We start from the raw sequence: 72,089 nt of genomic DNA on the forward strand, positions 1-72,089 counted from the left end.
ACACACACAGGGAGCGACGAAAAAATCACATAAAACACATAAATGTCTGAGAGGTCAACAATTGTTCAAAATGATGCCAAACTGCTGTATTAGATAGATTGAACCCTATTAGTGATAAAACAAGTGAAATATATAGTTATATAGTATATAAATCAGAATAGAACAGCTGGAAACCTGGTTCCAAAATTCAGAAAATTCAGAATTTTGGCTTGAGCTGGCATGAACTCTTTGTACTCCAACCTCTATAAACTTGGCCTGCTTCACTTTATCAAAGCCAATTCTTTTTTAAAAAGGACTGCTGACATGTTGTGCTATGATTGTGGAGAGTTTTAGGCTTACTGCTGCATTATTTCAAAGACAAAAGTGCTTTCTTTTCCAGGCGAACCTGAACATTTTCAATTTGAGCTGTGTGTTATATTCATTCAGCATTTACCAGTAACATATGCAATGATATGTACACATATGAACAAACTATCACAAGTGTTAGTGTTATTATCCATTGAAATTATTCAAATAGACCTTGTAGTTAGAGAGATAAGCCCCTTTGAGTATGGGTATGACATTTTCGAGTAGAGGCCTCAAAATAAGCTTAGAGGTTAAAAGGTTAAGTCATAAACAGGAGAGAAAACTATTTAGATCATACTTACCTCTCAGGGCATCCGTACAATACTGTGATAGTCACACACAAAATATATATTTATTCATATCAATATTTATATTATATCATTTATATAGATATATATATATTTAAATAGTCCAAATGTGTATTTTCAGTGTGTTTATTTGCTGAATAGAATTAGTACTAGTAGTACTACTACTAGTAGTAGTAGTGGTAGTAGTAGGAGGAGGGTTCTTATATTCAGAGTAAGTGAAATACCACGTCAAATCTATCTTAACATGGAGCCTATTAATTCACTAACAATATGAGTGAGAGCTCAGTCGACACCTTTATCTGATAAAAGTCTTGTTAACAACACTCTGCTTTACTTTGTGTTCTCTGAATGTTCATACAAAGCTTTGAGTGTGTTTGTCATTAACGTTCCACTGTGAACACGCACCACTTTATTATGTTTCTGATTACTATCTGTAGTATATTTTGAATACTACCCAACTGTGATGAACGCCGAAGGAGGACCAAGTTCTTGATTATTCTGCTTTTAATCAAGCTCAGTGGGGGAAGATGACGAGTATTCACAAAAACTGTTTACTCGTGTGTTTTTTTTGGTAACTGTGGTGTTGAAAGAGAAACAAGTTTAAATCTATCACAGTTTCCTCACGACAGCTCACTCTTCTCGTCCTTGCAGGAGGAGCACACCCTGTGTTCTCTGTCAGGAAGTGCAGTCACTCCAGAGAGCCAGTTGGAGGAGTCGACGTCTCCTGCAGACACCACCGAAGACGATCCGCTTCCCATGAGGCCGTGGGGAAGGAGCCAATCTCTGCCTGCCTACGCTGACCTGATCATGGTAAATCACTACTTAAAGCACTTAACAATATTCGGCTGTGCCTTGTTATTTTGGTTTCACGTGGTTACATTATTAATCACAGGTTGGGCTTGCAGGCTATTCACTGATAACAGAAAGGATGTGCCAATGGTGGATGTGGAGTTTGAAAGCAATGTTGCTGTTCATGTGAATAATGTCTAACTAGAACACTGAGATGAATGCATTAGAGTTAAAGCGGACACATCATGCTCATTTTCAGGTTTTTACTTGTATTCTGGGTTTTTGCAAGAACGTGTTCACACGCTTTAATTTTCCAAAGACACTTTAGTTTTCTCGTACCGTCTGTCTGAATACACCTGTATTCACCCTCTGTCTGAAACGCTCCGTTTTAGGGCCTGTCTCTTTAAGACCCACTCCCATGTTTTCTGATTCTAGCAGCCCACAAGAAAGACTGACTGGGTGGTCCTTTTTTTTACAGTTTTATTGTTTTTTTGTTTTTTTTTCATGATATGTTCCCATTATAAGTTTAAGTCTGTAGTGATTTTACAAATATTTGAATGTCAAGTGCAAATTTAGGTTAATCCCACACAATCCATAACTCCTTATCCTCGGTTTCCTTTTACAATCAGACAGAGAACATTCATTTTTTTTTAAACAAAGTGATTGATTGATTCATGCTTTTTTTCCTCTACCATAACCTTCAGTTTGATAGATACAGATAGAAACGGACCAATCTGCCCCACGGTGACCTTTATCGCGATAGTTGGATCCAGTCTGAGATTTCCTGAGAGCATTGTGGAGTGTGTTCTGCGCTACAGTCTTTAACCCTCCGTATCTGCCAAGAACTTCACCAATACTGGGACCACACATGCTTGAAAACCTGGAACATTGTAGACTTATAGACAGAAAACAGCTGGGGTTGTGGCAGGTTCAGCAGCAGTTATCTTGTCTTCATGACATAAAGAGCTCTCTTACTTGTAATACAATATTATTGTGACTACCTTTATCTGATTGATCCGGCTGCATTTCCTCCCCTGGAGATTATGCAAAAGTCTTTTTCATGTTACAACTCTCTCACCGTCTCCTCCTGTCTATCACCAGCGGGCCAGTGGCTCGTCTTTCTGCAATAACCTAGCGGATACCAGAGAAGAAGTGGACGACAGTGGGACCAGCTCGCCAAAGGTTAGCTTCATCGCCGCAGAACCGGTTCACAAAAGCTGTTAAACAGTCGGTTAATGCCTTGATTTTGAATTGGTGATCACACTGTCAACCAGTCTAATATAGCACACTAAGCAGCAGTGATCAGCCTGCGTTTAACACGTCCTCCTTGGTTTGGGATGCTTCACAGATGGATAGATCTGACATAGAGGACGACCCAGAGGAGGGCGAGATCAACGATGACAGGGAGAAAGAGCCTGCTGTCTACCCGAACCACCTCACCCAAATGGACTTCTACCAAGCCGACCCCTTCGCCCACTGTCAGAGTGACCGTATGTATCAAACAAACGTGGAGCCTAGACACTGTAGGGTTGACAAAACCTTACATTTAATGACTTGGTAACCAAATTAAGTTTAGATTTGTCTCGTCATTTGGTCATCCATCCTTAACGGAACAGGTTGTTTTGGTAAAATGGTTTGTTTTGACGTCTGCAGCAGGGATGTCAAACTCATCTTCACTGGTTGGTGGATAAAATCATAACGTGTGTGTTATGTGAAGCTTTTAAGGTGAACTTCTCAGATCCAGAATGTATCATTCTCTGAATGCTTGATATTTGCGACTGACATCGATGATGTCGGCGATTGATGGTGGGAGACATAGCGGTAAATAAATACCTGAAGTTAGCTTTGTTTTACGAAGTTCCAAATTATTTTTGTAGGCTATGCAGTCGTACAGGATCTCACTCAAACTGAGCTTTTTACCTCCTTTTTTTGGCCTTTTAGCACAAATGTTGCTGCACATAAACAGCTGCTGGTTGCCATCCATGATCTATTTGGAACAAAAACACATGACAATTGACCCTTAGCTATGTCCGACCCACAGAACGCAGACTGGCCAATCATAACGTAGCATCGTCCAGCTCCGACCAGGGACCAACAACTATCCCGCTCTCCACCATCTCACAGTGGTTTCAGATGTTCTTCATCTTCAAGCTGGTTTAGTGGATTTGGAGCTCGTCGTGGTTAAACTCGTTACCCGGAGAGGTTGGAAGGAGATATACTGTATACACGTTCATAAGACATTAGGTTTATGCTTAAAAAACGGTGGTGCTAACGTAAGCAGAGAATGATTGTAACAATGAATAAAAAGGACCAGTGTTGTTCCTTTATTTCATCAGTGTGGGCGACTGTGGCTAAGTGGAGAGCAGGATTGTCCTTCGATCGGTGGTTCGATACCTGGCTCCCCTAGTCGCATGTTGATGTGCCCTTGAGCAAGACACTTAACCCCAAAATTGCTCCCGTAGCTGTTAGTCTGATTGGCAGGTGGCCCCTGCCATCAGTATGTGAATGGGTGAATGATGACAAGTAGTGAGAAAGTGCCTTGAGTGGTCGGAAAGACTAGAAAAGCCCTTTACAAGTACAGTCCATTTACTGTTCTCCAGGTGATGTGGTGGTTCACTTTTACACTGTGACATGTAGCTTTAGCTTCTATCTTTATCTTTTTAACATGTCTTCACTGCTGAATCAGTATGACATCCTGGATTCTCCTTCAAACACATATTGTAGACCCTTCTGTCTGCTTCTCTCTGAAAACGTTATTTGCAAAAATTTGATTATATTTCTTCAGCAAGTGCAGTTAGTGACAGTGTGGGCTCCATGGTATCGGAGGGCGGGGCTTAGCTAAGAGTCAAATGGTGCTCTCACAGGACCGTTAGAACTCCAGTGATGACTGACCAGGAGTTCACTGTTTTCTAGTGTATTTAAGTCGAAGACTAAAACATCTGTGGAAATCTGTAGTTCCAATCTCTGTGTGCTTTGCCCAGTCTTTATAATCCACTATGTGTCTCATTGGTTTTATGAAATGATTTTCCAGTTTCTCTCTCCCTTGGTAGATGACCTCTTCAATGAAGACCTGTTCCCTAAAACTGACTCATCTGGTGAGTAATAATACACCAGTGAACTTATTTTAGGAGTTAAAGGGATAGTTCGGATGTTTTGAAGTGGGTTTGTATGAGGTACTCCTCCAAAGTCAGTGTATTTGCTACAGTAGAAGAAGTTTGTTTCGATATGATCGAAATTATTAAATAAAATTGGGATGGATGTAACATTTTAACACATCACTAAGTTCTTTATAAATACCCTGTTTTACCAGGTGGATTCGCTTCAGACCCTTTCAAAGGCAGCGACCCCTTTGCAGCAGATATTTTGTTCCCAGAAGCGAACGTCGGCGCTGACGAGAGGGCAGGAAATGTCGCCGATGAGGGGGACACTAGTCTGTCCTGTGCTGAAAACAAAGCCTCAACAGGAACTCAGTGCTTCGAGTCTGAATTCCCCGACGAAGACAGCGACATAGAGATTAGCTACAGCCGAGAGGACCTGGATGCCATTGCGGTGGTTGATGATTCTCACGGATTTAAACCCATTCAGAGCTCGTCAGAGGAGCTGGGGCCAGAGCCCATCCAGGGCTGGAGATCCCAGGGTCAGTATTCTATAGAATCAGACCCCAATGGGTATGAGCTGGACCTTGGCGCTGTCTCTGCTCCCTCGGACATAGAAGAACAGAGTCTGGGATCTCTAGCTGGCGAGGCTACCACCGAGGAAACAGCAGGACTGAAACAAGGTCACTCATACTAAAACTTTATACTCATTTTAAACGTTTCTTTTTACTGTTTTCTCAGTGTGTGGAGTGGTGCTAAAATTCATGTTTCGTGCTTTCCTTCTTAATATAGTCATTCATTTAATTTGAATTTGAGTTGTTTACTTAATAACAGTGTTATTATGCGGGGCCCCTGTGGGACTGCTGCCCCCAACCCCCACCTCACAGGGGCTGCAAGCGTACATTTTTCTGCCCTGCCTCTTAGACAGAAACAGGCCAGCCGTATCAGCTAGTAGGATGCCCCTGTCACAATGATTTTATTAAAGCCACTACAAAGTTTTTGTACACCTCAGTGGTTGTAAGAAATCTACTGTTAGTTTCTAACTAGTCTCTAGTCGTGCGTAAAAAAAACAGCATACAGTAAATACATACAGTCCTTCCTGTTATTTTCCCTCTTGTCTATACATTAATGGAGTGGAGGGCTAATTTTTCAACGAAGTTTAAACATTTCCAACTCGCATGGACACGTCTTTGCACTTCAATGCCATTAGGTGTAAAAAAGATGATATGACTTTTTGTGGTCGTTGAAACACATTTGGCACATTTTTATACTCTGAATACTATGGTATGGGTACCATTGTGTTATATTTCGATTTTGATGTGAAACCTTTTCTTAAATTTGCAACAAAAATATGTGTCATCTTTGTGTCAACAGCTTTATTTTGGTCCTTTTCAGGTTCTCTCATGCATTGACCCCTCATTGTTTTCTTCTCCTAGGTCTGAATTCTGGTTCAGCTCAGGGTGTCTCTGAGCTCGTCGAACAAGTCCGGTTGGAACCGGATTGGACAGGTGGAATAGAGCAAACTCTGTCCTGTTATGATACCTCCAGTCAGGGGGCAGAATGGGTAGGCAACATTGAAGAGGAACCCCAAAACCCTGCAACTCCCCAAAACTCAGTAGACTTCATCCAGTCTGACTCAGATCACAACAGAGAAAATAGCTTTGAGTTGAGCTATGAACCAACCAGTCAGTCTTCCTTTGACCCATACGGCTTTAAACTCAGTCCAGAACATTCTAGTCACACCCTCTTAGACCCTGATGAAGCCGAACTGAGCCCTGAACCCCCTGAAAACGATCTGACCTTTGACCCTGAGCCCTCTTCTTCTCAACCAGACCAACTGAACATTGATAACTATGGGTTTGACATTACTTCCTCCCAAATGGTACGGGACACAGACCCTTATGGCTTTAAGCTCAGCCCTGAGGAAGAGAACCAAGAGGTACTGGAACTCTATGGCCATGATAACCAGGAAGCAATGGACCTTTGCACCTATGACAACAATGAGCAAATAGAACCCTCTAACTATAGCAACCAGGAAGTACTGGAACCTCATACCCATGAAAACCAAGAAGTGCTTGAACATTGTAGCCACAACAACCAGGAACTGCTGGATTTGTGTAACAATGGAAACCAAGAATTGCTGGGACCTTCAAGGCTTGACAACACAGGTTTAGTTAGCAATGAGAACCAGGAACTCCTGGATCTCAGTAGTCATGACAACCAGGAGGTGGTGGAACCCTATCGCAATATCACAGATGAGGAACTACTTGAACCTTGTAACTATGATAACCAAGAAGTGCTGGAACCTTGTAGCCATGGCAATCGGGAGCTGGACTTTTCCTGTCCTGAAAATAAGGAAGTGCTGGATTTAGATAGCCATGGCGACCAAGACTTGCTGGATTTTGTTAGCAAAGAAAATCAGGAAGTGCTAGTTTCAGGTAGCCAGGGCAACCAGGAACTTCTGGATCTCGGTAGCAATGAAAATCAGGATTTGCTAGACTTGGGTAGCCATGACAACCAGGAGGTGCTGGACTTGTTGAGTAGGGATTCCCCTGAAGCGAACAATAACCAATGCATTGTGGAACCAGAGGTCAGTCCCACCAATAACAGCTCAGACAGTGATGTGGCATCAGAAGACTTGCTGGGGCTCGACCTCAGTAACACCAGCACCTTTCCTACCAACAAATCAAACACCAATACTGCCGAGACCCTCAACATGGCCCTCAGCAACATGTCTGCCAACCAGGACATTGCACCACCTAATTCTCCTGCCACTCACAACTTGTTAGAAGGTGATCTGGGTTCAGTGTTTGGGGCTGGAGGATACATCGGTTGTCCTGATGTAGCTGACGACCTTGAGCCTCTGAGGAGAAGGCAGGCAAACCCAGTAGCAGAGCCAGTACGACCTGTCAGACCAGTTAGGCCTCCTCGGCCCTCGCTCAGAGTGAGTTGGAATCTCAAAGAAAATCATACTTATTGTAGATGGCAGGTACTAAAGTATTAGATAAATCTAATGTAATGAAATGTAGGCCCTCGTTGACCTTTTGCATGAAATACTGTGTTTTTTCTCTGTTTGAGAAAACAGACATTTTATAAAGCTTAACAACTTAAATCATGTCAGATAGCATGGCATGAATTCATAGTTTGATATCTTTTTAATAGTTTTAATCACATTCATCATCTTCCTGTTCGTTTTCTCTTTTATATGTTTTAGGGCAAGGAGAAGGCTCAGTCTCAGACTCAGGGCATCGACCTGAAGTGATCTCTCGCCAACCAACACTCTTGTGGGGGGTTACCATGTCAGCAGGGTTCCCATGACCACACCGGCAACACAAGAGACCAAGTGGATGAGGAGAGAAGTAAGAGGACGGGTGACTAAATGGAAACAAAGGGGGGTGGAATGAAGGAGGGCAGATGAAATAGACAGGAGGGAGAGATCGTTCTGCTGTTATTCATTGCAATAAGTCTAGTTTGGGATGGTTTTTATGTTTCAAAGGGATACATTAAAATCAGCATGAAAAGATAAGAAGATACCAGGGAACTAACTGGCTCTGTAAGATTTAATGATCACCATTAATGAAGCCTGATTGGCTCGTGGCTTCGGTCTATTTAGAGCAATTCATCCAGGTCAGGGTTGGAAACAACTGTACAAAAATGAACAATGTTCTTACCCTACTGTTTTTAGCCCAAATGATGCTTGTCAATCAATCATAAGGTTGATGTTATGTCATTTATTTACAATATCAGCTGCCAACTCACTCTCCGTGTCTTAGTTAAGCTTCCCGTCCTTTCCAACTCTCCGGTTGATTAGTCCACAGTAAAAAAAAATTATCTCTCCTTTTTTGATTTGAGCTTGGTGTTGGAGCATATGTAAGTGGACTTTGTGTGACTTTGTCACAGAGATAAAATGTATATAAATGATATACTCAGCTAGTGTGGTTTTCCGATTATCTAGTCAGTAGTTTTAGGTCTAACTTGGATGAGAGCTGTATAAAGAGTTTGGTCGGGTTGTACAGTGAGTGCATATCTATACCGTCGCCATGGTAACATGCCCTGTGTTTTCCCTCATTAGTTGCGTTAAGGTGCTCCTCAAAGAGTCCATGAACAGCAGGCTTAGACTCTCGAGCCCGTTTCACCTCTCAGCATGTGGTCAGAAGTGTGCGTCGCTGCACCTTTAACCACAGCTCACCTGCTCGTCACTGCCGAAAGGTGAGAACCACTGGAGGTCAGCGAAAAAAGATTTCAAGGGGGTGTTGAATTCCTCTTGAAAGTATTTCAGCCTCTGAATTTCGTACTTGAACATTATAGTCAGTAACATTAAACTGCATTTCACTACATCAGTGTCCCAATTCCATTCAATATACTAATACTACAAAGTAAGAACTATGCACAAACGTTGACTGTGCACTATTTTGGTAGTTAGTATACAAGACATTTTGCTGTGTCTCAATTCAGATACTTCTGTAAGTAGACTTCCAGGTGTACACACTGTGTACACTATGTACTCACTTGCATAGTGAGGTCATTTCGACAGGGTAGTGTTGTCTCAAACCGTAGACGGCTGTTGTGCATTTACCGGAAATGACGATCGCCGCTGTTAGCTATCTAGCAGTTGCTGTTAGCTAGCTATCAGCGTTTCTGTTTGCGGTATCAAATCATTAAACACACTCCTAATTGAACCAATAAAAAATACAGATGGCTTCTATCCAACAACAGTATAGTGGTACTTACAATACATTTGTATAGTGCGGTGTTCACCAAAGTGACCGCTGCCGGAACCTCCCCTTCGGCACATAGCCAAGATGGCATCCGTTGAGGGTGAGAAGTGTCCACACTTATGAGTACACCATCCAGGTACTCACAGTGCACTGCATTCTGCTGTACTTGCGGTACAGTGTAAGTGCAGAAGTATGCAAATTGGGACCCAGCAATTGATTTTCTTGGTTTAGTACAAACACGAAAGGATAGGTGTGAACGTATGACCAGACTGATGTCAAACTGTGACTTTGAAAGATTACTGCCAATTCATTGTTTTATATTGTAGTTTATCTGTTTTCCTAGCTGCCATTGCAGTCCACACACCACTGTCTGTATTTTTCTTCCACTAATTCACTGCTGTGAGCTGTAAAGTGTCCCACTCACTATATACAGTATGTGAACCCTGTCAAACATGTTTGTTTAAATTATGTATTTTTATAAAAGATGACCTATATATTATTTGTATAGGTCTCACCAATCAATTTCAGTATCAATTGGGCTTGTAGTATGTACCAGATACTATTTGCATATTGGATACTGTCCTCCCCCAAAAAGCGCCCCCATCGTTTTTACAAGCAAGTTATTGACCCACATTTACAGCCTCGAGTGGCAGTATACTAATCACGACGAGAGCAAAGAAGGAATACGGGCAAAGAAGTATAAAGGGGAACAAAGTCTGCGTAGGGAGGTGATTGCTGTTCCTGTTCAACGCTGAGGTATTTTAACCCAAGGCACTCAAGTTTTCACACTTAATTTGTTTTTTTGGGTGTTATGGAGCTACTGTCCTGTCTCAGTTGATTATGTGTTTCCTTTGTTTAATTGCATGTTGGGAAGATAGTTTATATCAAAAGCACACTCAACAATTAATAGATCATCAAGCCGATTTAGTAAGAGCATATTTACAGTAATTTAGTGTGTAATTTAACGACCTACCTACTCTAAACTTGCTTAGTTAGTATGAAGTATGGAATTGGGACACGGCTGGAATCAGTCAGCAGGTAGGATGAGCAGCGCTTTATTGCTTTACGGCACGGAACATGAAGAGGGTTTAAGAGGGTGCCGTTCGCCCAGCGAAAGCTTTCAGAGTTTCTAACCGGCAGGTTCTTAAAGGAAAGTTCTGATAGGCCAGTGAGCACAACATGTTTACCCTCATCAAACCAAAGACATACAGAGAGAGTGAACGCAGATATAGAAAAAGGATTTTATAGTAAATGGAGTGCTAACTGCTCCCACCATGGACTCGGTTTTGCCTCTGAAGACTGCAGCGTCCCATCCAGCTGTGTATGTATCACTCTGGATGAGGAGAGTAGTTAGTTCTGCTGGTTGAATGGATCAAACTGCATGAAGTCAAACATTTTCCATCATTTTTGTTGAACGTGCAGTAGGTGTTGGTCGGCAGCAGATGCAAGTTGTGAACACATTGGCATATCATCACCTTTTTTAAATAATGCGCTGAACTTGTTAGCAAGCAGTTATACATATTTACACATTCAGCAGACACAGAGCAACGTTATCATTCACATGGAGTCCTGTTTGTGTCCACCTGATGAACGTAAGTCCAATACTTACTCGCTTTTAGCTCAGCTTTTGGTCTCCACCAACTCCTGAAGGAAATATCTGTCTGTTTAGCTGTTAAATGCTCCACTACGTTCACCAGGAAGTAAGTCTTTAATAATGGGGTTCACGACAAACACCTTTTTGTCTCGCATTGAGCCTCTGTTATACTAACCGCAGGGACATGGCTGCCGCGGATACTCCTCACGGCAAACCAACATTCTCAAATTTCTCCATTTTTCTTCGCCCATCTGCGTGCTTAGAAAATGTTGCATGTGCACAGACTGCGGCAAGCACTTTTAAGCTTAAGCTTGTTTTCTGAATGGAGTTTGAATTGATCAGGGTTAGCCTATGCTAACATACAGTGGGGAAAAAAAGTATTTAGTCAGCCACCAATTGTGCAAGTTCTCCCACTTAAAAAGATGAGAGAGGCCTGTAATGTTTATCATAGGTGAACCTCAACTGTGAGAGACAACATGAGAAAAGAAAATCCAGAAAATCCCATTGTCTGATTTTTAAAGAATTGATTTGCAAATTATGGTGGAAAATAAGTATTTGGTCAATAACAAAAGTTCATCTCAATACTTTGTTATATACCCTTTGTTGGCAATGACAGAGGTCAAACGTTTTCTGTAAGTCTTCACAAGGTTTTCACACACTGTTGCTGGTATTTTGGCCCATTCCTCCATGCAGATCTCCTCTAGAGCAGTGATGTTTTGGGGCTGGCGCTGGGCAACACGGACTTTCAACTCCCTCCAAAGATTTTCTATGGGGTTTTGATCTGGAGACTGGCTAGGCCACTCCAGGACCTTGAAATGCTTCTTACGAAGCCACTCCTTCGTTGCCCGGGCGGTGTGTTTGGGATCATTGTCCTGCTGAAAGACCCAGCCACGTTTCATCTTCAATGCCCTTGCTGATGGAAGGAGGTTTTCACTCAAAATCTCACGATACATGGCCCCGTTCATTCTTTCCTTTACACGGATCAGTCGTCCTGGTCCCTTTGCAGAAAAACAGCCCCAAAGCATGATGTTTCCACCCCCATGCTTCACAGTAGGTATGGTGTTCTTTGGATGCAACTCAGCATTCTTTCTCCTCCAAACACGACTAGTTGAGTTTCTACCAAAAAGTTCTATTTTGGTTTCATCTGACCATATGACATTCTCCCAATCCTCTTCTGGATCATCCAAATGCTCTCTAGCAAACTTCAGACGGGCCTGGACATGTACTTGCTTGAGCAGGGGGACACGTCTGGCACTGCAGGATTTGAGTCCCTGGCGGCGTAGTGTGTTACTGATGGTAGCCTTTGTTACTTTGGTCCCAGCTCTCTGCAGGTCATTCACTAGGTCCCCCCGTGTGGTTCTGGGATCTTTGCTCACCGTTCTTGTGATCATTTTGACCCCACGGGGTGAGATCTTGCGTGGAGCCCCAGATCGAGGGACATTAACAGTGGTCTTGTATGTCTTCCATTTTCTAATAATTGCTCCCACAGTTGATTTCTTCACACCAAGCTGCTTACCTATTGCAGATTCAGTCTTCCCAGCCTGGTGCAGGTCTACAATGTTGTTTCTGGTGTCCTTTGACAGCTCTTTGGTCTTGGCCATAGTGGAGTTTGGAGTGTGACTGTTTGAGGTTGTGGACAGGTGTCTTTTATACTGATAATGAGTTCAAATAGGTGCCATTAATACAGGTAATGAGTGGAGGACAGAGGAGCCTCTTAAAGAAGAAGTGACAGGTCTGTGAAAGCCAGAAATCTTGTTTGTATATAGGTGACCAAATACTTATTTTCCACCATAATTTGCAAATAAATTCTTTAAAAATCAGACAATGTGATTTTCTGGATTTTCTTTTCTCATTTTGTCTCTCATAGTTGAGGTGTACCTATGATGAAGATTACAGGCCTCTCTCATCTTTTTAAGTGGGAGAACTTGCACAATTGGTGGCTGACTAAATACTTTCTTTCCCCACTGTAGCAGCTCCCCCATCAACACTTAGAATAACATCCTCTAGGCTGAAATACGGCAGCAACATTATTGTTATATCATAGACAGTCTATGGTTTATACACATATATTTATACACACAGAGTTTTGTCCGGTCTTAGTACAAATATGAAGTACTAACGTAGATATATATATATATATATATATATATATATATATATATATATACGTATACAATATTTTTTCCTCCATCTCTGATTCAACACATCAGGACGTCAGTGAGCTCAGGAGGAGAATCTCAACACTGATCGGCTTTTTTGCGACAGCCCACACTAATTTTTCGCAACACGTTGAAATATCTCAACTCATTTGCGTCCCCCGTCTCAAATTTGCTTCTGTTCACGTTTTTTTGCATTGACTCTGTATGTAACTGCATTGCACGAAAAAGGTCGCTTTTCAGTTGGTTGTGAACTTGGTTGTGTCTGTCTGCATTTTGAATCTAAGAGAGTGGTGAGAGTGAACCAAAAGAGTAAAGCTGCAGCTGGACGGTGAAACAACAGACTCAAACTCACTATAAAGCTCTTGTTTCCGCTTGCTGTAAGGAAACAGTCCACAAATACTGTGTAACGAATACATTTGAACCTCTGTGCTGCAAAGCGTTGTACATTCAACATACCATGTAACCAATTCATACAACCACAATGAAACATACATATATATAGACTCATCCTGATACAAAGTGAAGTGTCCTATGCACAGGATGAACATGTATCCCAGATGCCAGTCTACCTTCACACTGGAACAGGCTGAGCAGGCTCCGAAGGAACATTTCACTTCATATTAACGTTCAGTTTATGCCTACCTCATTACTACTCTGCCATGATTGCAGGACAACACTGTGAACTCCGTCAAAGCAGACATTCTGTGATTTTTGACACTTTGTAAAAGTGTGCAGCCAAGACAATTCAAATTCATGTACACAGTGTAAAACAAAGAAGGAAAATGAGTCTGCAACAGTAAATGATGCCCTAAAGGCCAATTATTGCTGTCCTTAGCTCTCATGCTGAGGGTAGTTTGAATATGTTCAATAGTTTGTGTGATTCAATTATCAAATCCTTGTCCAATACTGTTCATGCGCACAATACAAATAATGAATACATAATCAACGTTATCAGAGCCATGACGTGGTGAGACTGGTCCTGTCTTTCTGGACGTATCTCTACTCTCTACAGATGAATAGTTTGTCATTTGGAAATGCAGTTTCTGCTGGTTTCTGCTGTATTCTTCCATCTGAAGAGTCACTATTTAACACTATCTGACCATGACGATCATGTTTGTTTGTTTGAATTACTTCAGAACTTCAGGAGTTCATCTTTCAATCACACAATGTATCAGATCTTTGGCTGATCTGTGATGATCTGTCGGTAGATGGTTTTGTGACGCCCCTTAACGTCTGATACCGACACACAAGACACCCTTTAGAGACGCTCCGGGCTTTCAAGTAACTTCAATGTAAACCTATCCGCGTCATTATTAGACGCTCAGAGTAACCACTCCGGAAGTCAGGTGACTTGGTTTAAGGCCAATTCATGCTTTCCATGTCTGCGACTGTGGCGAAGTGGAGAGCAGGGTCATCCTTCAATCAGAGGATCGGCGGTTAGATCCCTAGTCGCATGTCGATGTTTCCTTGAGCAAGATACTTAACCCCAAAATTGCTCCCGTAGCTGTGGTGTATGAATGCTAAACGCTCCCACTGAAGACCCTGTGTGGACGTCCGCGTGCAGTCCAGTTTTTGCGACTGTGTTTAATTTATCTTTAAAAGTATACAAAGACATGCCAACGTTACGGTGCATTACCAACTGGAATGGAAAGTGGATTGAGAAATGCGCATGTGTGGAGCACCAAACCGTCCGTGTGACAAGTCCGCAGCATGTCCGACAGTATGTCAGAGTCTTAAACAGCGACAGAGTCCACTTAAGGACGAGGTCGGGATGGAGACCAGGAGAACCACTGTCCGAGTCCCGTGTGAAACTAGAAGTCAATGTTGACTTTTTTTTTAAGTTACGCACATTATCTACTTACCTTAGACCACACATGTAATGTAAGGCTACCCAACGGAGGTTAGGTTCCAAACATACTGATCTGAACCCAAACTATGACTAAACCTAACCAAGTAGTTTGGTTGACAAAACTACCCAAAGGGTCCTGAACATGTGTTCGTAGGTGACGTTTGGGAATGAGAAGGGTAAAAACTAAAAACCCTAACTGAGTTACCCAATTCTTATTCTAGGTATCTGTGCAGACCAGACATGTTTAAGAAGTCTTACTGGTTGACCCCGTTTCTGTTTTATGAACTGGCTGTAATCTGAACACTTTCTATTGTCAAAACTGACACAAACACATCCATTCATATGACAAGATCACAGATTGAGTTTCATAGAACCACTCATATGGCCAGATGTGTTCTAAAGAGAACTGTGCGAAGGATTTAAGAAGAGTTTCCTCTTAAAGCACGAGTGAATTATACGAGAGTTACACACTCTCCAAAGCTAAACGAAAACAATTATTTGATTAATAAATGTCCGTTTCCTTACTAATAAAATGTTGAAAATGATCACTGTACATAGAAACATGTAGTACATAGAAGCATCTCATTCCTTGCATTGTAAAAATAACCAGGTTAGCAAGTTATTTTATTATTTACACAGAAGGTAGTTCAATTACTATTTGTTGTTGCTGACATATTTATTTATTTATTTTTGTAAGGATTCATTTTGGTATTTATTTATGTACAGGCTGCTTATAATAATGTAACATGATCAGAATATTATTGAAAGCAATTGTCAGAGCAGTACTATTGTTCAGAGAGAGACAGAGTCGATAAAGTTGCTCCTGGGGCTGTTCACTCATGTGTGTGTGTTTTCTATGATGTATGCACTTTAAAGAGCCACGGTTGAGTGAAATGATATTCAAAAGAACTTCTGTGTGTTGCCATGGTGACATGCTTTCTTGTTATGACAATACATTTATTTGTGATGTTGTGTGTGTTGCTGTCTAAATGTGAGGTTCTGTGTTGGAAAAAAATAAGAAATAAAACTCACCTATGATTCCAACGTGGTGTCTGGTTTGTCACTTTTTGCTTTGTGTCAATGTACATGTGGTCTATCCAGAAACAGGACAGAGGAGCAATGAGCAGCAGCGGGAAACAGAATGAACTTCCATTCAGATAAAGCAACAATCAGGTCTGTCATGGAAACAACACAGACTGGCACCTAAAACCTGAAGCTGCAATTGATTTCTTTGACCACTTGGGGGCAGTAGAACGCCCTGAACAACAAATCACTTTGAAACTACAGCGAACATGTTGCAGATGCAGAGGAGCGTTATCATTCATGTGAGTTATGTTTGTGTTCACCTGATGAAATGAAAGGTATAATATGTAACTTGTGGACTTACCTTATACCAAATGTGTCCAACAATTGTCAATGCCTAACCTTAACCATTCAAGGTCAATGCCTAACCTTAACCATTCAAGGTCAATGCCTAACCTTAACCATTCAAGGTCAATGCCTAACCTTAATTAACTGCTTGTCTTTCCTCTGCGTTAACCTCCTGAACAATGAATAATCGTTGTTTATCCATTCAGATTGTTCTGCTGTGAGTTGCCTGGTGTTGGAGATGTCAGCTGTAGAAATGTCTTCCCTCTCTCCAATACAATGGGACAATATGGCACTTGGCTTGCAGTGCTCAAAGTGCCAAAAAATACATTTCAAAAACTCAACAGCGATGTCCCTTTGTAGAAATCAAACCCCCTGAGACTCCAAGTCTTTGCCACACTGGCTAAATTGCTCTGTACAGCGGAGAGGAACTGGAGAGTTGGTGGTGACGCCTCTCATGCGCTGTTTTAGTCAGATACAGATCGGACCGTTCGGCAGATGTTCAGAAACATAATGGCTCGCTGCGTCTCCATACAAAACATAAAGCATGATGAAATCTGGAGAAACTCTTTATTTTTATTGTTTTATTAGTTTTCCACACTTATGACACACAACTATAAAAAATAACTCAATAAGGCTAAAATAATAAAGAAATATGGATTTGAAGAAATGAGTTTGCTGATGTGGTTGTAGTTGCGAGGGGCAGCCACTAGGTGCCTCTAAAGAGATTCATTTACTGTATTTTTAGTGGTTATTGTTCATTATTTTTGTTCCTGACAGAACTTTTAAGGGACATTTTAATGAAAGAACAATAAATTGTGAAAAATATAGATTGACATGACGGGTTAAAAGAAGATAAGGTAAGATTTGGAAGTTGAGGGAATGTTATACATTTAGTCATACAATGTAACAGGTACACAAATCACATTTGAAATGGTCTTAATTAGATAATTCTTCCAGTTGGAACTGTTGCTGTGGCACTTGATCGACTAAGATGAAGCTGTACTTGATTCTTGATGTACTGATGATCATTAGTCCACATATTCACACACATTGGATGAATGCAAGAAATGCACAGTTTGTTTGCTCATAATGCAGTGTGCCTTACATTGTCATAGCAAGCTGTACATGTTCATCTTAATGTAAATCAAAATATGAAATAGAAAAATAATGACGACAATACACTGTAAACAAAGAGCAGAGCGATGTAGAACCGTGTTTTTTTTAGAAACAGAGGAGAGAGACCAGCTCCCTGGTCGGTGTTTGTAAGACACACACACACGCACACACGCGCACACACACGCACACGCACACACACGCACACACACACACACACGCACTAAACAGGTGCCGATGACTGAGACGTGTTTTTTTGTCGGCAGCATTTGCAGCAGAGGACGATCACCGTAACGATGATGACGAGGACTGTGAGCAGGATGAAGACTGCACCGACCCACGCTGCCAGACTCAGCTCTGGTGGGACAAACGAGAGTCACAGTTAGACCGATGGATCTGTCACTTTAAAGGTGCAATGTGTAAGAACTGGCCACATGCTGCGAACAACTAGGGGGCAGCATTTCACCTCTACTACCGGGTGTAAACGGATCCAAAAAAGCCAACTGCTAACTAATAGCAGTGTACGTTTTGAGAGTTTGTTCATCGAACTAAATCCAGAGTGACTGAATTCGAGCTAACTGCTACTGAAGCTCCATCCGTCTCTCTAAGCCTAGCCCGCTCTCCTCCCAGCGTAGTAGTCTCCTTATGGACGGGAGGAAGAGGCGAGGGTGCCAGATGTCTTTTTGCAAGTACAAGACAGGACGGGGCGGGGCTATCTGTTAGCATGCTGATTTCACTAGATTTCTCTGAAACAATAAAAAGACGTCTTCTTTTAATTTTTTAAACAAAAATTCGGATCACATCTTAAACATTGCACTTTTAAACCTAGATTATAGTTTTTAACCACTAGTAGCTCTATGTTTGAATGTGTTTGGAACACCGGACATAATGTTTCCATGCCATATTAAAATCTAATCACACACAGAAAACATTTAAGGAATGACTACCCATTTGTTTTTTGTGATGCACATAAAACAAATGGGTGGAATCCCACCCATTTTCACCGTATTTTCAAAACACAAAAACATCTGCTTAGCAGATGTTTTATGAATGAAAATTCCTGTTTGTTAGGCTTGAGGGATACACAGTGTGTTTAGAGTGACTCAGAGACTTGACCACAAAGTACGTCAACCGGTACGATCTCCAAGCACTTAGACAAAAAAACATCTTATCCATAAAAACCACAAGCAGGACTCATGATCCCCCCCCCCCCCCCCCCCCCCCCCCCACACACACACACACACACACACACACACACACACACACACACACACAATAAAAAAAGCCCAAAATGTGCATTCTTCCAGGAACTGAACCCAATGCTTGTGTCCATGTGAGTCTTTGCCCAGGCCATCACATGAGGACTGAGGCTCCTGCCTTAATGGGATGCTGATATAGAGTCATATGTATGTCTGTACCCTGTGTGGTTGCAACACGCTCTCACTCCCAACTCAAATACTGACACTTGGTCAGTGGCCCTGAGCTTCAAACTATGACACCCATCTAGCGTCAGTCCTGGACGTGTCAGTGAGGTTGTGGGTTGGGTTCCACTAGTTACATCCATAGTGTCCTTTCAAAACAAACTTCCCACATAGGGTTACTTAGTTTTTAGATTTACTTAAGCAACAAAAGTACTTGGTTAGGTTTCCGGTGGTATGGGGTTAAAATAAGTGCATTTGTTACATAAAATAACTACGCTATGATAGTCGGGAAGTAATGTAAGACACACAAGACACCAACAGTGCCTCCTGGGTGAAAGGGCTGTGTTTGTTTGACGAGTTGTGCAACACATTCTCACTTCAAACTTAGCCCCTAAGCTTCAAACTATGATACTACTACGTACTCCTCTAGCCTCAGTTTGGAACACGTCAGGGATGGCGTTTCATGCGTTTTACATACATGGTGTCTTTTCAAAATAAAACTTCCGTCTTCACAGGGCGTTAGGTTTAGGCAGTGGCGGGCCGTGCATTTCATACCTGGGCCTTCACTGCTGTCCTGCAGCTGAAACACAGCTACGGTTATTGTTTGTTTCGTGTTAAAATATAGCCAACACCTGTAGATAGAGTGTGTCTCCTCTCTGCTCTGGCTGCAGCGCGAGGCGCCTGTGAGTGCTTTGGGGCGGCGGAGCGGCTCACGGCAGCTCCCGCTGCTCGTTCACAACAGTGCAGAACGTACGAGCTTTAACGTCAGAGTCACCAGGAAAGTCTCCAACAACACCAGAAAAGGTCACTAGATTTGTCACTAGTAGCTTTTGACAAAAAAAGTCAACATGAGGGTTTGGAAAGTCGCCAGATTTAGCGAGAGAGTCACCAAGTTGGCAGCACTGGTACCGGCTAAATATGTCCCCAAAGCAACATTGGACGTAACAATGGTTCCTATCACATATTAAACCAAACAAAAATCCATCTTCATACAAATAATAATATATAAACAAGCATCTTAAAGCTACTGCAGATGTAAAAACCAGAGCTGCTGCTCACTATTTAAAGACAAAGTCCATCCTCCTTTCTTTGTTAACAAAGAGTTGAATCTCACGGTTGTTCAGTACATCCGTGCGTTTTAGTTCCATTAACTTGACTGGCTAAGGAGTGTCAAACATGTCATGTGACTGGTGAATCGCTTGAGTCAAGACTGATGTGCCAAAATGTCAACATTAAATTTCAGTCAAGCACAGGACACAAACAGTGGTCTCCTGGATAAAAGTCCTGTGTTTGACCTATCCACCACCCTGTGTGGAGCATCTAGCTCTTTATACCACGTCACTGGCTCTGACAGTCTAACAGCGATGCAGATGGGTTTACATTGGAGTCAGTTGAAAACCCTGGTGCGTCTCATACAAACGCCAAATGGTGCCTCGTGTGTCGATATCAAACTCAGAGGAGCAATGACCAACCGTCTGTATTTGACAAGCTGGGAGCGAGACCTGGGTGGTAGTAGTGTAGTGCATAGAGAGTGTGTGCACCTTGCAGGACGTTGCCGTCTCCGAGAGTGCACCACTGGATGCTCCAGGCTCCTAGCTGGGAGCTTTTGGGTCTGGAGGGGATGAAAGCTGCAACCATGAAGCAGTAACTCTGTCCTGCATTCAGCTTTGACACCTCTGCTGTACTGGAGTCAGATATGATGTCTCTCTGCCAGGTAAGAAGGAAATATTACTGTCAATCACTTCAACATCTATCCAACTCACCTTTAACATTTAGACATTCATAAATTCTTGAATTGATAAACACATTTATATATATATTTCAAATCTAAAATCTAAAGAAGGCAACGCAGGCAGGCAAGAAGGCAGCGTTTCAGTTAACGCTAAAACGTTTTTGTAGGACTTTGGAAAGATTCCATTTACTCCATGATCATTCTAGTTGGTATTCTCACTATTCAACTGTTTGTTAGTTTTCAATACTCTGGTGAGACTTTGTTTGTATGACTGAGCTTCATGTTGGTGGCAGCGTGGCAGCTGAACACTGTACCTTGCCTGTGCTTCCAGACTTGTAGTAGCTGATTTTATACTTGAGGTCTTTCTTGAAAACGTCTCTGAGGCTGAGCTGCTTCCCAAGCTCATGAACACCGCTCAGAGGATCTGTGATGTTGATGATTACTCTGCTCTCATCCACTTCTTCCACGGTGAAATTCACTGCGCTGATGTTCGCTAGAGGAGAGGACGAATCACCAGTGATGATGAGGCTCAGGCTTATTCAGGCGAGTTCAAAGCGTCTTATTCATAAAGCTGAAGGACGTGAGGTAACACTAGCTCTATCTTTCAGCCTTCGTCTCCTGTAGCGTAGTAAAACATTGCTGTAATTCAAACAATGTAAAAGCAAGTATCATGCCAGATAATAAAGAGAACTGACATTTTATTTCACCACACTGAATGTGTTTAAATGCGAGCTAGTATCCTCAGGTTTATCATTACCGGGTAATGTGTTGTGAATGTACACACCTTATCCTGCTTTTCAGAAAGCTGGACCGAGAGTACTCTGATCAAAAATACAGGATACACCTCATCCACTGTTGGTACCGAACGCAGTGACTGAGATTTTCACGATTTAAGACCCACATGCACACATATGATCAGAAACCTGACTACTATTAGAACCATGCATACAGGGAGATGACGAACTAGGTCTGACATATTCCATGAAAGAATCATATCCCAAATGTGATCAATGAGTCCTCCTGATGTGGACTCATTGGAAACATATTCGTGATAAACAAACACAATCTGAGAGGAAATATGTTTCCCTCGAAACGTAACTGATGATGCAGTTTCATTGTATCTGTTGTACGTTATTTTTAGGAGACCAGGCTGCTCATTGACAACTCTGATGTGTGTTATGTGTGGATTTCTTTTGCGTGTGCATGCTATACCTACTCTCTCTATAGGGGTTGAATGGAGGGCAAGGACTGTGAGGGAACTCCTCCAGGTCATAGTCATAGTCCACGGTCGCAGGCTCTGTTTTGATCTGGGCAGTGTAGGTCCTGTCAAACAGCAATACATAAATATGGGCTGAAGATAAGTAATATACATTCAACATGCGTGGAAGGATTTTGCACATGAAGTGTTTTGAAATGAGGCCAAAGCTCAAAAGTCTGAAGCAGGACGGTCAACCCTGAGATTCATCTCAAAGAGAGCACAGGACATTCTTACAATGAAATGTGAGAAGTACAATAATATTAAAGTCAGCATACTGAAACTAGAACAGATAATAGAACTTCAAATATACTTCATATACATCAAAATGTACACATGTGGCTACTCATAATATATGATAGATCAGAACCAAAAAAAGAACAGAGACATACAAGTCTCTGTAGGAAGATTATCACATTTGATTGGTGTTGTAATGAATGTAAAGTGCTCTAAGTTACTGAACCTACCGGATGCATAGGCCCAATAGAAACATTACAGAGCTGTTATTCAGGGCTTGAAAGGACAGAGGTCCTACCTGTCCAGAGGTCGGAGGTGGTCGGTCAAATCACATTCTGAATGTGACATTCGGATGCAGTCGGGACTCTCGCTCCACTCAGGGTCCTCACTGATAGTAACATGACAAAACACACAAAACAGAAGAACAATGATTTAAATATCGTCAATGCAATGTCCCCAAAAGTCATGAAAACACGGCTGTGTGTGTGTGTGTGTGTGTGTGTGTGTGTGTGTGTGTGTGTGTGTGTGTGTGGACTCACCTATGGTACGAGACAGTGTATTTGTATTCAGAAGGGCTAGTAGTCCAGACCAGGATGGTTTTAAAGTCCAGAGACACCCAGCGTACATTCTCCGCTTTAGGCACAAAGTCCTCATCTTTGAAAAAATAATGTAACAACATAAATGTTCTGCTCACCCATGATCTCCCTTCCTGTTTTAGTTGTGTTAGTGTAGTATCACAACGAATACTTCTATGTCCACTTTGATAGATCTGTAAACTTTGACATCTACCTCCCTATCCTCCTCTTTCTCATAAGCAGACCATAATTACAGTCAGACCCTGCCAGTGGGCAGAGCTGAACTTGAGCCCGTTTGAGATACCTGGTGTCCAGCACATTCTTAACATTCCATCGTGTTCTCATTGCGTTCATTTCTTAAAACGTCCAAATGTTGTGGGACATTTTGTTCATTCCTGGCTTCTAACCCATTCCCACACGCCTTTCAATAAAAACGCTGCGTCATGATCAGTTAAATACCCTGATGGAGCATTAACTGATTACAGAACAACTGAAGAATGTTACAACCGTGCAAAGTTCTTCTTCCATCAATCTCATGAAGATTCCTGCTTTAAAGAATTGGCCAGACTTACTATATGAACATTTCACTCTATGAATATTAGTGACATTTACAATACAAATACATGTCGAACATGTATTTTATCTACAGTTTGTATACCTGGAATATTGAATGCATTATATATTTAGGCCGAACAAACAAATGTATAATACCTAACTTAACATAACAAATTATTGGCGTCTATCCAAGATGTAGAATTCCTCTCTGACACAGTGGACCCGCTGTGAAATAAGTTGCATCATATTGGAACACAGTATATCAGCATATTTGATGAGCTAAACAGCGTATATGTGGTGGCGGGACATTAAGGTGACCAGTGGTGGTCATGGCACCAGAGACTAAAGTCTGATCATCACACAAAGCCCAACACAAATGGGCAGAGTAGACAATTCCACAGACGGTCTGGGGGGTATTTTCTACTATAGAATTAGTCTACTGTATACTGTAACCCCCCCCCCAAGAGAGAAAACATGATGCTGTGCCCCTTAGGGTGCCCATCTGGTGGAAAAAGCATGATGAAGTGACCTTTGGGTGCGCTTTTAGTGTATAAATCATGATGACGTGCCCTGTAGGGTGCCCATCTCGTGGAAAGAGATGGTGACGTTCCCTCGAGGGTGCTCTTCCAGTGGAGAAAAATAAATAAAGTGCCCTCTAAGTGTACCCTTCCAGTGGAGGAAAAGTCAGGACGTGCCTTCCAGAGATACATTCCAGTGGAGAAAACATGATACCTTACATGCACAAAACATGCACGCTTATCTATCTATCTATCTATCTATCTATCTATCTATCTATCTATCTATCTATCTATCTATCTATCATGTGCTTTTACCTGCAGTAGTGATGATCCAAGCAGACAGCCACACTCCCAGATAAAGCACAGTTTTGATAGATGCCATGTTACCACAACCCAGAATCCTTTCTCTATCAAAGCTTGATCTTGTGAGAGCTCCCTGAACCCAGGAGACGTAGCTGTAGGTAAGATGTTCCTCAGGGTTTAAGCTGCTCAGACTGACTGTTGTTTCCGGTCCACAATACAGAGAGCGTGAGAGCTGTAAATGGGGGAACTGGGGGACGGTTCAGGGTTCCGTCTCGTTCTGCCTGCTGATCCCTCCCACGTGCCGGCATTCTGATGGGGGGAGTGTACAAGGATCTGTTCAGTTTGAACTCCTCCTTTCACCAAAGCACAGATGAAGGACATGAATGTCCTTGGACCGACACACGGCACTTTGAAAGTTGGAAAATGTCCCTGTGTGTAAACTCACAGAGACATGAGTAATCAGTTAGCAATGGTTACACCCACAAAGGACACGAACCAAATAGTTCATTCTTTCTTTGTGGGAAGAAGATTCTCGGCCCCATGCTGCTCATCGTGTATTCAAGTGTATTTCAGTGAAAACCAAACAGCTTGAGGCCACGTTGCCTTGAAACCTTTACGCTTACCCCATTGTAAATGACATTTAAATTCTCAGTGGGATTATCTTGGCTAAATAAAGGTTGAATACAAAAATAAAAGTGTGTGGCGGTGCCTGTATCTGCAGAGACCCTCGGCCTATATTTCCTCTTTTCTTCTTACTTTGCTGGGTTATTTATTGTGTCCCATTAACATTAACAGTATAACGGCAAACCCATTCCAACGATTTATGCATTTAATATAAAAAACAACAACTGCAAACTTTGCTGCTGTAAGTTGACAAACCCTGTTGCTCGTTTGAAACATCCCTCGGCTCTTATTCTATTATCCCCTGGGACAGGAGAGCAGCCAAGGAATGTGGGACTGAAGAAAAGTGGAAACATATTAAGTAGGCATTCGCAAAAATAACAGCTAAAGAGGTACATCTCGATTCTCTTTGAAATAATTTCATCTATTTAAGGTAATGGCATTCGGGCGGATCAGAGATGTGCAGTAAAACGTTGTGACCTGTGTGGGAACAGTGTCATTTGGGGGAAACCTCCTGGTAGCAATTAGAAACATGTGACTGTTCTACTTGGACACACATACACAGAAACTCTGGGAAACACACACACACACACACACACAGAGAATAACACACTACAGTATATTTGTGTTACTCAACCTCCTAAAAATTACTCATCTGCAACTTATTTGCATCAACATTAACGCAGCTCAGATTGTTTTTTAATCAACATGTTAAGGAAAACAACACAGCAATTCATCCAGTAGTTTATTTTAGGGGTCTTGGGGGGCCCGTCGTTCATTCCCAGTCCGTCTCTGACTAAAAGTAATACCATACAGTATATAAAAAAAAGTTCAGGATTCCATCAAAAGTACTCAATGCAGAGAAATGGCCTCTGTGAGTGCATAGTATCTAATAATACTACACTATATATACTATATATATAAATCATATTACTAGATTATTATCATCGCTCCTGTTTAAGCAGCATTTTACTGTAGTTAGTTGAGATGGAGCACATTTTGGACTATTTCACATCAAATATTTTTTTTCATATTTATCTGCTACTTATTTTCTTGATCTATCCACTTTATTGTAACTATAGCTGTCAGATTAATGCAGTGGAGTGAAAAGTACAATATTACCGTCTGAAAGTGTAGAGTAAAGTTTGTTTGAGAAGAATAGGATTGATATGAATAAGGCCATTGACCATTTTCATGGTCAAAGTACAACTAATGACGCCATCTTCTCTTCGTACTGGTACTGAAACCGAGTGACAGCTGCTTCAAATCAGTGAGGAATCTGTTTCTTATTACCAATCGTAAAGCCTTTCCTAGAGGCTAACATTTGGAGCAAATTTTGTGGCTCGGAAAGTAAAGTCCATCAACAACGAAGAAGAACCAATGCTGGTACATTGTGTCAGAATATGAGCTTTATCTATCTGCAGATCACAGTCAAGTGTACCGTAGCAATAATCCCTACGATATGATCTGCAGTTAAATACCACAGTATGCCATATATTCAATGATAATGGAATTAAAATAAGGTCTAGATCTTGCCTGTTCTAATTACTTTTAAGTAGGTTTTAAAGTTTTCCTTCCCAAAGATCTGTTAAAAACATAAGAACTTGAGACCGCACCCCTGAAAAACTACGAGTCGATGTCTCCTTCACCCCCACCCTACTCCCAATATATGAATACAGCTGGCAACTGTCGGCAGTGTAGAAAGGGTGGAGTGTGAAATATTGAGAACATGCAACTGAGAGCAGAGTAGCAGAAATACAACCTCTACGTGTAGCTGTAGTGATTTACAGTGTTGATAGTGGAACAGTGTTTGTGCCGTGTTTAAACACTCTCCACCACTCTCTCATATTCTCGGCTGGGCTAATTCTGCACAAGATGCGTTTACGCTCAGTATTGAGTGTAGGTCACCCGCTATTTGGCAGCACTGAGAGCTCAATACTGTAGACACCAGGCAGCAACCTCCATGTCTGAAAAGTGAAGCCAATGCTGAAGTGTCTTAAAGCTGCATTCTCTCTAATGTCCACCAGGGGGCGACTCCTCTGGTTGTATAGAAGTCTATGAGAAAATGACTCTACTTCTCTGTTGATTTATTACCTCAGTAAACATTGTAAACATGAGTTTATGGTCTCAATCTCTAGTTTCACGTCTTCTTCAATACAGCATGATGTTCATTTAGTAAATGATGGTCCATTTAGAGTCAAACAGACCATAAAGCAGGGTATGCTTTAGGGCGGGGCTTACTGTGATTGAAAGGTTTTTTTCATCTTACAACTTTAACCGTATCACAGTGTTTTCACTTCACGAAAGTTATAATAACAACATTTTGGTCACCTAAAAATGTCTTATTCAGCATTCGGTTGTACTTAGCTCCACCCTCTTGTGTCATTCCTGGTTCCAGAAATCCAAGATGGCGAGGAACAAATACCAATATCAAAAATGGTCAAAGTGCAGAACTCCAGTCTTCAAAATGTCTATGGTAGTTACGCACATACAAAAAAAGAAAGATAGAGGTTGAGGCTGTGACTTCGCTGCTCAAAGTTCACCAAAGTTGAACACTAGATGGGAAGATGCAACGATTTGCTTTGCCATCGGTAGCCAATGTTTTATTAGCCCCTTCACTTGCATATAATGGGAATGGACGGGAGGCGAAAGTTTGCCAATGTTCATTTTTCGCATGTGTATAACACTAGTTACACACGGGGGGCTTTATGTGGCCCGTGTAGACAGCTGTATACAAAGGTATTTGTAGACTCCTTAAACTAGCAGTTCAGTTCTGCAGTGAAGGTGGAGAGTTAGGGGGGACTGAAATCCTAGCAACTGCTAACAAGCCACACCCTCTACAGCGCCTCTTCTGCCTTCCCCTGGGGCTCACAGCGGGACACCAAGTACCGAACCAGCGCCATAAGAGTCTACAGCCATGTTAGCAGCTCTGTGACATCTGTGTCATCTTAGTTTAATAATTTCACCCTGAATCCAAAAATGTTACGGTGGTGTTAGGGAAAAAAGTCAGGAGATCAAGTCTCTAGTCTTCCTTGCTGAATGCTATGCTATGCTAGCATAGCAGCAATGCCATGTACTTGGCCATGAGTGTACTTCTGTAGGACTTAAGCTACGCCTCAGTCTGGCATGTTACGTTAGGGGATGGCAGATTCCAAGAAACAATAAAACAAGTCTGGAGAAACTGACTTTTTATATATAGTTATATTTCAGCAGAATGTCCTCCCTATCTCGGGGTGTGGAAAACTGCATAAGCATAGCTAGGAGCAGCTGCAGAAGCATGATCATCAAGTGATGGGTTGACCCAACCTCTGTGCATTTATTGGCCTTTTTGTCAAACACATGCTTCATACCATCTCATGTTTATATGGAGTCAAATGGGCAAGAATGGATTCTTTGTAAACAACCCTTGCCTCAAGCTGCATCTATTAATGAAATTACTTTGTAAATAGCTGAAACCACAGACAGCTGTTTTTAATCACTGAGACAAAGAGCACAAACACACGCACACAGAAAATGAACAAAGCGTCTTAGTGCTGTCAGTCAAACACAGTGGTGGGCCGTCAGGGCCTTCTCTGCTGGCCTAAACACAATCACAAAATCATAGCTATTTTATAATTTTTCACAAATACACTACATGTATTCTAATTATTTTTCCCATTATCTTATTTTCTCATTTCACAGCTACTGTCTTCCTCAGTTGCTCTGCTTCCAGTGCAGCTTGTTTTAAGTAGAGCTTTTATCCAATCAGAGTTCACCTCTGTGTCTCCAGGTAGAAGAGAGGCCCCAGGCCTGCAGACTCACCAGTGAATCCATGTGCAGTTTGAGTGAATGGGGACGATATTGTTGATTGTCATAGTCTTCAACCAATCAGATCTTTAGTTTGACATGTTGGGCGTATTCTTTTACATGCCAGAACTACCGAGGTAGCCTACAATACGTCAGCATTAACGTGCAGCTCAGCAATAACGTGCGGCGTGATTGGTCAGTGGGCTAGCGTGACTGTTTTGACGCTTAAGCAGCTAGCAGAAGTTAGAAGTAGTTTTAACAGTTCAAGTTGAACGATATGTAAGAAGTTATGACATTGACATGACATTTTTAGCGTTTTGCTTGGTGTAGATTATTCTTTTTTCTCCTTAGCTTTGTTGTTTTTAACCCTCAATGGCTGAAGGAGGAGAAACGGATTTCTCAAGGACATTTCCAGGAAAAGGATTTGTACGAACAGTATTTCTGGCTGACAGCGTCGGAGAAGCGTTGCACATTTTATGGCTAAGAATGCATTTTATTAATCTTTACCTCCTCAGAGTGATGTTTGTTTGTTTGTTGAATTTGTAATTTCTGTATTCAGTGGCAGTTTGTCACAGTTACACTTCCTCCAAGAGACTCGCAAGTGAATGTAATATCCTGTATATCCCAACTTTTTTGGGGGTAGTCCTGTTCTACCTCTCTGTCTAAAGTATTTGCAAAATCAATTAAAAAAAAGATTTGAAAAGAAAGCATTTTATTTGCAACTGAGCGCCTTGGTGTTCGGAGCTATGCTACGCTAACCTATGTTGGCTAACCAAGGCAGCAACACAACACCATAGCACGGCAGGACACTTCCAAGCTACGTTGCTTTTGAAAACTTTTGGAGAGACCCGAGTGGATCTACAACTCATCAAACGCGTTCACAGGAGGACCTCTGGCTGGAACTGAACCGCACCGATGTTCTGTACAACCGCGTCATTAAACTCTGTGTTAACAAAGAAAGGAGGATGGACTTTGTCTTTAAGTGAACAGCAGCTTTGGTAAGTGAAGTGCTTTTGTGTTTATACATCTGCAGTAGCGTTAATACTGTGTTCATTTGTCTATGGTGTCGTTTTTATGATATGGTTAATATTTAGCGCTGCAGTGTTGCTGGATTGATGTGTCATGCTTTGTTGTCATATAAATATATATGTGACTGGTTCTTGTGAGTTTGTTCTTGTCATTGTGTTAATTACATTGATTTGGACTATATGCATTGTCCCATCATGCACGGGGTTAGGGTCGGACATGTGATTCTCTGTTTGGGCTGTTGTTTTCTTTTACAAAGCAACAATTATGGTCTGGAGAAAAGGGGATTGTGTGGCGATTGCTTTAGCCCTGTTTGAATCAGTAAGGAACAGCTAAACACTGCGGGGAGAGTTTGTAGTGTGTGTGCTGCTGTTGTTTTCCTGCTAAGCTAGTTTAGCATAGCTTCCCAGAAGACACGCGCCACACCAGAGTACAATGTTGTGGTTCTGGGGGGTCAGACAGCATGTTGCCAGGTTGAGCGTCGTCCACCGAAAACATATTTCCCACAATTTAAGCTTCTGCATTTTCCAAATGCACTAGTATTATTCAAACATATTGTTCAGTTCGTAAGCCTTGTACCTTAATACGCATACGTGTATTGTTACACCCCTAGAAACAAATAATAACCGTAGCTGTGGCGTCATCATGAGGTTATTAGGAGGTGGTTCAACTGCAGAAGGACAGCACAGAAGGCCCAGCTATAAAATGCACGGCCCACCACTGGAATACACAACCACGTGTTTAAAACTGCGACCATAGTGGAACGTCATAGTTTGATGCATAGGGATAATACCCAGTGAGTTAAAAAGTGAGGCCAAAGGGTCCTTGTAGCTGACGCTGATAAGACCGGCGTATACACCTTGCCATGCGAACTGGTCGTGATTTGTATGATTGTCAAGTAGTTTATGTAGCACCCCAATTTAAAACACTCATGGGCCCACACACACTCCCTCACATTAAACTAAGAAACCGTTGCAGGCCTGTGTAGATCAGGTGCGGCGCTGCCTCCCGAATCCTCGTCCTCAGCCGAAACAGTTACACGGCAAATCCAAAACTCCACATTTCAATGTCAGTCCTTGAGAAAAAGAGTATCGTCCAAGATACCACGCCGACAGCGGAGGTGATGGCCAGCGGTGGTGAAATCCACACCAGGAACACACCACCAGTCTGTCTTGGTCCGCGATGGCATCCTCCGGTCCAGTGACTCAGCAACTTGTAGTTTACCCAGCAAAACTTGTACAAAACTCTCAGAACAGTCTACTGAGACTAACAAACGATGTACCGTGCTGTCTAACAGCTAAACAGCTTTATTCTGTAACCTAAACATTTAATTTTACGCAATTATAATATATCTTGTTTACTGTAATTTTGATTACTTTGTGTGTTAAACTCTTAACTGTTTTGCCTTTGTTTACTCATAATGATGATTGAGTTTTTTGTTGTTGTAAGATTACCATATGACCTGGAGGTTCAGACGAAGCGAAAACAGCAAACCTTTCTGTTATTCTAGAGACAGTGCATTTGTTTCTTTTGTTGTTTGTGCGTGAAGCTGTTTTGTTGTCCTCTAGTTTTCACGGTGTTCCATGAGAGGACAAAAATAAATGTATGGACTCTTTTATGACCAGCGTGGCTACAGTCCTGGCCATTCGTCCATGTGTGACGAGTTCGCAATGGGTTGCATAAAAAGTATTGTGCCCCACCTGACCCTGAAGCAGCACACAACAAAATGTCCAGAAATCTGTTCTGTGCTGTACTTGGCCGTGAGTGTACTCCTGTGGGACCTGTGTTATGTTAGGGGATGGCAGATTCCAAGAAACTACACAGCAAGTCTGGAGGAACTCTGACTTTTTATGAATAGTGATATTTCAGCAGAATGTCCTCCCTATCTCGGGGTGTGGAAAGCTCCAGCAGTGATACTGGTGTAAGGAATGCCGGTTCCCTGGAAGTGTGCTATATTGGAAGGCTCATAAGCACAATAGAATAAATCTAATAGACCGCTTTAAACTCGACAACAAAAACACATTAAATAGACCCCTTTGTATTTCCTGTTGCAGTGTTTGTTAATGCAGTAACTGAAGGAAGCTCGTTGCCCTCGGAACAGAATGGCAATGAAAAGGTCTATAGACGCTCCCAGTCGCTCATGCCTCTGACTCACACACTGACTAACTGCATGTATGTCTCAGCTTTAGTTTGGCTACACGTACACACTGACCTCAGCAGTCACGGCTCTGTGGGATTCGGATGCTGTAACCTCGTAGTCATCGATGGCTGTCGGCTGCAGCTGGAACATCTACTGTACATAGACATAACTGCCTTTGTGCTACAAAGCACACTGTATGTAATCCATCGGGTTTAGTAATAATCAGGTTTATCCAGAAAAGTTTGGTACGCTTCGCCTCACAGCGTTGCCAACACCTGCGCAAAAGATACATCAAAACGTGCGGCCTGATCGGGAATTGTGTGCAATGATAAGAGATTCGCCCAGTGGTTCTCCCGAAAATCCCGAAATTTGGAGCAAAATTTCTCCATTCACAAAAAAAACACTTAACTTTGGGCCCATATTGAGTAGCCATACTTTAACGTAGAAAAATGATTCAAAGTTTAAAACATACACAAAACGCTGGACGTTATTGAGCCAAATGGACATTTTGATAGCTAGCGCAGTTTTCATGAAGACACAGATTAAGTTTCAGGAAAATTTGGGTCTGTTTCTGACTTTATAATTGGTGTGTATTGCGCAGCTTAGAGTGTGTGATGTCACCCCTAGAGTGAATTGACTCCACAATTTTCACTCTTCATGCATAATCTTTGGATTTAAAAGTTCTCCTCTCAGACGGGTCTTGGAGGAGCAGTGCTCTCGCTGGCGCTCGCCTGTAGAGACTTCTCCTGACGAGGACGCTCAGCTTGGTCAGCTGAACAGTCAGCTGAATCTATTTGAGGACGCTGATTGGCTAAATTGTATGTCACACATTTATATCTTTAATCAGCAATTGGCTAAACTGCTTCATAGACCCGCCTCCTGTGGGCGCTTTCTCCAGCGCCCCAGAGCTGCTGAGACATGCAGACAGGCGGAGAGGACGAGTAGGGAGCATGTATTTGGCGCAGATATATTTTACACATATTACTGGGTGATTCCATATTTCAAAAATATTATTATTAGTAGTAGTAGTATTGTATTTGTTGCGGCTCAAGGTGGGGCGGCGCCCTAGCGCCCTCTATTGACCAGCCGCCACTGGCTGCTAGTAAAGACAACACGGTCAGCACCACCTGTAATCAGTTGTCCATGTTAAATTAACCTGGTAGTCGATCGGTAATCAATGTTTGATTTCCGGGAAATGGTCACGTGATAGGGGTGTGACGAAATGGAAACAGAGTAGTGTGGATTATTAATTTTCCGTTGACCCACTTCTTGCTTTAAACCCAATGAATCATCATGACACCACCACCACTGAGCTGTTCCTGTCTGCCTGGTTCTCTGCATCTGGGTTCCAGAGCCACAGATCTGATCATGTTTTCCTGAACACTGAAAAAACAGAATCAGAGATATTCTGTTCAACTGCTCTGTCCCTTTTTTCCACACACACACACACACACACACACACACACACACACACACACACACACACACACACACACACACACACACACACACATACACACAGAGTAATAAGAAACCTCATGAGAGCATCAGATAAACATGACCCCAGTCAAGCCTGAACAGGCCAAACCTACAGTATTTTCTAACACAAACTCAGCATTAAGTGGAGTCCAGAGAGAGCCATGGGTGGAGTGATAGTCATTTTTTTAACCAAATACAGACCATAAACATGAAGGTTTTTCAAAATCTCCTCCTTTCCCATCATCAGTACACGAGTATGCTTGTAAAATAGGCAGATCTACCACAGATGATCTGTGAGATAGGCTGTATTTCACACAAGGAAATAATGACAAAAACAATTCATTTCCATGTGATTCATTTTATATCAACATGGCACCTATTTATATGTAAATATATTATGACTTGATACCATGACTGCATAATAAACTATATTTGTCTTGCAAGTAACGCACCAAAAGTGTGTAAATCCTTTGGTCAATACTTGTATAATAGATAAATGGCAGGAGGGGCATTGTTAGTGTCCTCAAACTGTAAAGAGGACGTGGTTGTACAATGATGTAAATCTTTTATTTCTCAACGTGTTTCGGGTTAGGGTTAGATGACGGCATTGGTCTGAAACACTACATGCCTCGATACGCGCTTCACAGAGAACTCCCTGGATTACTCGGCACATGCTTCCTTCCTATTCTGTGTGTTACTTAATCCGTTTCTCTTTCAAACTCTCAAACCAGAGTTAGTGATTGTTGGAACAGTGGAAAGACTCTCACAGACGGCTTTGATGAGATTTACTTTGTTTCGTGACAGTTTGAATAAAGTGTGTTTTACGAAGATCAGCAAGGTGAATTATTACAATTGTCCGAATCCCTGCTGAGCTCGTGAATACTGCAGAGTGGATTGTTACGGGAATGCTGGTTGTAACCTTTTTCCACTTAATACAACAGCTAAAAGAAAAAGGGGCTGAAGAGTCATTATGTCATCAAGCTAAAACAATGTTTTAGTTTTCAACGTTCCTGGAAACTTGATATATTTCTCTCATGCTGACTGTAAACTATGAAGCTGCATAATCTTCATTAGATAGCTGTGGCCGTCACACAGCGACAGCATCGATACGCGTCTCCAAATGGAGCATTAATCATTCCACTCCTCTGATGTGGCATGTGATCTTACGTTAGCCTTATTAATAACCTTAGCTATTCAACTTTCATACAGTGATCATTGGGAACAGGGCGGCTGTGCTCAGTCCATCACCACGGTAACAACCATCAACACATTTCCATTCTCAGCAAAAGACCAATTATCGTTTCCTCTGGAGCATCACAGAGGATTACAGCGCCAACATCGCAAGCGACAGCCACAGTGCTGCCCGAGCCGACAGTGTTAACCTGAGAGGACCGGAGAGTCCGTGCTGAAAGGTGAACTTCTTTTCATTTAAAGGGTCGCCCCCAAATTACCGCAATTACTTTTTTTTCTTCTCCATCGTGGTATCTGACCATTTAGATAGTTCAATTCAGATATCTGTCTCTAAAGCTTCACCAATACAATGGAGGTTAATGAAAATCAAGTTTGTGGTGCAGCATTAAAAAGAATACATCTTATAATTCAACAGCAATATCTCTGTCTAGTAACAGTACCGCTGTTACTCGGGTCAATCCACTTCCACAGAACACCGTTTACAGCTTTCATTGGAACTACTTTCTACTGAGGAAGTAGTCCCTGTGCTCTGATCACATCAGATTACAGACCTGGAATCTCCAGCAACAACAATAATGTGACACATCGTGACACATACAGTATTTTCCAAATAAATATTTCCTTCCTGTTAATAACGTTGTGGAGCCTCAGATTCATCATAACCCTCATGTTGGGAACCACGAAGTCACTCAGTCCTGAAACATTGTAAATGGATGATGGATTTAAGACATGAACATTATGCACCTCAGCTTTCAGTGTATGTAAATATAAATGATTAATAGTATAGTTTTTACAGTATACTTTTTGTTACACGTCATTTTCTGTAAGTGCCGTTCTCATCGATCTCACTTCACCATGTTTGTAACGGCGTCGCTGTTTCAAACTCAACACTTGGATCCCTCCTGAATGAAGACATTCAATGGAGCACACATTACATGTAGGCTCTCTGGGCTTCCTCACTGTTAATTCTCTGCATATCTGGAGGATATTCTGTTCTTTTGGACGATCCAACGCTAACTCACTCCCAAGGTCAGGATGTTATTAGAGCTCCGCTCGTCTAAACACTCCTCCAGTCCAACTTCAACATCACACATCTGCTCCGCGACATAAGAATAACATGAACCATGTGTGGGAAGACCTCTTAACATACCATCTGACTATGTTACACTTTCAGAAGAGGCATTCCTCACTGTCTGACACTGATTATAATCCTGTGACATGATATGGTGGTATGCACGTTACCGTCCACCTTTAATGTCTGATCCACTGTTTGGAAGAGGAGCGCACTTTGAGTTCATATCTTATTGAAAAATGTGTTGAGCTTAAATATTCTCTATACGATGTTCAGATTAATATAGCAGCAGACAACTAGTATCCGTGTAAAGATATAGTGGAGTAATATCTACCTCTCCCTCTCTTTGTGCTGTTGTTGGTTTCGTTTGCACTGTAGGCGCCGTTATCACCTCAGCCGTCACCATGTTGAAAGCTGTGTCGAGGCGATGCGAATGCTTTTAACTCAATCTGATTGAGCAATCTGGGATTAGGTTTGTTATGTGAAAAGAAATCCACTGTGTCCTTAGATAGCATGTCTTTTCAGCTCGCTTCCTTACAGTCAGTGGCAGAAGTGGTGGAATTATAACTTCCAGGTCCATCGCGTGACGCCGGGGCCCAAAAAGACTTTTTCTCTTAGAGCAGTGGTTCTCAAACTTTTTCTGTCGCGCCCCACTTTGGAAGAAGAACAATGTTCATGCCCCACCGCCCCAACAACATGGTAACAAAATGGTCCATGTTGAACTATTATTGAAATAACATTTTGTGACTCCTCCATCTGTGCTTCTTCAAATAATAGAATAAAGAAAATTTCAATCACTGTCAAGTAAACCCAACAAAAATTGAAGTAAAATTAACAAATACATATAAAGTAAACATAACTTAGGTAATATTTAGTTAACTTTTTCAAGGCAGCCAGTTTGATATATTTTAAATATCAACTTGTCAGATTTTACAGTAAAGATGTAGACGGTCAAGTGGTGGTTACAGCTGATCGTTGAAGTCGTTCACGATCACACTCGACAGAACTGCTGCTGACAGCTGGAAGGACCTGGAACTTGTCATCTCCTGGGCAGAGCCCGGATTCTGTTGCAAGAACTGAGCACACCAAAGTCAGTAATAAAACACAGGATTTACCCTGACAGAGTGGGGCGAAAGAAGGATAACACTGTTGGAACCACTACTCAAGAAACATTGAAATATTCTTTTTTACAACAAATGCTGTAGTATGAAGAGTGAGGAAGTCTTCTAAGGGAGGGAGGGAGGGAGAGGTGACGTCATGTGAAACGTTCCACTGCTGTGAACATGAACACGTTTCAGCACGTTTCATCACGATGTGTGTGTTGTGTCTTCATGTGAATGCAGCTCTACTCTTCATCACTATAATGCTGTAACTCAGAGGTGATGAAGGTTACCCAGCGATGTCCAGTAGTCTCTAGTGAGAGCAGCAGCTGGTGCTCGTTGTAACACGTCGCTGTTGTCGTCCTCTCCTTTAACACAGCTCGTGTGTTCTTCTGGTGACGGTGCGTCTTGAGGCTCACATGTGACGTTATTCGTTGATCCTGAAGGTGCGTTCACACCAAACGCGACGTGAACGCACCTTGAGAACGTTCCTCAGACCGACATCTTCCACAACACGAACCTGCAGTTTGTCTCCACTTCTCTGTAGCATCTGTTAGCTTCTCTAAACTTCTCCCACGCGCTGCATCAACGTATTCTGAAGACTTCCTCCACCGCTGCCAGTGAGCAACGCACTTCCAAAATAATGCGTTAACGCGCGATAAAATAATTGTCGGCAATAACTAATTGACGCGTTAACGCGATAATAACGCAACCCAGCTAATATTTCAGTCTGGACCTCAGACTGGACTGTAGACTTACTACAAGACAGGACGGGCCGCGGCTAGCGGGTTAGCATGCTCACTTCAGAAGATATCTCTGCAACACAATACATGGACGTCTTTGACATAACATCAACACTAACCTCTTCATGTTCTGTTGATAATGCACATTCACATTCTGGGCTTCTGATGCATGAGCAACACCATGAAACATTTGTATTGTGTGAGTTTGGAGCAGATAGAAATGAAGTTGCATTTCGTCGGTAGAGAAAAGGACTTTCTCTTTCTAACCTTGGTGTTATTGTGCTTGTCAGAGAGTTGTTAGGATCTAATAAGGCAGACAGTATTGAACAGTCAATGACCTATTACCAACGCTATTATATTCTGTAATGGAAATGATCACTGTTCCTATGTGTGCGTGTGTGTGTGTGTGTAGGTTCATTGACCCAGGACAAGCTTCAGTCATCCATATTATTCCATTATCACACACTGAGCTCCCTGTATTCAGTATATACGAGCTGAAACAGTGTAAAAACTACTATGAAACGGTGAAAGTTGTAAGACGAAAACACAGACAACTACCAGATCGGAGAACATTGTGATGATGACATGTCAATCACTGTGTAGCCCCGCCCTAAAGCATACCCTGCTTTATGGTCTGTTTGACTCTAAATGGACCATCATTTACTAAATGAACATCATGCTGCATTGAAGAAGACTTGAAACTAGAGATTGAGACCATAAACTCATGTTTACAACCAGAGGAGTCGCCCCCTGATGGACATTAGAAAGAATGCAGGTTTAAGACTCGGCTTCACATTTCAGAAACGCAGGTTGCCACCTGGTTACCTCCAGGCAACCAAATAGTTGTTGTTATTAATGGCTTACTACTGATATAACAAGCATTTGTACTTTAATTCTCAACCATAGCTAAAGTCCAACAGATGTCCTCAGACTCTCCCACCTGTCCCAGTCACCTGAATCTCACTTCCACCTGCTCACCTGTTTAAACTTTGCCTCATCGAACCCCCTCGGTAAAATAAACTGTGCTAAAAAGAAATGGTACATAGTTGATTTGTGCCAAGAGGTAAAGTCAGAGATCATTTCACAAAATGTAGTTGACATCTAGTGTTTCTGTTATGTGCAATGTAAATACAGTGCAATTTAATAGAGGTGTATGCTCATCTATATTCTAGTTTATTTAGTTTATATAGAGACAGACAGACAATTATTAATCCATAGCAGAAACAAGAGTCCAAACTGAAGCAGTTGTGGATCACTTGCGTCTCCTATCGGCCAGTTAGGAGTAGTGAGGAGTCAGTGTTGGGAACGAAAAGGAGCGTTTGAGTTATCAGCATATATAACAACTAAATTATTGACATCAATAGAATTATTAATGTCAGTGAGATTATTAACAATTATTAATAATAACGGGGCACCACCCTGCGAACAGGGACCAATAACCAAACTATAAACTAAGTCTCATAATTAGTGTTCACTCACAATGTCAACAGTCTGAGTACTGTTACACATTCAGAGTGAAAGTCAAGGTTTGAGTTCGAGCAACAGGCCACATATCAGCTATATCAGCTCAGGCCAGCGTTGCGTTTGGGTGACGATTTCACAAGTGAGTGTGAAAACCTTTATGGTGGGGGTTTGGATGCCCTCTACCCAAACCAGGCTGAGCCTTGCCTGCAGACCCCACTTAGATTCCTTTGTTTAAAGCACATGGTATGAAGCAAATGGCCCAACAGCAGTTAATGACGATATAAAACTGCCTTTCAAATATGTTGGCAATAAAATATGTTTTCAAAAAGTGTGAAACACTGCAACCATGAGAGGTCCTTGAGCATACAGTTATAATAAGCACTACAAATATTAGGCTGATGGATTCAGCAGTACACAAGATTAACCCTCAGTGATAAACACATGTTACAGGTACCAGGACTGGTACCAAGTAGCCAGATGATAATGTTCTGTAAACAGGACACACTAATGACACAGGGCCATTTCACGTCTGTCTCATCTCGCCTGCTCCGCAGAATGAGGAAACGGCTTCGCGCCATTATGGTCGTAACTCTACTGTCGTAAAGCCTGCCCAAAACAAAGCAAAAAGCACCACCCTGCCCCCTGCTGGCCACAGGGTGGAATGCACACTCCATACACAATAAAAGCACGTCAGTCCTTAAATAAATTATTATATTTCTAGCATATACAATGCTCACTGCAAACCATATTGGCTGTACATAACACAAAACACACCAATTCACATGTGAAAGCACATTGGTGGGCGTCACACACATAATCTCCTGGCAATGATAATAATAATCACCCAAGCATGAAAATAATTAGCAGTTACAGTGTTTTTTACACAGATGATATACAGTAGTGAGCACATATAGGACAGGAGAGGGGGGAAAATGCTTGCCTTTTGCCTCTTACACGCCATGTCGAAGGCCTGTAGGATGAGATCAGAGCATATCCGGGTGATGGAGGAAGAAATGCTGTCTGTGCATGTGATGAAAAACAACAACAACAACAACAACTCCTGCCCCCTTGTTCTGATTGGCCTGTAGTAGCAGCAGTGTCAGTCTGCAGTGACATCCACCTGCACCTCGCATGGCTTTCACACTTCATTTCCAAAACAACCGTCCACACGGCTTGATCTTGTGTGAGAGTCTGTGGTGACAAGGATGCTGTCTCTGTAGCCTGGTTTTCCACCGTTGCTAGGTAACAGTGTGGGGGTTAGCTCAAATGACACCACAGAGCCTCAGAAGCTGTGTACGGGTGTGTATGTGTGTCTGGCTGTGCGTGTCATGGCAGAGAAACAGCTCTGTCTTTCAGGGAAGCAGGCGCACACTTCCTGACTCTCGACACGTGTCCGGTTCTCTTCCCTCCCGTCCTTCTGTGGAAACCACTCTGACCAGTTCAGGTGTTTCAGGTTTTTAGGGGAGAGTGTATGAGGTGCTTTGTCTTTTTAAGAACAGAACATAAATAGCCTCCAACAAATATATTTTAGCCAAAGTTCTTTTCGGTTCGATTCTAAAAGTAAACATTAGCATTCTGTCAATTTCAACAACCTTCCTTCCCGAAATCGAATGGTTTTGTTGCCTGAACTTAACTTCCTGTGAATACGGAAGTTTATTTTGAAAAGACACTACATGAATTCTAAATATTTTTCCCATTATCTTATTTTCTCATTGCACAGCTACTGTGTTCCTCAGTTGCTCTGCTTCCAGTGCAGCTTGTTTTAAGTAGAGCTTTTATCCAATCAGATTTCACCTCTGTGTCTCTAGGTAGAAGAGAGGCCCCAGGCCTGCAGACTCACCAGTGAATCCATGTGCAGTTTAAGTGAATGGGGATGATATTGTTGATTGTCATAGTGTTCAACCAATCAGATCTTTAGTTTGACACGGACCTCGTAGGAGCGCGCCTCCAAGTCTGTGAGTCCGTGAGGGGGGACATTGGGATTGGGCCATCTACCGAAAACTACCACATGTGGCGAACTTCCTGTTCCAGGTCAAAGTGCATGTCAAAATTTAGGCAAATTAACAACACAACCTAAAGAGCCCAGGAGGGGGCGCCAATACCCCAGTCCTGAGGGCAGAACACAGTTTGTAAGTGATGTGGCAGAGGAGAGGTCTGATGTGCACAGGGGACAGATTTCTGTTTATCGTCACTATAAAGGCCACATTTTATTTCCAAGGCAGACATGAGGCAGAGGTCAGAATCTAACAAATCTGATTTAGCATCCATTAGCATCACAACCACACACACATCACAAAAAGGCCAGAGTGCCTACTGGTTTAACCTTTCCCTTCCTTTATTGTGACTTTCTCTCTCTCTCTCTCTCCCCCTCTGCATCTGTCTCTCTCTCCCTCTCTCTCTCTCTCTCTCCCTCTCTCCCTCTGCATCTGTCTCTCTCTCCCTCTCTCTCTCTCTCTCCCTCTCTCTCTCTCTCCCTCTGCATCTGTCTCTCTCCCCCTGTGTTCACACAGTAATGGATTTTCGGAGTGTGAAGTCACTTATATTTTCCCTCTGAAGCATCTATCCTCTTTGATTAGATAGAGTTTAGAAACACACAGTACTCCCCAAGGAGGCCCATGTGATATGTGATCACATGCTCTGGTTCAGCTTAAGACATCCTCACAGTAGCAGGCAGACAGCCATACACACCCACATGGTGATTAACTGGGATTATGGATGGAAGAGGCCAATATGATGAACCAAAGCACTTGTATCAGGAGAGTAACATAGGAAGGCCCTTCATGGATAAATAATGACTTCTTTTCCTCTGGTGTTATTCCTTTTGTTTTTCAAAGGATGAGGAACAATCATTATGCTACGCTAAGCTAAGCAAATCTTGACCCCAAATCTAAGCTTTGTACTGTTCCTTCAATACCCATCGTTTGAGAATGACACATGGAACTGTCACACGTCAGCGTGATGTTCAGGTGTACTGTTGAGATGCTTCTTGAGACTATTTAAATACTGTTTGGGTGTTGTGGAGGAAAGAAGGGCTAAAGGCGGGGTAGGTCATTTTGAGAAACTTCTAGAGTAAACTAGATTTACAAAAACATTTCCAACACCCGTTCCAGTGTTGCCAACTCTATCATTTATTTAGTATTTGAAGAAGATCAGCAGCCCTGCCTTTAACTGTTTTACTTTCTATCTGGTTGTGTGGTTGGAAGCATAACACACTGATGGGATGACTCGACCGATACTGGGGAGTAAAAATGGTGGTATCGTGGCCTCCTCTGCATCACTTTGGAACATTTTGTGATAAGGAGTATCTTCTAGAGCATATTATTTTTGGACAGTAGCTTAGGTTACAAAGTATACATTCACATGCCATATATGGCATCCACAGTTTTTCCAAATTGGGTAACTTTCTACAATTTGGGAGAGTGTACACATAAACAAATAAAAACATCAGACAGGAGGACTTGAGAGCGAATGGGACAAAGGTCGATGAGGTTTGCTATAAGCTCAACGTACATTCATTCATTCTTCCACAGAATCTGTTCGGAATGGTTCTACGTATCTCACCCACTTGTCCCAGAGTTGAATAAACACGTTCCTCTGAAGGCGGAGGGGAAAAGTGATTCTTTCCATAACATATATGTTGTTTACTATTTCTGTCCACTCCTGTATGGTGGGGGGGGGGCTCAGGAAGCAACCAGCGCCTTGTGAGCGCTTTTTTACAAGCCGTTATTAAAATGCCAGAATTCATCTGGACGCCCTGTTTGGAAATCAAATGTAGTAAGTAATGAGCATCACACCGTCTCCAACATGGAGCCTCCCCTCCAGCGAAGCCTGCCTTCTGCTTCGGTGTGATAAAGAAACGGAGAACACACTTCCACGCAAATTCCCAGCACACGTGAGAATTGGTGCATTTCCATTGAAATGTGCACACATCTATCTCGTTTGATATTGAGAGGTTACCTTCTCTTTCCCATCTTTCCTTAGCATATCCTGCAGTGTGGGATGTGTTGATCATAAGGCCTTTGTAGGATCTAGAGATAATTCCCTTATTTGAATCATTTTGGTAGGCACCGAGAAATATTCTCAGTATTGGGTCATCAAGGTCTGTTGTATTTCTAATGTTATGTTCAAAATGGTTGTGTATCTGGAGGTATCTATAAAAATCTGATTCTTCAAGAGAATATTTTTTCCTCAGGTGTTCAAAGTCCTTTAGTTCTCCCTTTTCTGTCAGGGAACAGAATGTTGTTTTACCTTTTGGGATCCAGGATTTAAATCTATGATCCATTTTCATTTGGTTTGAACCCCGGATCATAGGCACACCGTTGAAGTATTTGTAGTTTATGATCTAGTTTATATTCTCCTCTTATCACGTTCCAGATTTTTAAATGGAATTTGATCCATGGGTTTTGTAAATAAGTCTATAAGTTTTTGTGGGCCAATATTGCATGAACTGGGGGATCATTCATAATAGAGAGTTCAATATCTTTCCACCTGGCACAATAAATTGGGGTACACATGTTAATTACATTAGTCATTTTAGCAGACACTTTTATCCAAAGCGACTTACAATTCAGATTCTATCACATTTACACCGTAGGCACAGCTACGGGAGCAATTTTTGCTCAAGGACACATCGACATGCGACTAGTAGAGCCGGGGATCAAACCGTCGACCCTCTGATTGGGGGCTTAATCTGGACAGCATACAGGACTGTCTCAGAAAATTAGAATATTGTGATAATCCCCATAAGTGTGATTTAGTTTACTGAACCAAGCTGAGTGTTTTTCAAGGCTCAGGAAACCCTTGCAGGTGTTTCGAGTTAATTAGACGATTCAAGTGATTAGTTGAATACCCTACTAGTATACTTTTTCGTGATATTCTAATATTTAGAGATAGGATATTTGAGTTTTCTTAAGCTGTAAGCCATAATCAGCAATATTAAAAGAATAAAAGGCTTGCAATATTTCAGTTGATTTGTAATGAATCCAGAATGCATGACATTTTTGTTTTTTTAATTGCATTACACAAAATAAAGAACTTTATCACAATATTCTAATTTTCTGAGACAGTCCTGTAGAAGTAATCCTTAAAATTGGGTAGAGCCATTCCTCCTTCCTCTTTTGGGAACTGAAAAGTTTCAGATTTAATCCTTGGTTTTTTCCCTTGCCAAATAAATCAGTTCAGAGAATTGTTTTGGGGGAATAACAAGTGAAATTTTAATGATGGATTTATTTTAACACATTTCTTTTTTGGCCCTCATCATGCTCAAATCATGACATGAAAAGGCAAACACAGCTAAAAAGTTTTAAAAAAAATGAGTCTTTGCTAATTTGTTGTCTTCTCAATCAGTAAGTAGAATGGAAAGATGTGCCCTGGTTTGCTTTGATAAATAAGACGCTGTCAATGTGGTCTGAGGAGCTGTCACACACAAGACACGCACTGGCCCTTTAATGACTGGACCGCTCCATTTATATTCAAAGGGGAGGACTGACAACAGATGTACTTAAATGTAATTAAAATATGAAAAGTCATGCAATTATACAAAAGAAAATAACATAAAAAATCTAGATGTTCAGAGTGAAAATGCTTACAGTCGATGTGAGATGCAGTGAAGGGCGGTCAGGCCCACTCTGCTCTCCCGTTCAGCTGCATCCATCTGTCTCGTTCGTCTCATTGCAGAGACTAAGCCGCTGTCAGCTGTGTCAAGCTAGCCAGCATTAGTGGAATTATAACCGGAAAAGATGCAATTTCATCCCTCAAAACAAAAGCATGAGCAGGATTTAATTTACACTTCGAAGGCAACCGCAACTGTGTAAAAAGTATCCGATCTCATAACGTCTTCGACTTTGTGGATTCTTTTACTTTGCTTACATCTCGGAATGTCTTTGAATACTTATATTACAACATGCATAGCAGATTATTTAATAACAGCATACTTGCACCGTACTGTTATGGGGTTATGTCACTCACTAGAGGTGCACAGAAATGTTGTGGGTTTTGCATTGAAACAAAAAACATAAGTGACTTACTTAATCATATTTAGTTAAAATGCACATTTCATTTTCCTTTTTTGTTTAACATAGGAAATAATAACGACAGAGACCAAAATATGCACAAGTAGGGCTTATCCCATATAAACGTAGGTAAAGTTATCGTAATCAAGATGCACAATTTAGACACAAATCGGCCTGTATTGTGAAAGTTGTGACCGGAAGCGCCTGTTTTACTGCCATGCAGTCTGACAGGGGAGCTGCTGGCTGGAAACAGGATGCTGTCAGGCCGAACAGACGCATCAACCTAACGGAGAGAAACCGCAGCAGCATCCTTTGTTTTCTGGAGCTGGATAGCCAGGTAAGAACAGCTAACTAGCTTAGTTGTGATGCTAACCTGGCTGCCTGTCAGACCTCTAATGTGTGGACCGTTATTGAAGTCGTTGACGGTACGCGGGACCCGTTTCTTTTCTTCCAGACATGTCGAAAATATGGCTATTGTTCGGCATACTGTCATACAGACGGCAGCTTAGACACATTAATTCAACGCAGCGTTTGTCAGTTTAGCTGAAGAGGTGCGTGTGTGTGCGTGCGTGTTGTGTTGTCTGAACAGCAGCAGCTCTGGGTTGTTGGTGTGGTCCAGTGTTTCAGAGCTAGCGTCCAGCTCAGGAACACAGTGACATTCCGGGCTGTAAGACATCCATGGCTGGGCTGCTGTGTTCGGTGGGGGTTTGGCATTGCATTGCACCACCACCGGAGCGCGCGCGCACACGCATGCATTCATGCAGGCACGCACGCACGCAGGTGGAGTTGGGTGTTTGTGTCACTGCTAATATGCAGCTCCTGACACGTGCAGTCTGCGCCTCCCGCTGTCCGTCTCGGCAGTGTCGCAGGAGTAGACCGTGGCAGCTCTTCTCTTGTGTATAAATGGGTTGTTACATATCAGCGGGTGTTGGACATATCATTGCTTTCCCCCAGTATTCTATACAATAACCTCATTCTGTGTCACGTTACATCCTATGGTTTTGAAATGATTGATGTGTCCGTTATTTATAGGGGAGTGCAGATCACTCAATCCACAGCTTGGTAAGTGCTTTGGTTTTGGGGTCAGGGTTTGGTAGGGTTTCAATACAGAAAGGAAAAACTTAAACGATCACAATATTTGTAATTAGTTTTGTAAAATGCAAACATGAATTGGTGCCTCATGGATTGGACCATGGCTTTTGCTGTAAAATGCAACTAAGAACATGTCAGGAAAATCCTACTAGAACAGCTGAACTTTATTTGGGATTAAGCAGTCACTTTACATGATGGCAGGTGTGTACTGACTACTACTTACCATGAGTTTGAATGTGATTGGTTCATTCGGAGCCCAGCCACATCCCCAGTTATAACAAGGTGTGCATATTTACCAGGTTATTGTAAGTTTCTTATTTTTTATTTTTCCCCCTAAAAGATTTCAGTTTGTTTTTCACTTGAATTGTTCATGTTATAGGTCACGTTAAAGGTTGAACAAGTTTTGACATGATTTATCTTGGTCTCATGTTTTTACATCAGAAAAACCTGGCATTTTAACAGGGGCGTGTAGACTATTTATATCCACTGTATATGTATTTGTTGTACTGACAACATTCACGATATGAGCCGTACCTCCAGGGCTAACCCCATGTAGCTAACAGCCACACGCCACTTCTCCAAGTGGAGTTTATGTTAAATCCTAGTCCAAAACACAGTGAATTAGCCTGATTGGACATCAGCTATTTGCGTTATGAACATGTATCAAACGGCTCGAGGCGATTGCACACCCCTACTTTTTTTTGACAAAAAATGTTTTCCTTCCAAACAAATGTCCAATGAGATCAACACAAGTCAGTTGACAGACATTAAGCCTGGAGTTCACATGGTGCCTGGTCACTGTTGGATCATATTGCTTTTCCCAGAATTAAGGCTATAGAAACAATGTATCAACTGAAGGTTTTTTACCTCATGTTGCCTCTCTTCACTCTTTGGAAGTCTGTAAAAAAAACTTGAAACTTTTTCTTCCGAATCTGTCTGCGAATGGCGCAGCACCATTTTTATCAGTGCTTTCCACATCGCATACACTCAGATGGGACTGACATGACCTCGCATGCAGTGTGATCTGTAGAGTTTCTTGGTTTGTTGAGGCCCTTCGACATAGTTATACAGTCAAGGAAAAGTCCTGGAATATTTGCATCAGGGCCACAGTGAGAGCCTTGCTGACAGAGCACTGCCTCTGTCTGCAGTCCTGATGAGTAATGCTGGATAGTTTGGTCTATGCACCAACAGTCAGGCTGTTTCCTGGCTCTGACTGGAGCTTCAGCATTAGGCCCAGGGCTGCAGCGTCCAGAAAAACTACTTGATCACATTTGGCGAGTGAAATATATGAGTTGTTACACTTGACATGGTAATAAATAGAGTTGTTCTCATACGGGTACCAGTATTGGCCTCTGAAACAGCCTAAGATGCTGGATTGGGTATAGCGGCAAGTGTGCAAGTCTGTGTAGCGATCTGATATCAGGTTATCATACATCATCAAATAGCTGATTTGCACAAAACAGGAACATGTGCCACTCACTGCCCAATCCGTACCACCTGCTCGATGTGCAAACCACACACCTGTGATTAAACACTCTCGAGCATCCTATTATTATGCATTTGCGCCAGCGACAGCCATGTCCATACCCACCTCCATACCCACCTCCGTACCCATGTCCATACCCACCTCCGTACCCACCTCCGTACCCAGGTCCATACCCACCTCCGTACCCACCTCCGTACCCAGGTCCTTACCCATTTATGTACCCACCTCCGTACCAACATCCATACCCATGTCTGTAACCACCTACATACCCACATCAGTATCCACTTCCATGGAATGTGTTGTTTATTTGTAAGGTTTATCATATAGTCTATATAATGGCAGAAAATTGTAAAGAAAATCCCACAGTTCCAAAAGTCCTATAAGACCGTCAGTACATTTTTTTGTTTTGTTCAACAACAGTCCAAAGATAAAAACAGAGTAAAGCAGCAAATATTGACATTTGAGAAGCTGGCTTTCTGTGTAGTTTTTTTTTTTTTTTCAGGCTTAAAAGATGAAAAAGTTAGATACTTTATATACAGTAGACCTAAATTACAATTATTTGGCCCCTGTCAGGTGCATTCTTTTGAACTTGTGTGTAAAGAGTTGTCATACTGTGGCTGAGAAGCTGTTGGTCTGCCAGTTAGAATGAAGCCTAAACAGCACAGCTCTGTTCACTTTGCATTGTGTGGTTTTTGGCAGCTGGTATTTACCATGTTTAGCCATGTTAGCCAAGTCCCACATATAACGCCGGCATTTCTGGGTACATGACATCATCCGGAGACGCTGAACGAATTTCATCGAGCTGTATTCACTGCGTCTAGCAAAGCCACACGTCGGCTGTTTACTTCAGCTGTAAACACAAAATAAACAATTTGCTGTCATTTAATTACAATACACGGATTAAAGGGATGCTGAAATAACTACATAATGATGCCAATTTGTAAAAAGTCTGAATTCATGTTTTGTTAGTTCTCGCTGCATGACGACAAGCAAATACCTTTTTAATGCCTGTTTTCTGAATGGCGCTCGGGTCGGTCCATGCTCCGCTTTGCTGTCATTGTAGCTGCTCCATCAACACTCAAAATAACGTCATCTCGCCATAAATACGCCTGCGTTTGTCCCATATGGTTTATACATATACATCTATACACATAGATATCAGGTATCCGAGCTCTGGGTGAACATCTACGGCTACAATATCTTTTTCGATTTCGCGCCTACTTGCATCCACTCTCGTCTTTGCATTGACGTTGACGTTAAACACAGCACCATGTCTTCCTCCTCCATCTCCAGCCTCACTTCCTCAGGGTCTGGAGCAGTGGATCTCCACTGACAGATGAGGGCTCATTGATATATGATCAGATATTTTATAGGTCAAAATATTATCTCTATCTAGTCTTTCTCTACTGTGAGAAACGTGACGCTCTTAGTGTATTTATTAAAGTACACTTTCAAAGTGCTACAATCATAGATTTTGATCAGGTTCCACCATTTACGCACTGTAATCTTCCAGGGTTAGTTTTAGGGCCCTGGTTACAGCCAGTATGAGCTAGAGAGGCTGTGTGTGTGTGTGTGTGTGTGTGTGTGTGTGTGTGTGTGTGTGTGTGTGTGTGTGTGGTTTGCCTTGTAAGGTTTCATTCGAAATGAGTATGTGTGTTTAAAGTTTAAAGTGAGCATGAATAATGAATGGTGTTAGGCTAAAGCAGCCCTGCTTACATTACTACACTAAATGGTGACCTCAGGATGAAAGCTTGCTTCAGTGCTTCAGACTGCTGAAACAAGGACACGATGAAATCTCTTTAAATCTCTATTTTTCTGAATTCTGCCCTTTACGATTCGAGCACATTTTGTCATCACAAAGTGTCTAATCCTGTGGTGGTGGATGAATATAATTTCAATAATTCAATCAGAAAATATTCAAAATGATATGAATATGGATGTATAGACTATATATTCAACGACACACAATTTTCATAACCTCATAGAAAGGCTTCAGTTATATGACAGAACATTTCATTTTTTAAATGCTCTAAATGTAGCAGTTATCCCTTGTTTTTTCTGGAGGACTTACAGGCCACCCCTCCTCCAAGTTTTCCCCTTAACACGTGTCTTGCTCTCTCATTGGCTGTCGCTCCCCGACGGGCTTACCAATAGGTCCAGATATTTAGCCAGCTAGATATTTAGAGGGAATTTCACCTGGACTCAAGGATGAACCAGAGACTGTATAAGAAGTGGACGTAGCCATGGTGACCTCACCCATTGGTTTGTGGACTAATATTTTGAAGCCTCGGGTTCGCAGTTGCCATCTTGGCTCTTTTGCATCCGATGAACGAAAGAAGAAGACTTGAAACTAGAGATTGAGACCATGAACTCATGTTTACAATGTTTACTGAGGTAATAAATCAAGAGAGAAGTAGAGTCATTTTCTCATAGACTTCTATACAAACAGAGGAGTCGCCCCCTGGTGGACACTAGAGAGAATGCAGCTTTAACACGTGAAGCTTTGGCTTCACTGTTCAGAACCGGAGTTTGCTGCATGGGATGACCTGATTAAAAGTTGGAGGCCAAAGGTCACTGTGACCTCACAAAACAAGTTTTTGTCCATAACTCAGGAAATCATGTGCTAATTATGTCAATTTCACATGAATGTCCAATAGGATAAAATGGTGAAGTGATGAAATTTGGGATAGGAGGTGATTGTAGTTTTTCTGTTCATTCAGGTTGGGCGCTAAGAGCAGTTTACATGGTGCCACTGCTTTAGTGTCAAGCTCATTCCAAACACGTGTGAAGCCTGTTGAAGGAGCACGCCACCAGTTTCACACATCAACGTCACTTTACCCGATGATGTAATCAGGGCTATCTCGACTCTGCTTTGAGGCTACAAATTGATACTGTGAAGTTAGAAACTGGATGTGTGGAGTTTGACAGACGTGGGTGTAAGGAAGTGTCTGATAAAAAGATGCTATCAAGTTGAATAATGGGAATTGTAGGATCCGGTGTTTTTGGAGCTTTCTGTGGATTCCAGGATACATGGGCATCATGAACACGTGACATGTAATGTATATGAGAGCTCTACCACTTTTTTCTTATTACTATCACAACTACTATTATTACTGCCACTGCTACTTAAGCTGACAGTAATAGGAGTAGAAATATTACAGTACTTCTAAGACTGTAGCACGTATTATTACTGGCATTTTCATGTGGGTCAGAAATCAAACTTTGACTTGCTTCTACACATTGTTTTATTTATTTCTGATTATCAAATAACAACACAGTTAATTGTTATATTTCACCCACGTTGCTTGCTCTCACACTTGCGGCAAACTGCACAATACATAGTTGGTATTTCCGCCCACGTCCTCTCTAACGGCACCCATCTAAACCTCTTTCCAAGATAACTGAGAGGCTCACTTGCACTTCAGCTCAGAAACTTTGTCATCACCACTTTCTCGCAACGGCCCGACTACTGAGGATGTGCAACACTCAACAGATATGAGAAGGCTCATATTTTGGGTTTAGTTATTTTAAAGAGCACATTTATAAACAACATTTGACCAAAGTGCTATACAGTGATAAATCAATCATCAGCTCTGGAAAAAAACAACTCATTTTGCCAGATTTACTAGCCCGACGTAGCATTTTACTTGCCCCATGCTAACCTTGTTGTTGAGCCCTGTTAGTATTATATGTACAGTTATTTTTTCATGTCAATTAATACTGCATGAGCAGCTGTAGCCCCATCTGTCACGTGGTCACCGACACCATGTTGGAGAAGACAATCTTCCATGAGACACCCTACCTGTCACATGGGTCAGATGGAGACAGTGGACTTTGATGATCTTTGTCCTTTGCGTTTTTGAAGGGCGCCTTCACATGATGGGAGGGGAGATGGTCAGATGATTGGTCACCATTTGGGTGAACAGGTGAGGACATACACAGGGATGGTGTGTGTGTGTGTGTGTGTGTGTGTGTGTGTGTGTGTGTGTGTGTGTGTGTGTGTGTGTGTGTGTGTGTGGAGGGTTGAGTCTTCCAGATGGCCGCCCCAATCAGATTAGAGATTTTAAATCTCTCTACTCTGCCACCCCTGAAAACAAAGGCGAGTGTTCTACAGTGCTGGAGTCGGGCACCAAATGGTTGCAATTCACCTTCCTTGAGATGAATCGATGGACAAGTCGTTGTTGGAGGGTGAGAAACGCTACACCCCCCCCCCCCCCCCCCCCCCCTTTAATCCTCATAGCCACTGGCCTACATTACATCAGTTCAACAGCAGCTCCCCTCGTGTGATGAGAGGGGCATTAACGGGACAGTTCACCCGAAAATCAGAAATAAATTTTTTTCCTCTGATCTGTATTCCTTTTAGTTGTTGTGAGCAGTTTCATGTATCCTATGTCCTACACGTTTTGAACAAAAGACTGTAGATAAGAAGTGGACAGTTGTCGTGATGCCACCCATTGGTTTGTGGACTGCGGTTCTGAAGCCTGAGTTCGGCATTTTGGCAGTTGCCATCTTGTTTTTTTTGCAACCAGTGAATGGAAGTGACCATATCTGGAGGAGGAGGAGTGATGTAGAGACGCTGTATACGTCTCTGGTAGAGACCTGTCAATCACTGTGTAGCCCCGCCCTAAAGCATCCCCTGCTTTATGGTCTGTTTGACTCTAAATGGACCATAATTTACATACTGTATTGAATAAGACTTGAAACTAGAGATTGAGACCATAAACTCATGTTTACAATGTTTACTGAGGTAATAAATCAAGAGAGAAGTAGAGTCATTTTCTCATAGACTTCTATAAAACCAGAGGAGTCGCCCCCTGATGGACATTAGAGAGAATGCAGCTTTTAAGACATGAAGCATGGCTTCACTTTTCAGAACCGGAGGTTGCTGCCTGGGTTTTGAATCTAAAATACGGCACCTATCCCTGCCGATGGGATGAGTTTTTGAATGTGACGATTCCACCAAACGAGCCCGTCCCAACAAAAAGTCTGCCAGTCTGTTCTCAATAAAATGATCAGCTAAACATCCCCGATCTACATTAGATACACTACATTTACACCCACAAAGCTTTCACTACAACTCGGCCACTTCTTGTGTGCTTCACAGTAAATGCATTTGAGTGTGAAGGCATTAGCAGGAGGCAACAGCTTGTAAGTAAGCTCGGAGAAGCCGTTTCTCCGTGGACACGTGGGACAGTGAATGCAGCTCTGTGTTTTAACCTCAGTGGATCATCCACAAGCTGTGACTTCCAGACAGGGATCAAGGAGATGTATGAGTTCATCGAAGCGTGTTGGTGTCATTCATGTGGAGGGTTAATAACATTACATAAGAACAATTTTTTTATTCAGTGACATCTGCTGTACGGTGAGGGTAACATCAGCTTTTTAGACAGCGGGCTCTTCACAACTCAAGCAGCTGCCATGTTTCTAGCAGGTTGGATTTCTTCTAATCAACACTGAACTGCTACCCTAGCTGATATCTTACAGGTTCAGGTTTAAGTACACATAAGACCCCCTGAAAGACTCAACAGCAACATTTTGGGGGTCTCCAGAAAAACCTTTGAAAAATTGTTTGTCACTTGCAATCATCACTAACATGTCTTTGAAAAGCTCACTGTGTCCAACACGATTCATTATTGAAAATGCAAAACATGAGAGGGGCGAGTGTTCTGTGTGGATCCTGGTGTCGGGCTTCGTCTTGAGGCTGTGTTGTTGTGTGAGTGGCCTTGTTGTTGACTCAAATACATTGTGTATGTTGCATATTACATCTGTATAAGGCTTTAGCATAACACTAGGTAGGAAGGACCCACCGATTACCATGGGGTATTTTGTACACTGACGAACCTTAATTTACAAAGTTACAAATCCGACGAAATAAACTGACATAGTGTGTGACAGACCATACGTTCTATACACAAGGCAAGGCAAAATTAAAGTATTTATTTTTAAAGATACACATTGTTTCTACTTCTTACCTAAAAGCAAGCCTTTGTTGAAATAATGTGTTTTTTTAGATTTGTTTTGTATATTACAGAATATATTCGGATCACTTGTGAACCGCGGATCAATTGAGTATTTTTATTTATTTTAACAGTTTAATCATCATAGTGTGTAATAAAGTTTTACTGCTGCTGTACCTTTTCAAGTAACAAGTCCCCGAATATCAATGCAGAGTGTCAGTGAGCAGATATCTATGGGGTCAGATCAGTCTCAATAATTGCAAATGCACACAGAAAGATTCACAAATGCGCACAGAACAAGTCACAAATATATTCGATTTACAAATGCACGCAGAACAATTCACTAATACATTCCAATGCACAAATAAATAAATTACGATTTATATAAATGTAAAAAAAAATCACAAATATATTTCTGCATTTGTATGTATTTGTTTGTGGATTTGTATGTATTTATTTGTAAATCGCTTCACATTTATTTGTGGGTTTTTGAGACTGTCCTGACGTCGCTGGATTCACAAATGCGTTTTTTTCAACATAACCTGTCTGTAGCCAATCAGATGTCCGCCTCATTTTCAACCAATCACATGAGCGCAGCCCCCCCCCCCCCCCCGGTGGGGGTTAGGTGAAGGGGAATCGGTGGGGGGAATCGGTGAATCGCGCTGGACGCGCCGGAGTTGAAAGCCGTTCAACTGTGGAAAAAATAACCTCTATTTCTGCTTAGTATGTGTTGTGGAAGTCCCAGATATCACGGGGAACTAAACGGCGTCATGTCTGGTTCATAACATAGTCCGGAGGAGCTCCGTGGATTTCATCGAACTGTATTCACTGTGTCTAGCAAGCCACACGTCGGCTGTTTACCACAGCTGTATGACAACATAAAGTGATTTAACGGCAATAAACCAACAAAAAGGGACTCTGAAATAACATTTATACACATAGTTTGGTCCGGTCTCTACTGATATGAGGTATCATAGAGCTCTGGGTGAACACAGACGGCTACAATATTTATTTCGTGATTCAACAAAGCTGACAGTCTCGTGGGGAGGGGAGGGGGGAGCTGCGCTCATGTGATTGGTTGAAAATGAGGCGGACATCTGATTTGCTACAGATAGGTCTATGTTGAAAAAAACGCATTTGTGAATCCAGCAGCGTCAGGACAGTCTCAAAAACCCACAAATAAATGTGAAGCGATTTACAAATAAATGCAGTGCGATCCACAAACAAATACATACAAATCCACAAACAAATACATACAAATGCAGAAATATATTTGTGATTTTTTTTTACATTTATATAAATCGTAATTTATTTATTTGTGCATTGGAATGTATTTGTGAATTGTTCTGCGTGCATTTGTGAATCTTTCTGTTTGCATTTGTGAGTCTTTCTGTGTGCATTTGCAATTATTGAGACTGATCTGACCCCATAGATATAAAGCAGTAGTGTGTTCACGTGAACGGAGCAGGTTAAAAGCATTTAACAGTGAAAGTCATGGCGAGCGGAGGAACTTGAGAAGCTCCCGGCGTCATTTAAGTCGCAAGTTTGGGAGCATTTTGTCTTCCCTGTAACTTATAATGATGGATGAGAGAGGTGGACAAAACCGTTACAGTATGTAGGCGTTGTTTAAAGAGAAAGACATACGATAACGACAATACATCGGCCATGTCCACACATATGAAGTGCCACCATCCCGTCTGTCAGTGACGGGGGACACTCCAGTGTGGAAAACAAAGGATTTCAAAATCTGGTTAAAGTGCTTGAGCCACGCTATCACTTCAGTATGAAGATCGTTCTTCTATGAAGAGGAAAAGACTGACCGCTCACTTCATCACGGTGGAGCTGCAGACACGCCCCCTCTGTGAGAGTCACACAGACACACCTGGTGCAGGTGCTGACAGAAGCAGCAGAGTGAAGCTAGACAGTTCCAGTAGTAATATCCCAGTCACCACAGAAAGGCCGACCCTCTCCCCAGACAATGGAGATATTCTCATCGTTTTTTAAATAATGTAAAGTTGTAGACCATTTCACAGTAATGGTAAACATTGTTGCAGTGTATTTGAATGACATAACCTGACAGGAAGTAGACACAGACCCAAGTTGTTCCTGAGCAGTTCAGTTCAGTTGAAACAGTGGAAGCTAGCTCAGAATTGAATATTCTTGAATGTTTTATTTTTATTTATTTATTTCATTCTGTTTCAAATTGGACATCTTCAATATTTTTGTTTTCATGTAAGACTATAACCCAAAGTTCTTTGTTTTAAGTGTTCTTGAAGTTCTTTAATTAATAAATGGAAAGCAAAGTTACATTTGTCTCCTCCCCTTTTCCTTGCTGATCCGAACCGTGAGGTTTGTGATCCGTTGCAGCCCTACCATATATGGTGTGGTGTTGATACAATATCAATGTGTCTATTCTCAGAGATTCTGCCTTATCATTTAGTGTAGCCAGTGTGGGCATTTTTACAAATCAATGACCAAGACTTTCTCATGACTTTTATCAGATTTATCACTTGCTGCATTAATGTGGTTATTTTGTCTCTAAACATTATAATGATGCATATCATGATTTCATGATATGAATTGACATTTGCCATGACTACAAACGTACTGTATTTCCATTCTTATCACAGATTGTCTGTAAAGAGACCCAGTTAAACGAGAAAATAATTTCACATTTTTACTAGCACAGGTTTTAATGTCAGCATACGTAAAGTAAGCCGAATTAGCCTCAATGTGCAAGCAGTACTTGAGTATCGCAATATTGTGTTCGTGATACTGTATCGATTCTCAAAATCACTATTGATTTTTAATGAATAGTTTACATGCAAAGATTGGTACAACTAAACTCTTTTTACTCTGGTTTTAGGTGTTTTCTCAGAATTATACTTTTAAAAAATCTCAACACATCACCTTGCTTACAGTATCGTGATGTGTCCCACAGAGGTTGCGTTAACCGAATATTTTCCGTCATTGACTGAACTTTTTTAACAATGATGGAAAAATCTAAAAGGCCGTCCATCATTTTGATGGACTGGAGGCCTTGGAGCGTCTGTAACTACGGGTCACAGCGCCGAGCCGGTGCAGCTGAAGGGTTCAGCCTTCAGAACTAAATAGAGACGTCATGAGAAGTCGTCTGTCAGGAGGCAAATATGGAAAAACATCATTGAGCTGCTTTATGTGTTTTATCATGAAACGTGACCCTACGGTCGGGGATGTTTCTCAGTTCGTCTTTTCTCTCCATTCTCTTACAGATAGATCCATGAGCTTGTTCTGTATATTAATGATTAAAAACCACAAACACACACATCCAGAGTGCTATATACATATTAAAATGACGGGTAATAAAAGGTTATGATGTAACCCTGTCTGTCAAAATGACAGACAACATGAACATTTATGTCACATTATATTGAATGGAAACCCCTGTATCGTGATACGTATCGTATCAGATACTTACCAACACACAGCCCTGTTTACAAGCACGGTTTATGAAATGAAGTCTTCTTTTGGTGACGTTAGCTCCAGTGAAGCACGATGTGTTGTCAAGATTGTGATGTGACGTGAAGGAAACTGCAGTTAATCCTTTTGTTCATAGAAAGTACAAACACAAAGCTTTGCCAAATGTCTGTCTCTGTCTGCCTCATTTGTATTATCCACCTCTGATGAGAGCCACTTTAATTCATTACATATTTATTGGACACTTAATTACCACTACACAAAATTAATTTTAGAAGAATTTTTACATCACTCATTTAGAAAAGTATTTGGTGTTCTCTTCCATCCACGTTGTTGCAGTTGATTTGAGTCACAACACATGAACTGTACAATGAATAGGAAACATGTCTAGTTAATAGGAAGTCCTCACAAATGTGTGTGTGTGTGTGTGTGTGTGTGTGTGTGTGTGTGTGTGTGTGTGTGTGTGTGTGTGTGTGTGTGTGTGTGTGTGTGTGTGTGTGGTGCCTAGATTGAGGTCACTAAGTCCACAGGGTTCAGCTGGGCTCACCGTCTATCTGTGGCGCTCCAAACCCGGTGTGGATTAACCTCTGTGTCCCCTCTGATCTGGTTAGCAGGACTTCTGTTGTCGCAGTGCAGCGTGTACTACCAATGAGCCCAAAGCAGACTTAGCAGCAAATATGACAACAAGCTCTTCTAAACATGAGGGAACTTCATTTTATTTTCAGTTATTGTAAATATGTCTTTGATACACACTCACTGGGGTAGTGTGGTTGATCTCCTTGTATAAAAGTTTTACTCACTTAAGTGTTAGCCCCACTTATAGACAGTAATGCTCTCTCTAAGGTCAGGTGAAATGCTCACCTTCATGTGAGCAGGATGCTCGCGAGGTCACGCGAGAATTCATTTGGTCAGGCTTCAAGTAACACGTTTGTGTCTGGACCAATCAGCGTCCTGTGAGGAGCTCCTGGTTCGGGTTAGGTGAGTGTGAGTCAGTCCAAAACCAAAAGAGATGAATGTAAATTGTATGTAAATGTAAAAAATTTAAAAAGTACAATGTAAATTGGAGTAAAACAGCAAATGTTCATATTCATGAACCAATTAATGATTTAGCTTGAACAACTAAGAGATTAATTGATTAAACATTTTTTGGGGAGATTTATTTTCAATAGGCTAGCTGACCACTGTTATTATAGAGACTCATCATTCATTCAATGAGATTACGTTGGAACAGCGCGTGTCACGATGCTGAGGAACCCGGCAGAATAAGCGCTGCGTCGTCCGACATTAGTTTTGCTCCAAAGCAATGAAACATCATTCTGCAAGGCGATGGCCAACCAAATACATGAAAGGGTACATTCCTGGTAGACGACTCTAACATAACCTCTAGTGTTTCGCTTGCAATCATTGTGTCAGAAGATAAAATGATCCCTGCTTGTGAGCATCATGTTCCCCTGAAGCAAACCATAAGCCTACGCTGCTTCTTCAGGCCTGCTCTTCTCTCCTCCTCATCCCTTTTTCTAGAGGTGGCTGTCTTTTCCGGTTAAAAGGACGAAGCAGTGCCACCGTCAGATCAGAAACTAATCCAAAACATGGTAGAGACAATCTTGTCAAAATACCTCCAAAATGGTTTCAGAGATGTCTACTGAGCCTTTTTTTTAAAGTTCTAAACAGTTTGATTGGGTTCCTCGAAGAGTCCTAAACTAATATGGTGATTAAGACAGTAGGGTAAATCTGTAAGATGTGATCTGCAGCTCTGCGGTAAACTCATTAACTCAGGCAGACGTCAGCTTCGCTTTTAACCAGGGCTTCAGGGATGCTCCTCGGGGATTTAGCTTTACGAATTTTCTCTGACAGTCAGATTCTTAAGGAATATTCTTGAAATCCAGCTTTTCTTCTATCAGTCTGTTGACACCCGCCTGTGAAGCACCTGCTTGGTTAGTATGCCGATGTAAGACGTGAACGATGGACTAACTAAGCGTATCGTGAGGCAAGGCGAACCTACTATTGCCATGGACAACAATGTGCACCGTGATTGTGTGCTTCCTCATTCGGCAAGTTATCAAATGCTTGATAACTGTGTGGAATTCCAGGAACTTTTCTTGTGGTAAGTCTGTGTTTTAATGTAGCGTGTAAAAGAAGAATGACGATCTCTATCACCTTTTCAGAAACCACAAGTAGGTGACATGGAGCAAAACTAAACTAATATTATTTAATGGAAGTAAAGAGGTCTGAGCAGCTTTATGTTTGAGGATAGACCGGATAACATCTCTTATTGTACCAGCATGTTTAATTAAGAGCCCATCTGTACTTACTGGGAAGACAATCTTCAGCTGCTGGGGACTGAGCAGGTTAAAGGATTTCTCTGGTGTTGATTTCCCAGAAGGAGTCCTCCGACATTTTGAAAGGGTTCTACAGATACCGTTTGATGGAGGACAGGAATCGGCAGGTCCAGATCAAAATCACAAGATATTTAATAACCAACAGAAGCCAAAACAGCTGCAAACTGAAGTACACCATGAATGATAAAACAAACATAATATTCCATAAATGTGAGACCCCGTTCAGGCCACCCAGCAAACTGGTGTGTTCACTGGATGGCCCCAAGGAAGTCTGCCTCTCTCCAGGGATTCACAGCTCTTTGTCCCCCCAAAGTTACATCCCTGAGCCCATCGATCAGCTCCCACGATTGGCTCATCCAATAAGCCCCTCCTGGGCAGATGACCCATTGTTCTGTTCTTCTCACCTCGGTCAACCAGCTTCGTTCCAACCCCCGCTGGCAGACACCTCCTCACATTCTTGGGGCCAGTTCCTTTGTTTGATTCGCCAAACCCCCGCTTACAGTATGAAATGACCTCTGATGATGAAATTACTTCTTGGTCTAAACTCTTACATGTAAACACACTGTAACATATAATATCAATGCTAGGAGCGCTTTAAAACTTAAATTCCTCACACGTTCAATCCCACTCATCCTATGGACTGTCCAGCCTGGTGTGCTGAAAAGAACGTTCCCGAACAAAGAAACTGCATTGTCAATTATGAGCCTGGGGAGGGTTTTCTTCTCCTGGATTACTTTTATTTTTGCCATTTCACAAATAAGTTTGATTAAAGACGGGTAGGTAGGAGCTCGGCGTGGGTGGATGGGACAAACTCAGGACTTTCACCCAGGAGACTGCTGTTTGTGTCCTGTGTGAAACCAAAAGTAACATGCTTATTTAACATGATATCTTACTAACCCTAACCAAGAAGTTGTTAGCTAAACGTAATTGAGAGTTTAGTTTCAAAACAGCAAAAGCGCCACGAGAGGTTAAAACACTGTAATGTTGATCTACATGTTTGTAGAAATATATAGTTTTGGTTCAGAAACATCAAGATTGAATGTATCCAGGGTTTGTACCGTACAATGCCTTACATTTAACTCTGGCGATGGGGTTGGTTTGTCAGTAATGAAATGAAATCCAAACCTCAGACATTTCTGTGTATCTCTATATTGTAGGTCAGTATCACACATTTTCATTGTTGAGAGAAAGAAGTGTTGTTCAGAGAAGTTATTGTTTATGTCAGAAGCCTAACCTTAGAGAATGTATCTCACCAAAGGCTCTGTGTGGATACTTGGAAGTAGAAATGAATAGCCACCTAGTGGAATTATCTCCATTTGTCATCTCACTTTATATCAAAGAATTAGTTGAAGCTTCTGATAACAATTAGATGGCAAAGAGTTTCTACTTTGAAACAGTTTTCTTATTCAGTAGTTTCCTATTTGGATTCCCAAAACCTCTAAGATAGGAATAGACGGAATGCTTTCTGTGGCTTGTCTTTAGATTCTAACGGCTGGTGGTAAATTAAGCCATGTACTTCTCTCGTCAGCCAATCCCATAATCTGAGCAGTTTGAAACTACTTGCACTAAAGAAGGAAGCAGAAAGTGAGTGTCAGTGCTCAATGCTACATTTGAATTGTTTGCGAGGTGAGATTTGTTGGTTTCCCCCACTGTGGCCCTGGGTTCGGTGATGCACCCCTATCAGTCCGATAGTGAGGAGCCAGCAGGCAGGTCATGACTATAAAGCAAAATGTGGTTTGAGAAAGTGTAACAGCAACCACGAGACTTCCTGGAGCATGCAGCCATAACTGAGCATCCAAAATATTATGCAGTTTAGTGGTGATTAACTGTGGACAAACACAGAGGTGCACACTCACTCACTCATGTGCACAAACTGCATGATTTTCCTTCCGGAGATAAATATGATTATCAGTAAACTAGATATTGGTGTAACCTTAACAAATTGTTGAGTTATTTTTATTTTTATTTTTTCTCCACCATTACTGTGCTGCCCCATGTTTCCCTTCATTCTCTGCCTCCCTCGCTATTTTATTAAAAGACCGACTTGCTCCTGTCGACCCAGTGGGGATCTCAGTTACATGAAAATGTAATAATAATGCTGATACCACACACAGACACAAGCTGAAAGCCTGTAAAAACGTTAGAGAGCGGTGGAACAAACTGGGAAAGAGAGAGAGGAATAGGGAGGTGAGAGTGGGGTCATCTCTTTCTCATTCACAAGTGGAGCACACAGTAAGACACCACAGCTAATGGCTATACTGCAGGCTGGGAGTACAGACTCACTATCTGTAGCTTTTTTCACACCTAAATGTCATATCTCAATACCTTAAAATGTACAATTAAATTAACAATTAAAAGCAAAGCCCCTAGTAGACGCCAAGTCCTCGCTACACGATTGGACAAATAAACGCAGACGCTAGGTAACATACGGACATGCCACACATCTTTAGATCGGTTAGATCCTCCACAACTCAATCGTTCATTTTATGGAAACCATGAGCGCCACACATTATGTGTAATTCATTTAACTGACATTCTCTGCTCCCTGCATCTTACTATGCTTGTTTTTCGTTACTTTGTTGGCTACAAAACAAAAGTATCCCCACGTCTCTCTGTTAAGTTTTCACGGGCTATTAATCGTAGTTGTAGAGTTATTTTTATCAGTGTGATGGCAGTCTGTTGTAATGCACTACATTCTTTTCTTTCTTTTTATTTATGCTTTCGAGTCCAAACCATTCTTGTGAATGTAATATCTCAGGAACACTTTGAGGGACTTTCTTCAAAATTTGGCTCAAAGGTCCATTTCGACTCAAGGATGAACTGATTAGATTTTGGTAATCAAAGTGCACTGTGACCTCACAAAACAGTCTTAAAAGTGTCAAATGAAGCTTAAGCGGAACACTCCTCCACCCCAGTCACCTCCAGTCAGCATCACAGTCATGCTCCTCATTCATTTTTGGATTGCAGCACCTGCATCTGGACTCCAGGGGGATTAGGCCTTACCTGACCTCAGCATCACTACCCCGCCATTATCCTACTTCAGGATGGAGACTTTGCACTATTCAATTGTTATGCATGTGTAATAGATTATTGTAAAATTCTAATGACGTCTCACCTGATTGCAATAGTATAAGATGAAGAAGTGATGGCATTTTGGCCAGATATGGATGGAAAGTGTAACATCACAGGTTGTTGGAGGCATACAACCGTAAGATGGTAGTTCTAGTTCTTCTCCTCTTTGCAAACATGTACGGTCTCATTGTCTTCAAGAAAATACGATCATTTGAATAAAAGGACACAACACATTCTGCACATGACTGCGTTGTTGTCCTCAGTTCATTAAGTTTATAATTAGTAGCTCTAACCTTTACCGTGCATCACACACACATACATCCTGTCAGTCCCAGTCCTGCTATATGCAATGCAGAGGGAGAGTTGGACCAATGTATTAGTTATTGGAACAGTTGGGATCTCAGTGACGTGTGGACAGCATGTGGACACAATCCGAACAATGTATCCATCATCTTCACCCCCACACAGAGTTTCTCTACCAAGGAGAGCAAAGAAAAAGGGAGGAGAGCCGGGGCTGGAGCCCAGCTGAGACCTGCTGTCTGAGTCGTGTGAAGTTACTGCTGAGGAATACACAGCTGATTCAAAGTAAAAGCTTTTAAATGACAAAATAACAGGGGATTTTTATTGTGATGACTATGTAGGAAAACGGGATCATCACAGAATTAGCAGAGCTTTGATAGCAGCTATTCTTGAATAAAACAAGTCTACCAAAACTGCAGGTAGCAAGAGTAAGCAGTATTGATAATGAGGGGACTTTTATTGTGAACAATTTAAAGGAAAATGTGTTTATCGCCAAATTAGCAGAGCTTTGTTTATCCATTCGTTCTTTCCCCCATTCTTCAATAAAACTAGTCTGCTAATACTGCAGGTTGGAAGAGTAAGAAGCAAAAATTACCGAGGGCTTTTATTGTGAACAAGTGTGGACGCAGAAATTGTAATCTGGCTCATCTTTTCACAAAAGCTGCAGTGAGAAGAGTAAGTATAGCATACTTTTTCAGCTCGATTAAAATGCTCTGGGAGAGATAGCAGTGTTGGCATCCATCACATGGGTTGAACCCTGTTGCTGAGGCCTTCTCTTGGCTATGGGCCCCTGCTTTGGAGCAGTCTGTCCACCTCAGTGCCTGCTGAGAATGTGTGGGAGGAGAACGGGAGGGGGGGGTGGATTAGCGAGGAACAGACGAAGGTGAGTTGATGGGAGGTTAAGAAGGGATAGAAAAGAGGAATTGAGGATGGAGAGAGAAGAGACAAGGATGACTTTGCCGTGTTGTCATCAAGGTCAGCATTAAGAATTCGTCAGCTCTTCTATGAGTGTGTGCGTGTGAGAATCACCATTAAGAGTTAGATTGATGGCGAGCAATTGTCAGGATCCCTGTCGGACCTGTTGTGTGTTACCTCTGTTTCCCCTGATCTCCTCTCATGTGTTCTGTCATTCCCCTGTTTGTTGTTGTGTGCCATGTGCTCTGGGATTTTCCTCTGCCTCCAGACACCTCCCATGGCCACACCCCTGACTAGTGCACAGCTGCTGACACTCCAGCCGATTACCTCCCGCAGGCTGACACACCAGACTCTGATCACACTAATCCTTCCCCTGCCACTATGTCAACCCTGGTCCTGCAGTCTGGGGTTGTCAGTTCGTACCGTCTTTCACCCGCTTCAACCCTGTATCGTCTTCTGCCTCGAGCGCCTGCCTCCGGTGTCCGCCGGTCCGGGAATCCCCCGTGCCCTCCGTTGTGTTCCAACGGGACTTCATACCGTCGCTCTGCCTGCCCTCCGGTGTCGGACCACGGGTACCACGCCGTTGATCCGGCCTGCACGCTGTGTCGGACCACACAGCCATTCCTGTCCTTTTTATGCTGGTAAAATAAAATCTGTTATACCAGACTCTGTCTGCTGTGGTCTTGCGATTGGGTCCTAGATCTTGCACTCCTGTGACAGCAATGAGCAAAGTGTCTTCGCCTACGTTGAGAAAGTACTGTGGTAACACAGACAGCAGGGAACCTGAGAGCCACCCTGGATGACGAACTTGTTCTCAGCAAACACAGCGGTCGGTTCCCTCTTTACACCATCAGGAGAGATCATCCCTTCCTCACCAGGTAGGCGGCCCAGCCGCTCGTCCTGGCACTAGCCACCTCTCGCCTCAACTACAGCAAATCCATACTTGCCAGATACCCACGCTAGAAGACCTAGTTCAAACCTCAGGGGCCGTACCTTGCGTGGCAGTTGAATTTCCATGATATCGCGACATCACGCAAAAAATCTTGACCATCCTCTCAGGTTTAAAGTAATGCGATTGTGTCCAGACTAATCGGCGTCCTGTGAGGAGCTACCGGCAGCTAGGCGCGTGTTTTATGTGTGTGAAGGACGACATGGAGAGGCTACTGTTGGTTCCAAACAGCAATGGCAGCTCCTAAAGAGGTTAGCATAGATACTGCAGTAGCATCAGTTCTATCAGAACTGGAGAGTATTTCTTCATCGAAACATGAGCGAAGGACGACACTGAAGGCTTTACTCCATGGAAATTACGTTTTCTCCCGACTGGCCTCAGCAAAAGTTTGATTGACAGATGGTTCATCCGATCGCCTGCCAAGTATTTAATGAAAGTCCCTGCCTCAGATGGTTTTGTGTAACAAACCATCTGGTGTGTCAGGGTACTTCCCGACAAGAGAGCGAAGGGAAGTGCTCCTTCCTACCTCCAAGCCATGGTCAAGTCCTATACTCTATATGCCTGAAACGAGAGATGTGTTGATGAGGTGGTTGAGGAAAGGAAGGAGTTCAGTCGCAATAGACTGAAGAAGAGGGGAGGGGATCATATCAAGAGAGCACGTGGTTGGGAGGTTAGATGTAACAAGGTTGAGGACCTCGTTAGGAGAGAGGGGAGCAAGATAGGGTAAGCTGGGGCATGGAGAGGGGAGGGAGACCGTTGGGGGTAGAGCTGAACAGGGTAGAGAGGGAGAGGGTGGACAGGGACAGGGGAGTGGAGAGAAGGAGGATCTGATATTGTTTACCTTCTTGTCAAAGAAGTTGGCGAAATCTTCAGGGCGGAGGGAGGAAGTAGGTGGAGGGGGTGGGGGTTGGAGGAGTGAAGAGAACGTTTCGAAGAGTTTTTTAGGATTGGCGGCAGAGGTTAGGATTTTAGAGCGGAAGAAAGCAGCTTTGGCAGTAAATAGAGAGGAGGAGAAACTGGAAAGAAGAGATTGGAAATTAAGAAGGTCCTCTGGCAGTTTGCCTTTTCTCCATTTACGCTCAGCCTCTCAGACTCTGTCTATCAGTACGCACTGAGTCCGACAGCCACGGGGCAGGTGGGGTTGGCCGTGCAGGCCTGGAGGTGAAGGGACAGAGGTTGTCCAACGAAGAGGAAAGGGTGCTAAGGAGGAGATTAGTAGCAGTATCAGGGGATAGGAGAGAGAAGGATGCAGGGTCAGGGGGAGCAGAGGTAACAGAAGAGGAAAGATCAGCCGGGGAGAGGGATCGAAGATGACTACGGGTAGAGACCGTGTGGGAAGGTGGTGGACGTAAAGAGTGAGAGGAGAGGGAGTAGGCCATGAAGTAGTGGTCAGAGAGCTGGAGGGGAGTGACGGACAGGTTGGCAGTAGAACAGTGTCTAGTGAAGATAAGATCCAGCCGGTCTTGTGGGTAGGAGGAGAAGGGGAGTGGTAAAGGTCAAAGGAGGAGAGGAAGGAAAGAAGAGGTTCTATCTTATCAGTCTGGATGTTGAAGTCGCCGAGCAGGATGAGTGCGGAGCCATCGTCATGGAAGTGCGAGACTAATGTGTCGAGCTCCTCCAAGAACTCACCAAGAGGCCCTGGTGGGCGATACACAACAGCAATGGTGAGCTTGACTGGATAAGTGACATTAACAGCATGAAATTCGAACGAGGACGGGGAGAACTGTGGAACCGAGACAGGAGAGTATTTCCATTTAGGGGAAATTAGCAGGCCAGTAGCACCACCCCGCCTCGCAGCTCTGGGAGTGTGAGAAAAAGAGTACACATCTGACAGTGCTGCAGGTGTGGTAGTGTTTTCTTCTGTGATCCAGGTCTCAGTTAGAGCAAGAAAGTTAAGGGAGAGCAAGGAAGCATAGCCCGAGATGAACTCAGCTTTCGGCACTGCCGACTGGCAATTCCAAAGACCCCCCACCACCACTTGCTCTCCATGAGCCGAGAGAGTAGGATAGATGAGGTTAGTGGGTTCACGGCACCTGGGAGTGACCCAATGTCTACGTGACCACCAAGCAGAGGAGCAAACAGAAATAGGGTGCAAACACATGGTAGAGAAATAGAAACTCCCTAAGTACACGCTCGAGACATCTAAGCTTGACGAAGTCGGGCTTGAAAAAGTCACCATGTTGCCTTTGTTCGCCCTAGCCTTCGTTTGCCTGGTGCTTCCAACCTCCAGAAGTGGTTAAGGACAGCAATCTACTGATTGCTCAGTGTCTGCCAGGAGTGCAAGTTCCTCCCCCTGCAATTAGCAGAGCTATTCAGCAGCAGAGGCTAAATCACACCTCCTCAGACAGGCAGAAACTCACAGTCCAATCACAACTGAGGCAGGCCTAAGTACAGCTATAAAGACAACTTAATTAAAGCAAGAATAAAATACCTATCAGATTATGGGTGAGTCAGAAGTTCAGTTGTTGCAGTGTTTTATACAAACACCATCATGAATTTCCTCATATTGCCAATAACTCAGCTTTCCTGTTGATGGTATGAAAGCGGCAGAACTTTATATATGGTTTCCCTGCAGTGAGTCTCTTCTTCTCAGGCATTCCACAAATCGTGTGTCCTTTGGTAGGATTAATAGACCTTAAGCCCTACAGACTAGCATCTCACCTTACTGATACCGTTGTGAAATAAGACACAGCAGTGAAAGAAAGCGAACAGTGAGAGGATCGAAAGAGAAGGAGAACCCAGAGAACTCTGAGTAAATGAAGTCTAAAGAGAAAAAGAGGTTGAATAACAGCAGCCACAAGCTAGTCCAGAACACTGTGTTCTACAGGACCAGCTTCACTCTAGTGATGTAACATTTGTGTGTGTGTGTGTGTGTGTGTGTGTGTGTGTGTGTGTGTGTGTGTGTGTGTGTGTGTGTGTGTGTGTGTGTGTGTGTGTGTGTGTGTGTGTGATACTGCTGAGTCAGGCTTGAGGAGTTGGACTTCCATTATCACTGAGCTGGAAAAGCCCCCGTCTCACACACACAGACAGTTCTAACATCTGTTCTTTCTCCCCGTGTTGTGGTGACAGTGACTGAGCATAGTCACAAATAGATTTGAAATGTAAGATAAAATGTGACTTTAAGGGAAACTTAGATATAACCAACACTATTGAAATGAACGTAGAGCAATTGTGGGGTATTAAAAACATGAGCTTTTATCTTTGACATTTTTTACACGGCAAAGAGCATTGCCGTGTAATGAAAAATCACAAGTGGTGCACAGTTAGTGACCATTTACCGTCACCCAGCATTGGTCAGACTCGCCGCGTACAGTTTTTTCCAGGTCACTGCTAGTGTTGCAGGTAAACGGTAACCATGGCCAAGAGAGATGTCTACAGACGATTAAATAAAAATAAAAAATGAGATCCTAAAACACACCTGCAAATACTGCTGATCACCATATGTGTCGCCAAAGAGAACCAAACAGAGATCTTTGAGATTGTAACTTAAAAACATATATAATCGTAGGTGAAATGTATTGAAAAACAAAACACCAGTAATAATCTTGAGTATTTACAAAAAACTTGCGACTCAGAGCTCACTTTGATGTTCCAATGCTTCCGATTTTTTATATTCGGATTCATGAACTTGTGAATCAGCCGATTCCGAGTATATATCCGATACCAGTGTGTTGAAAACAAAAGGAAAAACACTGAATAGATCTTGAACGCATCAAAATCATAACTCAATGTAACCTCCGTTAGCATTAGCTGTTGGATTTGTTTAGCCAAGCAGGACTGCGCTGCCCACCGACTGCTAACAGCTAACGTTAACTAGCTCTTCTCCTGCTGATTTCAACATGGATTTGTTGTTCACTATTTAGCATTATCAAGGATTAAATAGGGTGCACGAGAATGTTTAACCACAGGTGTGTAGTTTGATATGTTGGGCGTATTCTTTGACATGCCAGAGCTACCGAGGTAGCCTACAAGTACGTCAGCATTAACGTGCAGCTCAGCATTAACCTGCGCCTTGATTGGTCAGTGGGCTAGCGTGACTGTTGTGAAGCTGAAGCAGTTGGCAGAAGTTAGTATTTGTAGTAAGAGTTCAAGTTGAAAGATATGTAAGAAGTTATAAAAAATGTTGCGTTTTGCTTGGTGTAGCTTTGTTTTTTTAACACTCAATGGCTGAAGGAGGAGAAACGGATTTGGCGGAGGAGTTACTGGCAACGCCTTTCTGGAGGAGGACATTTCAGGAAAAAATGGACATCGGCCAACCCCACAGCTAGCAGCCCTCACTCAGCCAGGAAAAGGATTTGTATGAACGGTATTCCTGGCTGACAGCGTCGGAGAAGCATTGCACATTTTATGGCTGAGAATGTGTTTTATTTGCAACTGAGCATCTTGGTGTTTGGAGCTACGCTATGCTAACCTGAGTTGGCTAACCAAGGCAGCAACACAACACCATAGCACGACAGGACACTTACAAGCTACGGGGCTTTTGAAAACTTTTGCTGAGACCCGAGTGGATCTACAACTCAACGAACATGTTCGCAGGAGGACCTCTTTGTAATCAAAGAAAGGAGGATGGACTTTGTCTTTAAGTGAACAGCAGCTTTGGTAAGTGAAGTGATTTTGTGTTTTTACATCTGCAGTAGCGTTACTACTGTGGTCATTTGTCTATGGTGTTGTTTTTATGTTAATATTGTTCCCTCTGATGTGAATAATATTTGAATGGCTCATGCGTGTGCCAGTGTGTGGCGGAATACGTGTTTTAGCGCCGCAGTGTTGCTGGATTGATTTGTCATGCTTTGCTGTCATATGTGACTGGTTCTTGTGAGTTTGTTCTTGTCGTGTTAATTACGTTGATTTTGACTATATGCATTGTCCGTTAATGACGAAGCATCCCGTCATGCGCGGGGTTAGGGTCTGACATGTGATTCTCTGTTTGGGCTGTTGTTTTCTTTTACAAAGCAAGAATTATGGTCTGGAGAAATGTGGATTGTGTGGCGACTGCTTTAGCCCTGTTTGAATCAGTAGGGAACAGCTAAACTCTGCGGGGAGAGTTTGTAGCATGTGTGCTGCTGTTGTTTTCCTGCTAAGCTAGTTTAGCATAGCCTCCCAGAAGACACGCGCCACACCAGAGTACAATGTTGTGGTTCCGGGGGGAGAGACAGCATGTTGCCAGGTTGAGCGTAGTCCACCAAAAACATTATATTTCCCACAATTTGACCTGTTACCCGACCCGACCGCGGGCCGTCGGAGTGTAGTCACCATGGTCACTCTTCTCTCTGTGACAAACCATCGTGTAGTGACAGGGGAAAAAATCTATAACTGAAACTATAGAGAGCTGCTGTTCAGAATCAAGTTATTCAGATAAAATAATCTGCTGAAGACCAAAGAATCCAAAGCACAGAGTGCTGCTGACTTGGGTATGTCGTTTATTTTGTTCCTACTCACCAATGTGCAGTAGCGGGACCTGTTTGTGCGTTTCTGCTGTGTAGCTGTAGCACAGCTAGCAGGTCATTTGGTGGGACTCCAGCTCACACTGAGTGACCATCTGGACTGCTGAGCTCCCACATACACAGGCACTACAGTGAGGCCTTAATGTAGAACCAATCGGTGCGGGGCCAGGTGATGATGTCAGCTAATGGAAGAAGTGGATTTGATGAAAGTTAAAACCAGGAAAAGCTACACAATGAATTCCAATTCCAGGGACACCAGACCATAGATATAAAGGAAAGAAGAACTAGAGATGTGTAAAACCAGGAGGCAACCTCCAGTTCTGAAAAGTGAAGCCAAAGTTGAAGAGTCTTAAAGCTGCATTCTCTCTAGTGTCCATCAGGGGGCGACTCCTCTGGTTGTATAGAAGTCTATGAGAAAATCACTCTACTTCTCTCTTGATTTATTACCTCAGTAAACATTGTAAACATGAGTTTATGGTCTCAATCTCTAGTTTCAAGTCTTCAATACAGCATGATGTTCATTTAGTAAATGATGGTCCATTTAGAGTCAAACAGACCATAAAGCAGGGGATGCTTTAGGGCGGGGCTACCTTGTGATTGACAGGTCAGTATCAATACCAGCATGTGGAGTCTCTACGTTACTCCTCTGCAGTCCAAATATGGTCACTTCCATTCACTGGATGCAAAAAGCCAAGATGGCGACGGACAAATCGCTGAACTCAAGGTTTCAAAACGAGAAACCCGCTTTTGTATTATTTGCCTTCACCCACTTCATGTGTCATTATATCAAACTGATTACTGACCCAAACCCAATGCAGATTTCGGTGCTTCTTTTCGGTGCCTGAGCCGATTGAAATAATTTTTTTAACACTACTCTGATGACTCCGTCCTGGCAGCAGGTAACGATAGCTACCGTGTGTATAGCTACAGCAGCTAGCTAGCCATCAACCTTTTAACAGAGAAAATGCCGAAAGGTAAACGGTCAAAAGTGTGGCTGTTTTTATTTTGAAAGTCCGTTGCTCACTGGCAGCGGTGGAGGAATGGAGACTACTGGACATCGCTGCGGTAAAGTCAGCAGACACTCAGGTCTCCGTGGTCAACTCAGCAGACACTTACATGTTAGTGACCTATACGCTGAAATTCACGGTAAACGCATTCAAACGGCACAGATCGGGAGCGAGCGAAGGACTTTGAAAGTTAGCGGAAAGATTTAACGTGAGACAACATCCGGTTTCTTCAGAGGAACATCCGGTTTTCAGAATAAGATGCCAACAAAGTATGAATTAAATTCACATTAAGTATAAAACATGCTACCTGCATCTCGTAAGTTAAAGGGAAAATACACCTACATTGTGCGTAAGTGTGTCTTTATTCTTTGATCACTGGGTAACCATCATCACCTCTGAGTTACAGCATTATATTGATCGAACAGTAGAGCTGCATTCACATGCTCTGTCATCAATACGACACACATTTAGATGAAACGTGCTGAAACATTGTATTCCTGTTGCACAGCAGTGGAACGTTTCACATGAAGTCACACACTGAGCACAGATAGTGAAGAGATATAACTGCTACTGTGTAAAGGGAATACTGCTGTTAAAAAGAACTTTATTTGTTTAAAGTGTTTGCAAACCAAATGTTATTGCACTTTTGTTCATATAGCAGTACTTTTAAAATAAAAGTGCACAATACACTACCTTTGAATTAATTATTGAACTTTGCCATAACAATGAGATTAATCGCAAACAATCCATGCGATTAAAAATTGTAATCGTTGCCCAGCACTAATATGTATAGTATACTTTAAACAGTTAAATATATTGTTAAATTTGACTTGGCAATAAAAAAAGTATCGGTTCAGGCACCGTTTAGGCACCGGTATCGTTTTAAAAGTATCGTTTTAGCACCGGTATCGGAAAAAACCCAAACGATACCCATCCCTACTTACTACACTGCCAACAGTGCTAAAATAAGTGGCAGTGCTCATCTTATTCACATGTTGGTATATCGGTCGATATCAGCAACCATTATTACAACTGAATTTCTACAGTGAATAAAAGCTACTATAGGAGATGTTAGGAAATATAAATTGGAAAGGTTTTGACTTAAAACGAAGCAACTTCACATCATATTGGAACATTATTATTATAATAGATAATATCCCAAAAAGCTTCGACTAAACTTGCTAAAGTTAAATAAATATTTTACTATTTGTAATGACAGCCTTTATCTGATCATTGAATTCTTCTAGAAATGTTTGCCCTGTAAAACATATCCTCAAATCAAAAGAGCAGATTCAAAAAACTTAAACAATATTTCAGTGTATTTGTTCACAAATATTTTCACAAAAAGTTTACTAATTATTTTACAAAATGCATGTGAACATTGTATCAGCGCAAATGTGACTCAGCTGCCAAACGTTGTTGTGTTTGTACTGTAACATCATTGGTGCAGTATCTTTTGTGAATCGGACCTTGAGATTCATTGACCTTAGTGGACGTGTTCA

General features: G+C 42.2%; 1 protein-coding gene across 1 annotated transcript; it reads right to left on the minus strand.

Annotated features, from left to right (window-relative positions):
* Positions 1 to 16,825: 16,825 nt before the first annotated feature.
* Positions 16,826 to 24,094, minus strand: LOC306706707 (tissue factor-like). Its single transcript, XM_079173871.1, has 7 exons — positions 23,950 to 24,094; positions 22,526 to 22,640; positions 22,285 to 22,374; positions 21,711 to 21,817; positions 20,809 to 20,987; positions 20,304 to 20,469; positions 16,826 to 17,698 (listed from the first exon to the last, which is right to left on the minus strand). The coding sequence occupies exons 1-7, from the start codon at positions 24,014 to 24,016 to the stop codon at positions 17,565 to 17,567; spliced, it is 858 nt and encodes a 285-aa protein (XP_079029997.1). The 5' UTR covers positions 24,017 to 24,094; the 3' UTR covers positions 16,826 to 17,564.
* Positions 24,095 to 72,089: the final 47,995 nt, after the last annotated feature.

Source organism: Pholis gunnellus (assembly GCF_910591455.1).
Source record: "Pholis gunnellus genome assembly, chromosome: 14".
Lineage (NCBI taxonomy): Eukaryota > Metazoa > Chordata > Actinopteri > Perciformes > Pholidae > Pholis > Pholis gunnellus.

What these genes read in the sequence shown, in the direction of transcription:
- LOC306706707 (XM_079173871.1), bottom strand. Translation starts at nt 24,016, where the DNA reads ATGGCATCTATCAAAACTGTGCTTTATCTGGGAGTGTGGCTGTCTGCT. An exon ending in TTGGATCATCACTACTGCAG is followed by an intron (nt 22,641 to 23,949) that starts GTAAAAGCACAT and finishes ATTTTTTCAAAG; the next exon opens with ATGAGGACTTTGTGCCTAAA. An exon ending in CACCTCCGACCTCTGGACAG is followed by an intron (nt 21,818 to 22,284) that starts GTAGGACCTCTG and finishes GCTGTTTGACAG; the next exon opens with GACCTACACTGCCCAGATCA.